The sequence below is a fragment of the Mugil cephalus genome, chromosome 6 (assembly GCF_022458985.1).
Source record: "Mugil cephalus isolate CIBA_MC_2020 chromosome 6, CIBA_Mcephalus_1.1, whole genome shotgun sequence".
NCBI lineage: Eukaryota > Metazoa > Chordata > Actinopteri > Mugiliformes > Mugilidae > Mugil > Mugil cephalus.
The window spans coordinates 12661954-12734042 of NC_061775.1; the positions used below are offsets into that span (position 1 = coordinate 12661954).

The window sequence follows — 72089 nt, forward strand, 5'->3', positions numbered from 1 at the left end:
CTTACTGAAGCGCTAAATGATTTTGATAATAACCTAATCAAGGACAGTTTCTTCAAATGCACAAATGCAGTGCAGCAGCTGTGCGGAGCACAGGCTGATCTGAGATCATGAACGCTGTGACTGAAATGTCACTCCTCTAAGTGTTTTCTATTATGTGGGCAGCTCCTCTGTGCAGGTTATCTACGAGTTGAAACACAGACATATCCAAACATTAAACTAAATTATGAGAGTTTTATATATAGAATGACAGGACGTGTTTCATGCGATGTGTTCATTTTTACAACTGTATATTTACTACATTTCTATATGAAAAGGAAGCGATTCAGTGGATCGAAAAAGTTATTTAAAAGTAATTTAGCTGAGTTAGAAAGCTTCAGCTCAACTATGTTGCCTAAAAACCAAGAGAAGGCAGTAAAAGGTTATCAAATTAATAAATAAAATGCAACTAATCACTTTTGATAAAAATGAACAAGGTGAAAGATGTGGACATTTTTGTAGTTTACCGTAGTTAGGCTTTATAATATTATTAACCACTCCCTTTTCCCTCTTTACTTCACCTCAGGTGTCTTGTCTCAAATCTGCTGAAATGTCCAAACTGGACAACTGCCTCAAAATTATTCATGCCCAAAATTGAATCCGATATATTTGATGTTTTTGGAAACTTTAGGTGTCCTTGTGGAATTTAAAAACAAACTTTAAACTAATCTAATTGAAAATTTGGCTACGCAGCTTGAGTTTGTAATGAATGGCAACAGTTCCAAGTCCAGATTTCACTTTCACTTTTACTTAATCAATACTATAATCACTTTATAATTACTAATTGACAGCTGATCCCGTGAAAATATCCGGGGGTTAGGAGATATGTCAGGCCCTGTAGGGTGACCTTATTGCTGCTGACTTGGGTCTTTTTGTGTCAAAAAATATCACAAGACCTTAATTATTTAATAAAAGTCACAAAATCTGTTTATGAAACGACACATTTCATGACAAGTGAAGTCATACTAGTTGAACAGTAACTTTCCTTATATTTCGCTCACAGCCCCAGTCCCTCTGGCTCTAACTGTATCTTTCAAACATGGATCACTTACATATATTTTAAATTTCCATAAAATAAGAGGCATTTTTACCAGCTGGACAGCTGTAGTCTTTGGCAAATACGCAACAACTCAAATAGAAGGAAATAAGGCGTTTTCTGGGTACTATTTTAAGCTGCGGATTAAAACCCATTTAGGAAGCTTGAGAATATTAATGGCAGCAGGATGATGCGTGTGGAACTCACTCAAAATCAACATGGGTGGAAATGGGGGAACGCGTCTTCCAGTTTTAATATTAAAATGTTATATGCACGTGAACGTGCAAACGGGGGAAATGATCTTTCCAAGGTTGGCACCAGGCCTGTGCTGTGTGCGAGTTAACACGGACCCGTTTAGAGCGCTGACACATGATGCAGCTGTTGTGGTCACGTCCAAACACAAACAAAAAGAATACCGGCAGTGTCTCACATGCAGACCGAAGTGATGCAGACTCGTGTCTACCAACACTCCCTTTTATTCTTGTCGTGGCCGGCAGAGGCTTGCATTTACTGTAAGTTCCAGAGCAGCGCGGCCTGCTTGTGTTACATACTTTTGTGGGCCGCCTCCCTGACAACTGGCAACAAAGGCTCCATTGAGCACAGGCAGCGAAGAGGGGCTTTGATGGGTAATCTGCATGCGTTTGTAGAGGGAAACTGGAGCTGGGTTAAAGGAAACAGGTGCAACTAATTACAATATCCCCAGTCCTCCTTACCTCTGGATTTCCTCCTGCTTTCTCCCCTTCTTTCATTCTCTTTATCACCTTTGTTTTTCCTTATTGCGAAATCTTTTGCGGGAGTAAAGATCTCTAATGAGACTCTGCTACACGCACACATGCAGCATGCTGCAATAACGCAGAGCTTGCGGTCCCATTCCTTCCTTCCTTGGAGGTCAAACATCAAAGTCATCATGAGGTGAAATCTTTCAGGGAAGTAACAGGAAGACGCTATAATTTAATACTTCACGCCGCACGTGTTACGGCTTTGTTCTTTGCACGTCACCAGCGCGCTCTCCAGCCCCTAATAAAGTGAAAGCAGGACGACAATATGGCCCCTTCTTGTCAAAGTGAGAACTGTGTGAACAACGACCGCGGTCTACGGTTCAGCAAAGTAATAGAAATTTGAGAGGTTTCTTAAGCACCTGGCTTGTAGCATTACCTCCAATAGATATGACATCCAGTGTTTCAAGTATCACACTTTATTTCTGAGTCGTGATGCACGCGAGGTTGTTCCATGGAGACAAAGCAAAAATAAATTCAAAACGCCATCCATGTCAGGCATTTTTCCATTTCCCTCATAGTGTGATTTGAGCAGAGGCGATTGGCCAAATCCACACAGATAAATCACAACAATAAGCTGCTCAGTACATAATATATTACAAAGGAGTGTTTGGCATCGACTGAGGCATTTTAAACTCATAAGCAGATTTTTGTCATGGTTAAGGGTAATAGGCAGATGTTACATTTGCCAGCATGTGGAATAGAAGGGATTTCCTTGTTGATAGTTGATCCTGATGTGAAATTGACACAGAATTGACCATTTGCTGCATAGCTTAGCAACTGATGGCAGGTCGGCGGAGCTTTGGATTTCTCCATCCGCCAACCGCTGCGTACATGAGGCAGTAATAAGAGCAAGGCAGTGCAACATGCAGAGGCTTTTACTTAAAATTTACAAAAGCAAAAATGGCAAAGGAATACAAATGAGTGTCAGTCACAACCTTAGTGATGCTACTGATAGTGAGATGCAGGTGTACAGTATATAGCATCGTCTTTTACACACAGTTGCATTTCCTGCTGGTTGCCAAGCTAGGCCTGTAAATTGTTAGTCTCAATGACTGAATAGACATATCTCACAGATTAGTACTTACATTTTTGATGCATGAACTCCAGGAGCTGTGAAATCTACCGTATTTCACATTAAAAAAGTACGTAGCACCGACAGAACACAGCAGTTTAACTTAATGTCTAAAGCTACGCTCGATTTATTACCTTTAGCATAGCTAACATGATTTCTTTGCTATCTGCCACGCGCTTGTGCTTTCTACAGTACATGTTACATTGGTGCTGTTAGATCAACATGTGGATGTGATGCATGTGGATACCTGTTACTAGACATTTCTGCTCAGTATATTTACCACGGTAATGATGCACTCTCTCTATTCCCACCTGTCTCCAGACCATTAGATAGGTTCTGTCACTTTGTCTCAGCTCTGCTTCAGTGACACAACCCATGTTATGTCTATATCGATGTCTATGGATACTGACATGGACATGAACACTGTTTACCAGTGGTATATGGTACATACAGTCAGAGGTGATAATAGGGTAAACTGGGGCTTGAGGCAAAAGTTTCCTCAAGAATTGGTCGAGGAAGACAGATCTGGACACAGTGTTTGAATGACGCTTGAATGAAGTATAGTTAACACATTTTAACCATAAGTTAAGTTAAGTTAAGTTATTTTGTTGCGTACGCAGTATTGTTATTAGTCCTCTTTAAAGAGTCACGCATACAGCATGTAACTGAGACCTGTGCCAGGTGGCGGCCCCTTTAAGAGGTCTCCTACTGTCAGTGAAAACACTCTGCCATTACTGTAGTTTAAGGTTTGTCAGCCTTCGTGGGCCCCCTGCTGGCCTGGGGCCCCAAGCAGCTGCTTCCCTCGCCTGTTGACAAGGTGCGTCTGTGAGTACAGTTACTCTGATACAGGCTCTGAACCCGGGGGTTACACACATTAACCCTTTATGGGCACAGGAACCATATATGGTCATTTCAAATTACCAAAAATAAAATGTGCCTCTCAATGAGGTTTGGAAGCATGTGGTTTTCAATCAGCCAATCAAAGAAGATCAAGGAAACCTTCTCAGTTCAGATGTGGTCTGCTAGGTCCACGTCTACATGAACCCTGAGCGTAACAGCTTTATTAGGTATGTGATAATGTTGACAAGTGTCTGAATCAGCATTTATATTCTAATGGTATAAATACATGTTTACATTTGTTCACCACTTAAGGATAAGGGACCATATATGTTAAATTCATTAATCTTAATTTTATCCATGAAAATTAAAAAATAAAAAAGTATTCAGAAAAGTAAAACAGTCTCCTGATGTCGTACAATAACACTCCGGGATTGAAATTTAGATAGTGTTTCAATGAGCGCCCTATAAAGGGTTAAGTTACTGGTTGTAGAGAATGAAACTCTAGCTCAGAGAAGTTGTTGTTGGTCTCAACGGGCTTGCTAATGTTAGCCACGGATATGCGTTCATTCAAGAGTAATCACCTAGTTTTTGGCGTTGAATTGTATGTGGACATGCATGATAGTGATCAGTCACAGTCACAACAAAGGCAAATTATTATTATTATTATTAAAGTACGATAGCGTGTTTCATTTTCTAACTAGTAATTTGTTCAGTGGAACTTCATAACATTTTTAGCTAATTAACATTAAAATAAACTCTTTTAAGAGATTTGGCTGCATTATTATAGTCAGTGTAATACAATCTTTTTTTTTTTTTTTTAATTACAATGTCTTTGACAGGAACGCTGGATCAGGCTGCTAATTGATGCCTTTAGATCCCTATCCTTTGTTGTGCTTTATCTTGTATGTCTAGTCCTTGAGCTCTTCTTTATATCAGCTCACCATCAAAATATGGAGTCATTAATTTGCAGTCGTGTGGTTTCATTGGCGGCAAGCGCAGTTAAAAGACTTCCAATAAAACAAGGTCATGAACTGCTGCGGTTTCTCTTATGTGCGTTGGAGAGCTTATTCTGAATCTTTGTAATCTCTCGATACAGAAAGGTGACTCTCCAAAGAGAAGGAAGTAGCTATTTAATGGTACGGATCCAGTCACGATGGGTGAGTCACATGAACACAATTCAAAGTCTGCTAGCTTGCAACAACACATTCCAAAGTCTATGTTTCATGCAGGGTGCAATATCTCCTCCTGGCCTGCCACACCTCCAGCACAGATTAGCTCCATCTATGTGTCTGCGAGGGAGGAAAGGAAAACAATCTTGCACTAACAAAACCATTATTAGTTCATTATGAATTAGAGAGCCACATCTGCAACTAATACATGGCCAGGTGGGATTTGTAAAGAGAGTACAGTGTAGAGTTTGTTCCACTAATGCATTATAAACACTGCGAGAACATGTGGCCTTTGAGGTTCCAGTTACACTGAATATGGAGCTCGATGTTGCTCAGATATAATGTTTCTCACATGGGTCAACATTTTTGAATTAAACAATCTGGGATGAAATGAAGCGGTGGCTTTGTTTTTTCACTCGCAGGCGGCTTTTATTCCCCACTTTGTCTGCTTTTTCTGCACTTTCAGGACAGAATTCCCTTTTTATCTGCGTGCGCTTTGTGTGATCATAAAGACAAAAGAGTGACTGCGGCTCGAGGACTCATTTTACCGAGTCCCGCGTTCATCTAAATTCCATTTAGCTTAGTTGTCCTGTCAACTGTGTGACTAAGAAGGTGGGTAAAAGGCCATTTTCCCAGGCTGCTCAAGCAGATTTTGGCTTGAAAGAGAAGCACCGCAATGAGAGAAAAGGGACATCAAAATTGGTCTCTTGTCATCGGGCCCTGGTATGATCCCCATTTGGCTTTCTCCGGGCGATCCGTCAGCAAGCCTTGATCAAAAAGGGATACGTCTTCCAGCATTCCCCCTTTCCAAGAGATGAGTGTCCCTCGCTGTCCCGTTGCAATCACTTCCTGTGGGCCAGGAAGCCCCAAACAAAGGCCTGCCTCTTTCTACTGAGCGGCGCGAGCACAGAAACAGAAATGCAACACATATTTATGAGATTATCTAGCATCTCGCGTTTCATTATAATGAAAGAAAGAACTGTTTGAGCCTCGCAGAGCTGAAACATGTGACACCAGGAAATAGTTTGATGCTGTTACTCTCTTGTCACAGAGATGTAGTGTATTTTTGTGGTAGGAGGCAGAAGCGATGATACTAGTTAGAAACCGTCCAGGCGGGCTGGGATAAGCGGGGGTGAAAGGCAATTTAGTGGAGATGCATTGCAAATCGACTTAAACCCCACATGTAGGAACAATAATGATCTGATCTTACTGCCCTCAGTAAAATTTTAAAATCGCACAAAGTATGGCTGAAGTTTTTCCGAGGCAGCAGCAGCCTAAAAGTGAAAGAAGCGGGTTTGTATCTTTTGGATTCGCGCTGAAAAGGAATGAGTAATGTTCCCCTTCCAAAAACAACTGCTTTTCCCTCTAATGCTGCTCAAAGGTCAAAAACCAGAAGTCTTTGGTGGCAAGAGTAAAAAAATTAATAAATAAATAACACGCACACTTAGCAAAACCTTTCCCCAAGACAAATAAAGGTAAAAATATAAACAGCCGCGGGACGCCCGAGTGATTCAGACTTCAGTGGGATCATCTGAGGCAGAAGCCCAGAGGTGCAGATGAAATTAGACGGTCAGTCTAAACATAATGCCCTTATTTTGACTTTGTGCTCCTCCCCAAAAATATGAAGATATTCTGTGTATTAATATGAAGGACATCATAAATCAAGAACTGAATGCAGTGCAGTCGCTTCCCAAAGTTTTCAGACACACTGGCATTTATCTCCAACCTACACCTTAAGTGAGTGTGTTTAAAAAAAAAAAAAAAAAAATTGCAGATTAAAAACCAGAAATAAATCTCCCATTTTCAAAAGCATTCAGTACCTTCATTTAGTTCTTTAGCAAAGCGCCAGGTCCTGGGTCTGTATAGACTCGGCACACCTGGTTTTAGTCAATTTATCTCAGGTGCCCTGCAGCTCTGTCACATTGGACGGGAAGTATCCGTGAACTCCAGATCCCTGGTCTCTCCACAGATGTTTGGTGAGGTTAAAAGAAGCTCTGTTGTTCTCATTTACAGGCTCATTAGTTTATTTTGAGGCTATTCTTAAATAACTTCACATGCTTTTATGTTTTTTAGTTTTTTTTTTTTTTCTGTTGTGTCTCATGTACATATGTCCTCATACAACACAATGCTGCTGCAGCTCCTTTCACCCTGTGCCTGAAACACTCCACTTTGGCTCCACTGTCTCTTTAAGGCCACCCTTCGTAATGACCAGTCTCCTATCGTGAGCGGCCATCTGCGCGTCACAATGTTGCAAATACAGCCCAGCTGTCTTGTGTCTCAGGACAGACTACACTATAAGTGTAAGGACGTGTAATAGGTCAAGTTGTACATCACTGTAGGGACAGGTCTAGTTGACCTTTTGACAGTATGTTATTTGAACTTGTTTCAACTTAGTCTACAGAGGACTGCAGCCATAACATTAATTATTTCTCTACAGTTTTGGGTGAATGTAGGGGCATCCTTTATAAGTAAAATTCATTCGAACACAATAAGAGTAAGTTGCAAGTTATTCGAGGGCTACAGCTCAATAGGACACGAACCACATGCCGAAGCGTCCTTGAGACGAGACGGGCGCGCGACACTGAATCTCCCAGTGTCTGCCGCTGCTGTGTGAATGTGTGTTTGCTTGTGTGAATGAATGGACAGATGTGTCATTGTGGCTATTACGCACTTTGCGAGCCAATAGGTAGATAAGCGCTGCATAAATACAAGACCATTCGGTACTGAATGTACAGCTTAGCTACGGCCATCAGCTCTACACTAGTGTTCTTTGAGGGCCAACAGGGCTGCTAGGTCAGCACTATGCAAATGTGGGAGTCTGAATTGGAATTACAAGTTTTTTTCTTCTTCTTCCTGTCTCCAAGCGCTCTATTTTAAGCGGTGTCATAATAATAACAAACATCATCATCAGAATTATAGGCCTTGCGTTTATAATTGCCACCGATGCTACGGTATGTCTCTGATTTAGGTTCCTTTTGCTTTTTTGTCAGTTGTAGTTCAGAAAACAAAGACACCAAACACCTGTGAATCATGATGCATCATTGCATCATTCTTGGTTAATGTTATCGTTAGCATCTGTCTTGCTTTCCAAAAGGGTTCTTTACAGCCCAAGTCATTTTTAAGCCACTGGGCGTTTCCCAGATATTAGCATTAAATCAACAGTTAGCATCGCTAATCGTCTTTGGTTGTTTAATTTGCATCACCATAGTACCAGAAGATCACAAATCTTCTTTTGAATGTTGGTGCATGCACTTCAATTTCAAGTTTTTTAAGTTGTATTATTTAGGTTATCACTCATCAGACAAACTTATATCTACCTGCAGGCTTGGATGAGGGTTTTGGGCTAGCCTTAAATCATGTGCTGTATACTAGCATTGTGCTGGGATTCCAAGAGGCAACCGCATAAACCAGGGGGACCCCCAAATTGATGGAGAGATTAAGTAAGGAGCCCCTACCTACTAAACGTGTTCTATATTAAACTCGGCCCAGTGTTATTCATAAATATACATTATTATCATCAGTTTGCATTCAACATTAAGCTATCTTTTATCCCTTTGCTAAAATATGTTGGATTTATGTTACCATCTATTTGATAAAATTTTAATTTGTGGGGGAAAATTAAAAAATATACAAAAAAATGTCTAATCAACCAAAGATTTTGCAGACCTCCTTTTAAAGACCTACGGCATAAACCCAATTCAAACAAGAGTATTAACTGTAAAACATACTTATACCTATACTTGGTAACCAACATGTCACCTAAGGTCCCCTTAAACACGATGGATATGGTAATCCTGTTGATGCATACGAGCGAGTGTCTAACTGTTCACTTAGAAAAAGCTGCTGCACATCTTTCGAAAATGTGCTTGGGGCAGGGAGTGCTGAACAATGGTGTGCGGAGGTATGATGTTTACTCTGTGTAATCAAAAGCGTTCCCTCCGTGCTATTCGTTAAGAACGTCATAGATGAATTCCTTTTGTGACTCTGACGTGGCACACATACGGTCTCCTTATGTCCATTCACCTCATATGGCGGTGGACTCAACTCAGAACGACCCTGACACGCTGAATACTTTGTAGCTCTACGCACAGAGAGATGTTGTAGGCAACCACAATAACATTTTCATGGTTACTACACTCTTTTTTTTTTTTTTATACGGTTTTAGCTAAATTTGAGTTCCTGGTACTTTTAACATTTCAATCCAATTTTCCATTTAAAGGAAAAAGGTGGATTTGACTGAAGCCAGACACGCTCTCTGAGATGTCATAGAATAGCCCGGCATGGTGGAAATGCAGACATTTGCTGTCTTGTTAAGTGTTGGATGAATTAACCCAGGGCAAGACCCAGCAGCACCTCAGTTTTTTTGGCCAGGACCCATTACGTCATGGAGTCTCTGTTTGTTGCCTGGCAAACTCACAGTGACACAGTGCTCTTAGCTGACAAATAGCCTGGCACATGACCCCAAACTACAGATTTTGTTGCATTTGGACAGAACCCGGCTAGCTGTTTCTCTCTGTTTCCAGTCCTAATGTTAAACAAAGCTGTCAGCTGGTGTTAGTTAAATATCACTGTAAGGAAAAAGTTAAAGTTGGCCCCTCTTCAGCAATAATGTAGTAACAAGATTTCCCTGAAAACATACACTACCAGTCAAAAGTTTGGACGTATCTTCTGATTCAATATTTTTACTACTTTCATCATTGTATGTGAAGACAAATATATGAAGAAATATGTATGGATTTATGTAGCAAAGAACAAACTGTTAAATAACTCATGGTAGCCACCCTATGCTTTGTTGAGCCTTGGCCTTCTCTCAGTGAGCTTCATGATGTAGTCTCCTGAAATGGTTTCCCCTTCACTTGTGGAATGTCTTGCCTTTTTAATGGAGCTGGGACCCTGTTTGACAACTGTTAGAATTCATATTATGGCAAGAACCAATCAGCTGTGTAAAGAAGAAAGGACAGTCCATCATTACTTTAAGGGCTGGAGGTCAGTCATTCCGGAAAACTGCAAAAACTCTGAATGTGTCCCAGGTGCAAAAACAATCAAATGCTGCGACCAAACTGGCTCACATGAGGACCGCCCCAGGAAAGGAAGACCAAGAGTCACCTCCATGTCACCAGCCTCAGAAATGGCAACTTAACAGCACCTCAGATCAGAGCCCAGATAAATGCCACGCAGAGTTCTAGTAGTGGACACATCTCTACATCGACTGTTCAGAGGAGACTGCAAGAATCAGGCCTCTATTCAAAGTAAAACCATTAAACGAGAAGGTGCGTCCGAACTTTTGACTGGCAGCGTATTTCAAGACATGCTGAGTTAATGACTGTGTCACGTTGCTACTTTTACGTGACTCTTAGCAGTTGGTCCGTCAAGATAAACGACTGGTGGCACTAATTCTGTGGTTGGATGAAAGGACGCCAGTTACCTCTGGTGGGCTGTTATTCTACTACTTTATTTTTTTTAAACTCATCACAGTGGCTCCCAGAAGAATCAATGCCTGCACCCGTCAAGTGACAACAATCTGATTGACCTCTGCTTTGATTGCTGTACGAATTACCTGACAATGACAAATTCTCCTTCCATTTTTACCTTCTGTGAAAATCATTCATTTTTTTTTTTTTTTTACATTTAAATCTTAGCAGGCCTTCCAATTTAGCCTTGTGAAGGAAGGATTATTGGTTCTTTGCTTTGCAATAATTTCTCTGTGTTTGTGGCCAGCTCAAACATAACAGGTGCAACTACACGGCACAAAAGAGTATGTTTTTCTTCCTCTACTTATTGATTTTCCGTAGGAACATGATCTTGTCACACTTATCCCCCGTCTTGAATCTCGCAGAAAATAGAACACTCTCCCAGCCACTAATTGCGCCTTTTGACACGTTGTCTGATTTACCTACAAATCCGATGAAGTGTTCTTTTTTGATGTGACACATAACACACACACACACAAAAAAAATAACAGTCCAACCCTTCACTCCCCGTCAGAGGATGTTTCCCCTCCATCTGACGAAAGGGGTGGGAGGCTGAATGTACCCTGTTATCTGCTTCCATCACAAGCAACCTAAGCGGCTATAAATGAGGCAGAGCAGTAGAGCTTTGCAATGGTAAATAGGGTGTCTGATTGAAAGATTGACCCACCTGGCCGTGACTGTCAGGAGGCCTCATCCGAGCGCAGGCAACCACAAAGCTCACCCACTTTCCGCCCAAATAGCCTGGGACGGGACGCGTGTCTGAGGAGATTGCTTTTGGAGTGCTGCGACTGGACCCCGATAGAGAAACACTTATCTCTGGGTAATTACTCTCTGAGCACAATGACTAAAATGAGAGGCAGCTCCATAATCTAAGGTCTGCCAAGCTTGGAGATTACACAGCCACTCACACTGTTCGCCAAGACTAATATGCAAAAATGATAAACAAGTGAGGTTATCTTTGGCTTGTCTTGATTTAGAGTGGGAGCTGTCCAGATTTACTTTAGACTGAAATTTACTTCGACTTAATTACAGGAACACACATATCTGGGAAACCACTCCATTACTGGATCTGTAGTGTTCCCTTGGAAACCTGCAACGACTGTTCGGGTCGAGACTGGGAAGAAAATGCACACATTGGACAAGAGAAAAGTCTCTTGTCCACCGATTTGGGCCACATCTTTACAAACAAAGAATGCATATTTGATTTCACTTCTCGGGAAGGTGAGTTTCGTGTTTTCCACAAAGTCACTCCATGCTTATGGATATTTGTAGCTTTCTGCAGTCTCCGGTCTTTGTGGAGGGTATAAGAGTTCCCCACTCCATTGTTGAGCTTTGTAATTGGCTGTGTGTTCATGACAAAAGAGGCTCATGGAGGGACTGTGATGAGAAACCGCCTCAATCCTGCTCCTCTGTTTCTGGATGGGCTTAATTAGAATTGCTGCAAAGACCCTAAGGGCCCGGAGAGAGGGCCTATTTCATTTTCCTGTTGTCTTTTGTCATCCACACATCGTCTCCCCTAATTATTTCAGAGCTGAGAAAATCTGCTCGAAGGATTGGTTAAGTGTCTGAAGAGGTCAGCCTCTTAGATTACCCAGAAATGTGCCATTAGAACCGAGAAAGACGTAAAGTTTGGGAGTGAGGACCCCAATTAAAATAAAGACCTGCAAAAGATAAATATTGCCCATGCATACTGCGTACAGCCTTTATCACCAAATACATTCATTCAATAAAAGAAGATTTCTTTTAAAAAAGATTTGTGCTGGAGTCATCTGGAAAACCGCTGTCATATGAGGAATATTGTTTAATGTAAAATCGAACTTAATATTCTTTGTAATCATTACTATTGATTTGGGCAAACTCTACTATGAACAGGAAAGGAAGCACCCACAACACAGCCATGACTTTGTATCCCACAGAGTAAATGGGTCATATAGCAGCAAGCTAGCTGCAATTTAGCTTGCAAGCTCTGCAAAAATACTATGCAACAAGTCAGTTAACCAGTTAACCACTTCCTACTTCCTGGTCACAGATGATGCTTGGTTTCTATACATCTTAGGCCCTACTAATCCCAAATACCTTGGAGAAATTAAAAATGTACATAAAATAAAAGCTCGGGTCTCGGGAGGTTAAAGTCACCGACACTCTGACCCTCCATCCACAGGCTGCAGACACCAAAACGAATGTCGGTTGCAACATGTTTACTTTACTGAGTTAACTATTTATTTGTCACATAGAAGTGTGTATGTGCTGTGATGGTGCTAATACGTAGCTTTAAAGGGAGCATCAGGATCAGGGTAAAAGAAACAGAATATGTGACAAATGTTCATGTTTCTCAGAGCAAAAGCTTCTCTGCATATTTGCACCTAGTAACTGCCAGATGCAACTGAAAATAAAAATAAAATCTATTATATATTATAATGGTGTAAATGGAGCATGCACGCAGGAAGAGACTAGCAACAATAATTAGAAATATAAAGTGTGCAGATGCCAAGTAGAACTAATCTCAACATTTGAGGTGATAAGCAGTTCTAGTAACTAATACAGCTGGTTGACATACAGTAGATTGCAAAAACCGACTTCTCCAAATATTTACTGCTGGGAAAACAACTTTGGTTTCTACTACTAAATTCACCAGACTGCTGGCAGGCTGATGGCAGGCTCCTTTTGAATAGCGAGAGCTAGCTCTGCACATGCACTAGCAATGTTTGGATGTTCTGCTTGTTTCGCTGGGACCATTTGGGGCAGCAAATACATTAGAGGGTTACCAAGGCAACCGGAGCCTGGAACATGTACTTGCGATCAAGTGTCAGGTACAAAGCGAAGGTGACAAGTGAATTGCTTTATATGGGGACAGGTCCTAACAGACGTTAACAGCTCAAGAATAGATTATACAGTGTACCTTAATGACAAATATGTAATGTGATCCTGTGAGACTACGTTATTATGTTTCTACAACACGTACAACATATTATATCTGCAACATGTATGAATAATTACCATACCTATTAAAGTAAACTCAATTTAGATTATTGTAGATTGTGTTACACAATGCGACATTAGCTACAGATTGCTACCAGATGCTAATGTCTTTCAGTTTAGCAGAGTTTTTTGCTCATTAAACTATAATTACTGAGAGCACAGGGACTTAACACGTAAACTAATGGATTTCCAAATATCTAGTGCAACCTCGCTCTTGTATTAGCAGGATTCTTTGGTTTCACAGTACATGGAAATCATTAAACCGTATCTAAGCACCTAAGGTGACAGACAGCGGGACATGGAGAGAACGTGGAGTGAAAATATGCGACGGCATAAACAGTCCCTGACTGTGCAATCTGGATCGCAGACTTCCACATGCAATGAAAGGTGTGATAGAGGCCACAGCGCCATTACTGTACACAATATGACTCATTGGGTGAAACTGTTAGTTGGAGCAGTTAGTCACTTCACATAAATAGCCTTAAGAGTACAATTTACCTTTCAAATTTTTACGTGCAAAGTCAATCACATTTGTTCCTACTGCACATACTGCCTGTACTGTAGTAGAAAGCTATTTAGCAGGGATGTTGCGCTGTATGAGGGTGATAGGAGTAATCAAGGAGAGGAGGGGGCTTCTCCATAGGAAGTTCCTGCAAACAGAGTGCACCCACTTTTTAAACCCCATTTGTCTTGTTAATGCTCCCCTCTGATTACCTGATTGCACTGGATGACTGTGGAGAAATCTGATTGCGTAAAATTATATAGAGCAAACTTTTGATTGGGGAGGGATCTGGCGAGCTTGCTGCCACCATTGACAGGCTTTGTGAAATTTGGCCTCGCTGATTTGAAATCAGCTAAGTGTCACGTCCCATAATTGTAATCAGAACTTAATTTTTTATCCTTGTTCTCTTTCCCAGCACAACTTTTCTCACGCAAACTTTCAAAGCTTGAACAATACGGCAGCTATGTTCTGCGTACAATAACGAAAAATACACTCGTGCGCCTCTGAAGGGAGCTTTCGCCGAGACATAATCTGCACCTGTATGGGTCAGCGACAGAGGATGTATGCATAGCTCTGTCTTAAACACAACAAATAATGAATTTGTTGCTTAAGAATATTACCATCACTGTAGTTGATATTTCTTCCTGTTCTAACCTCATTTTTTGCACTTCTCAAAGGACTGAACCCCACCCTGTCTCTTCATTAATCTGGATCAAAGGTGTTTAAAACAAACTGTCTTCTAAATAAAATAGATTCCATCTTTATACATCACCAGCTATGGAAACCATTGGCTGTATATGCAAGGCTGAAAATATAATCTCAAATTTTAAAAAGTCTCAAAAAAGGATTTCATAAATTTAAAAGCTGTTTTTTTAGCCAGTGACATGTTGCAGCTTCATTCATTTATTAGTTTCTCTTAATCAACTGTGGAGTGCAGAAAAAAAAATGTGAGTTGCTGGTTGTAGACATGTACAGCATATGTTTCTTTATTAGATCAGAATTTCAAGGTAAATTAAAGGCAGCCTGATTTCTTTCACCGAGATGCTGGTGACATTTCAATGATTGGAACACAATCATACGCATTCAGAAATCTATACTCTTCATTAATTAACTTCCTATTGATCGCTGACCTAGCCACTTCAACTTATTTCCCTTTCACACATCAGCCTACAATGCGCTCACCTTGTGCAGTAAAATATGGCACGTGAGTAGAAGAAAGTGGTGAGGTCAAGTGGGAGTGAATTCAATGTCAGTATGTACTGAATAATGTGAGTTTTGACAATGGATTTTTCAGTAATGTAAAGTGCAGGCTTTAGCTCAAGGACCCCCGTCCATCAGCAGACTCAAGAGGCTGGAGAATGTTATAGATTCTTCGTGGAGCGACATTCTCGTGATCATAGCTTGAATATAAACATATCGCAGCTCACAAACGTAGAAAATTATGAGAGATAGAAGCAGAGACTGTCAAGTAACACGACATAGATCGAGCGTGCAAGAATCTCACACGGACACGGTTTAGACATGTTCAGAAATTGGCAGCTGCGGGACACACGGTGAACGTTTTATTAGAGGCACCATTTGTTCACGTCATGGATTCCACACACGTCATTCTTTAAGAGTCTCTTCCTCTTTGATACGTTTGCCTTCACATAATTTCTGCAGCTGCACTTCCATGCTGGGTTCTGATGAGCATCGGTGTTGGGCGCCTTAACCCGGCCCTTCTTCTTCATTTAAAGCTCGTGGAAAAGTTGGCATGATTTAGGCTCTAATGGCTTTAAGCCTTCGCTTTCCTAGATAAAACTTGAAGACACTAAAGGGCAGTTATCCAACTCAATTACTCTCTCACCACCACACCCAGGTTGATTTGCACGCCAGGACGCCCCCAGTCCTCTTTGACCTCTTCAACCTTTCCCAGCTATGATTCAGTGTCTTTTTGATCTTTTTGAATGGCATGCCGGTGCGCTGTTGTATAAGGCTCTGGTTTCAAACTTACAGCTTTTCTGTATGGAGTTTGGTTTTCACTTTGGTACAATTCAACCACATCCAAAGGGTGTCCCACCTTTCAGATCTGATGACTGAAGAGTTCACTGAAACTCACCACACATTTAATTAAACCAGCTTCTGATGACCTTTGGTCTGTAACTGGCCTTCAGAAGATAGTTAGTTCAGACCATGAATGGGTTCACATACATTTTTCCTGTATTAAACTGTTCAGGTTCTGTGAGTAGCCCAACCCTCTTTAGTGTTCGACATGCTGTGCATTCGCAGATGCTGTTATACGGGAGTGGTTATTTGAGTTACTAAAGCCTTTCTGTCCTCTCCAGTCAGTCTGGTCTCTGACCTCTCTCGTCAACGAGCCGTTTCTATTCTCAGAACATCCACACACCGGGTGTTTTTGAACAGTCGCACATGAATATCCCAGATGAACAGTTTCAGAAATATTCAAACCAGCAGGTCTGAATCTGACCTATTTTTTTTTCCTATAATTTGATGTGAACATTAACTAAAGCTCCTGACCCGTATCTGCACGACTTTATGTACTGCACTGACGCCACATAATTGGCTAATTGCATAATTTGCATGGATAACACAGCATGCCAGTGTTCCAGTGCGCAGGACATTGATTTTTAAAATTATATGTGACACTATTTGAATGGTGAGAGAAGAACACCATCCAGTATGAATCTATGAATAAAGGAAAAAGGGAAACCTCTGATTGCAAATTTATTTACTAAAGAATCTATGTTTAAGTGAATGACATGTCACATTATATTTCATATATGCTGTGCATGAGTAACCACAGTGTTACTAACTCAATCAGGACTAAAAGGACTTCTCCATGTTAGCCATTGCATTGCCTTAACAATAAGGGAGTTTGATTTAAACTAGTACTTTACTAATGTTAAGGAAACGTTATGGTTCAGGTTAATATGGCGACTTGGTCTGAGGTTGGGTTACGTGAATAAATACTTATGTTGGCTGTCGATTCATAGAGGGAAACAGATTTCTGGGGTTTTGCTAAACCATCCATCCACATCTTTTGTCTAGTGAAACTGCTTGTGAGCACAACAGAATGGAATGAATCAGTAAATCCTGGAAAACAATGACAAATAAGACCAAGGCACAGAAATTGAGGCGTTAAAAAGTACATAATGTTCGGTGGCCAAACCAGAGTCATAAACAGCAAGTATTGCTGGCTTTATGTCTCCCAACTAATTTACACAATCCATATATGCAGGTGGGGAAGTTGGTGTTGGTGATGTGATTAGAGAAGGTGGAGTGAGTGTGTTTGTTACCTGCCCAGTGTCTCCAGTGCTCATTCACTGAACAGAATTGAAACAAAATAAAAACTAAAATCATGTCCGGTTATGAACTGAAAACATTTGACATCCTGTCCTGCAGTTTTTTTTTTCTTGTGCAATTTTATATTGGATCATGGATTTCTACAACCTATGATAATTACTTCAGTTAGTTAACATGATTCAAGGACCGAAAGTACATCCACGCTTTGTATTTACAGGAGAAGCCAGAGGTTCTTGTAGAGTAATCAACGCACAGACTGCTGGTTTCAGTGTTTAAAACAAAATGGATCATTTTGTTATTTGAAGTAAAACTAAATGTGTGAGAGCCGTCACCTTAATTACATTTAATTACTACAGCCTCAATTTCATTTAATAACTATGGCCTGGCTTCAGTTCACCACCCGTTCATATTCGTCACCTAAAAACAATTTTGTCTTTCTCCAAAAAATTAGTCACATTTTCATTTTCATACACATTCTACTCTGAAGTTTGCTTTTGTAGATCACAACTTTTCTGTATGCTTGCGTTGGCTGCTGGTGTGAAGTAAGAAACTGTGGTCTTCTGAGGTTCTGTTGACCCCTCCATCAACACTGCCTTGAAACTTCATGCAGAAGCAGGGCGTTTACCGTCTACACAGAAAGTGTACGTGTGCACGGCAGCACGAAAAGATACAGTAGTTCTGATTTATAAAACCATGTGCATGTGTGTATGTCACCAGTTCTCCCCGTCTCCAAAATATTTGTTCTCACATGTATGTTTTTATAGATCACAACTTATGCGTGTGAAGTGGCAAACAGTCGTTGGAAAAGGGACCACTGAGCCACCTTAGCAACAGAGGTTACAGAGTGGATGGCATGAACAATGGTGCACTAGTTCAAATGCTACGTTACATACGTAGCAAATAGTGTAGACATCTGGTGAATACATCCTGAGAGAAGGAAGACTCACAAAGAGTGTAAAGTGTGCTGTTTAAAAGTTGATGTATGTGGTATTGAGTCATTTGCTGAAACAACTGATGATGACCTTCCTCTGACTGAAACTTGGTGCGCTTCAGATATCATTATCAGGGAAATTTCAATAATAATAAAAAATTTGCTTGCTGTTAAAGTACAGAGATCAGTCAGAGAAAACCAAAATAATAAACTTCCAAGCACATGAAAAATCTTTGTGGAGCTTAGTGCAATGGAGTGAGTCCAGTAATAATAATTTGTAGCTTCTTCGCCGTGAGTGGCAGCTTCAATATTACGCACTTTCATTTGAAGATGAAAATTTTCAAAGAAAATGGCACTTGCACCGCGAGTGCTGGTCTTTCGTAGCGGGTCTTGCTAGTTTCAGAATAAGGGCAGCCTGTAAATGCTTTGTAGAAATTCCCGGAATGCCAATAATGTGATAACCCCGCTCGCTTCAAGTGCCAAACTACATCATGTAGCAGCGTATAGCGGCATGCAATTTCCTGTATTTAGGATGGAGTTAGTTCAGGCTTACATAAAGTCAGAGCCTTGGATCCTTTAATCTGATTTTGTTCACACCTTAATGAACAGAGATTTTTGTTGAGTAGACTGCAGCGGAGTCAGAGGCAGAGACAAATATTCCACTTGTTTTTGGTCCAGTGTGCCTTTTTAAGAATTTAGACTGAGTTAGCCGTGAGTGTCTTATAAATGGTGACAGTGGTTCTGCAGCGCGCACAGGAAACACCATTAGAAACTCAACAACTCCTTAACAATTTGGACCATCTCCATGCGGCATTCTTTTTTGACTCCTGAGCCTCCAGCCACCTGCACAACTTGTAATAAAACTGTCACAAATGAATGAAAGTCGGGAGGAGGAGGAGGAGGAGGAGGGGAAGGCGGGGTGGCAAGGGGGGGTTAACACAGATGTCCAAATAAAGTGTGAATGATTCATTTTGCCAAGATTAGTGACATTCTCCAGCAGAAAGTTTCCCATGGCAAAGGAACTCTGCTGCTTTCATGACTGCCCTGCGGATTGTCATCATAAATTGATTTTCTCTCAAAGACAAATTAAGCTGCATATGAAATACAGCTGAAAGAACAAGAAAGTGTCTGTTTCTCCGTTTTCTTCCACAGCTCCCGTTCCCTCCCTTCTCTTTGTTGTCCTTTTTTTTTCTTTTTTTTTTGTCAATTTCCCATGTCTCTCACATCTAAGTGATCCAGAGTGTTCAAACTTAAATTAAGATCTCTGGCAAGATAAACAGTTAAAACCAGTTCCCATAGTTACGGCTCACACAGCGTGGTGATTGCATTATAATCCGACAGCAATCAACTCTAAATGAAACAGGGATGATAAGGGTGCTATTTTCTGTGTGTGTGTGTGTGTGTGTGTGTGTGTGTGTGTGTGTGTGTGTGTGTGTGTGTGTGTGTGTGTGTGCATGCCTGAATGTAGCTTATTTCTTTCCTTTGTTCGACTTAGATTTTTATTACCTTCCAATCAGGTCAGCTCCACAGAGGAGGCTTTTTGGACAAACATGACCATGATGTGGGCAGAATGAGATTAAGACACTACAGCAAGGCCTCACTGAAGGGCCTTCTGTTGCTGTGGAAAATTCAGTGTCCCCTGCTAACTCAAGAATGGCTTCAGCATGAAAGGGAGGTTGCCCTTCAACTTTGAGCGGTATCTCCTTCGACAACCCTTTTACTATAATGAAAAGTACATCCACATGATGTCAGTTTGGAACTGCTAATATTACTTGTTCACATAATAGATGAGGCACGATGACTAGATGTGTTTAGAAATACTTTGCCAATATTCTTCGTGGATTTTATTAACCAGCAAATTAATATATGAGTTTAAGCATTCATTAATTTTTTTTTATCATAGATATATTCGTATTTTGCCAGGAAATAAGAATCTGTTGGTTTTAAAGCCATGTTTGGACCATCTTTAACCCTGCACAGAAAAAGAGGAAATGTTTAACATAGAAAGACAAATGTGTAGCACTTTGGACACCCATCATCTACCCCAACCTCCTCCTGCTGTTCAAAAATAGGGCAGCCAGTGATTACTTAACACCTCAAACATAACTGGATTATCAAGTGGGCAGGCCTGGAAGATAAGCAACAGAAAAAGAAGCAAAAACACATGTAAACACAATTTTGTGTTGTCCCTCGCTTAATAAAATACAACATCATCTGGCAAGGTTTTTTTCCCCCGTGTTTCCTCCTAGTAATTGCTCCGACAAAAGATTTGCCACAACAATGACATTTTAGAGCTGTAAAAAGGTCTGAGATCAGATCCATCATATGTTGTTTCACCAGCATCGTTCCTGCACCAGCCCTACCTTACGCTTGTGTTTTTTAATGTCTGTTTCTGTAAGTTTAAGAAAAGCAGCTACACACACACACACACACACACACACACACACACACAAAAAAACATATGTGCAACCTGAACTGCTTAAACCCAAACTCTACATCGCTCATCCACCTACTTTGGTGCAAATGGATTTCTAAAAAGTCACCAAAAACACCAACCAATCACAAGAAGGTTGTATTTGCGGCAGAGTCCTAATACCTATGCGTAACATTCAACTAAATTGTAGGTCTTCAACAGGGGGTCCGCAGAGTTACTGCAGGGACGTCGCAAAATCTTTGGTTGATTAGACATTTTTATATACTTTTTAGATTTTCCCCCACAAATTTAAATTTCTTTGAATACACATTAACATGAATCCAGCATATTTTAGTAAAGGGATAAGGGATAGTTTAATATTAAATACAAAATGATAAAAAATAATGTATATTTATAAAATACACTAGGCCGAGTTTAATATAAAACACATATAGTAGGTAGGGGGTCCCTACTATCTCTCCATCAGTTTGGGGTCCTTGGCCTGAAAAACGTTAAAGACCCCTGAACTACATGAATGATTAACTATGATCAGCGTTAAATTTGTCTGTCTTTAGAGCATAAACAAAAGTGTATACATTCATCCCTAGTTGAGTGGAGTATACAAAGGAACTGCATCAATGATAATTGATGTTTGCTATGTTTAGACAGTATAACTACTTGAATCGGTTTAGGGAAAGACTGTGATTTGGATTACAGAAGTCACTTCACAGAAGTGAAGGGATTTTCATAGAGAAGGTTAAAAGGTCAAAAAAACAGCCTCCTGCATTAAAACCCAGTGCTTTATAGACCCAACCATCCACCCTGACCTCCTCCAAATTAGGTTTTTCAGTGCAGTTCGTTCTGACAGACGACAGTCTTAACTCAAACAGCCACAACCAGCCAAGTGAACATGAAATTGGTTGGTATATGCAGTAGAGTAAGAATCCAATCCAAAGTTATGCAATTTAGGGTCTTTAGGGTCAAAAAAAAAAAAATAAATTCTATTAAAAATTTGTACAACATCGTCTTCCATTTTTTCTTGGTGAAGTTTAAGCACTTTCCAAACCACCTCCACAGGGAGTTTCTCCTGTTCAGTCTTCCATGCCTGAGACTTGGTGTCTCTGTGGGAAGAATGCCACTCATCTGAGATGTCTGCAGGTTGTCAGAGTAAAAAAGCAGAAGGGTGAGAGTAAGGGAAACCCTAAGGCAAGCCCCAAGACAAACAAGAGAGGCATCTGTGAGTGGAAGTCATCATCAGTCATCCTAAAGAAATTATCCCCACCGCAGAGTGCCGCTGATCAGCAAGGTGCTGCGCGTCAGACCGCGGCCTCCTCGCAAAAAGACAAAACCCTCTTTCATTATTGGCACGTTTTAATCTACCTTAAAGGGAGCAGATATTACTGCGTCTTTCCACTTCTTTCATTTGAGCTTTTAGATGAATCTGTGAAAGGCAGTTCCTGACTGAAAGAAAAATGAGCAAATTCTGAGTTGAAGACATTCCACTCGTGAAATTAACAGCGCAGTTTCAGTGAAGAAACAGCACACCATCTCCCACACTGTTCTCTATTGTATAACAGAGGCTGTATGTAGCCCACAGTATGCAGTACAGAGCACGTCGCTGTAAATAAAAAAGGGAAAGAGCAGTCATTCAGTAAAGTGGGGTTAGAGCCAAATGAAATATGCTCCCAATTACGGCAATGGGTGTAAGGAGCTAATAAAGTGAATGTCCCTACAAGACACTGAACCCTAATGGATCCCAACTAATTTGCTTTGACTGATGAATTTCCCGCTCCAGTTGTGTGGGGTTGAATAATTATGAAATTTATCACAAGATATTGAGACTCATTAAGGATTCGCGACATTTCATTAAAACAACGTTGTTAGAGGCAGCACATGGTGTTCTGTTTGTGTTTGTACGTGTGTGCATGCAGAGACTCTGAGATAGTGTGTAGAAGCAATTATCCAACGATTAAAGCACTTAAAGGAAGGGCTGTTTTTGCTTCTCTGTCATTTAGTTTCTGAATTCCATCATTTCACTCCCCCTCCCTTCCCAATCGCTGAAATGTTCTCTGACTCTGTTGTGCACATTCATTACAGTCAGGGGCTTCGGCTGTGTTTGGAACTGCGCAGGCTTATCCATCAGAAACCTACTAAATCTATTACATTTACTGGAAATGTCATGACAGACAAGGTGGCGTCATTGTATATCTTGAAAAGGCAGGCAAATCCTATACAGACATTATTATATTAAATACAGATAATACAGGGCATAGGTCTTCAACAGGGGGTCCGTGACACCTAGGGGGTCTGCGGAGGTACTGCAGGGGAGGGTTGCAAAATCTTTGGTTGATTAGACATTTATATACATATATATTTTTTTTTTAATTTCCCCCCATACATTAACATGAATCCAACATATTTTAGTAAAGGGATAGCTTAATATTGAATGCAAAATGTTAATAATAGTGTATATTTATAAACTACACTAGGCTGTGGTTCATATAAAACATGTATAGTAGTTAGGCGGTCCCTACCTCCACAACTTTAAGCCTTTAAAAGTGATAAAACATCAATCAGTACCACCAAATATGGGAGAAAAACAATGAATACATAGAGGTAGATTATCTAACTCTTAATATCGTCTTAAATATGTAGTTTTTATAACAAAAGTCCTAATATGGTTGTAAGAGTTAACTGATGGTTGTATTATGGTTGAAAGAGTGGAACACATGTTTTCCCTTTAATTGATTTATTTATTTATTTATGTTTTTTTTTTACACAACTTTGAACACCACTCGGAGAAAGCAGAAATCTGTTGTCTGGATAAAGTTACAGGTCAGATGAAGGAGCAGGAGGATGTTAAAGCAGTGAAATGAGGAGAGCTTTGCTTCACATAAAACGTCTGTGGTGCTAATTTATTTTAAAACAGGCATATTCTAAAAATGGACAGCATCTGAGGATGTGTCACAGCAGCTGCAATGTCCATCAACGTGTTGATATTCTGAGCCACGACGACTCAGTGACTACGCGGACCACACCCATCCTTGAATTAGGCCTTCATTTTGATCTCTACCACACTCCTGTAAATTTCGTGACTACGTGTGACTGGGCCACGCTAACATGTTGACCAAACCTGTCCACAGACATGCACATAAACCCCTACCAAAGCATTTAAAACCACATTTGGTACAGAGGCCTAAAGCTCCAGAGGATTAGGTGTTCCAGTGAGTTCTTCAGGTCTGATGCCATTGTGTCTGTATGAATAGCCACAGTAAAAACCTGTGCTCACCAAAAGAATGTTTTGTACCCACCACTATGGTAAGAGCTATGCTGATGACTTTTATTGTTGTATGTCAAGAGAGAGTTTATCCAATTTAGACCGTCACTCTCCTTAAATGACAAATGTGTTTGTTCACCTTCTTATTCCAGGTTTAGCTTTAGAGGTGAGATTTAGAAATCAAGTAGTATATTTTCCAATATGTTGAGGGAACCGTAAGCACTTGCCTGCTGTGCGTACATGCGACTTGTGTGTATTTGTCTAAAATGGCAACAATAGGTTGTGCTCGATTCACAGATCACTTTGAGTAAGATTGTGATTAGACAGTATTTTATGTCTCGTAATCTTCAGAGGACCGAAGATGGTCCTGACACATTTTTCAGATTTGTGACTCTGCCCAGAGCTGATGAAATCAGGAACTACCAGCACAAGAGTGAAAGAAATTCACAGATGAGGCATTTATTGAGTTGTTGATTTCTGTTTACTCAGGCTTTGCTTGTTCTCTGTTTGATTACAAACGATACTTGAATGAGATCAATACCACCAAATAATGAGGTGAGACATAGTTTGAAGGGGCAATATCGAGCAGAACGCTTCTCACTCTGTTTTGCTGTTTTGTGACCCAAGTTGAGTTGGAACCACATGGGAAAATGGACACAGCACAGAGAACATAGCACAAAACAAAGCAACACAGTCAGGGGCTCAGATTGCAGGGTCAGATTACACTAATTTAGTCATTGTGAATGTGCTTATTTTCATCCCTTTACAACTACACTTTGCATGACTGTAAGTCTGCCGTATACATGAACGTGGAGAGTACTGAACTAAGTGTGACAATGTAGCCAGTGGATTTATATATATATCACTGAGATCTAATTTACCACTATATGTACAGCGTTTGCTAAAGGTTTAAGAATCCAATGGAGATTCACTTTCTTTATGAGATTTAAACGAACATTCATATGTCCTGCGAGGACGGGCAACCTCACAGTGAGTTTAAGACACCAGGAAGTTACTGAACCACGCGAAAAATTGGTTTGGGGGTGAAAAAAACAAACAAACTTTGCTCTTTGTTAAAAACCAACAAGATACACTGCTTTTACTAAAATTTAAGAGAAGCTGCTTGGCAGGTTTGCCTTCACCTTTGAATAGAACCACGGTTTCCTCCATAGACTGTAAATAAAGATGGCCGATGGGTCACCATTTCCCACCACCGTATAAAACTGAAGCCAAACCATAGTTTAAATGGGCGCTGCCATCATCCCTCATCATGTCATTTGCCACCAGAGTCAGCGACCAGTGGTGACTCGATCTGTCCAAGTGTGAGCACACACCAGCTGCCTCCTTATTAGAATGGTTAGTGACTGCTATTGGTGTGGCTGGTTAGCCATGTATCAATCATCGGTTGGGCTTTTAGCATGCTAGCTATAATATTAACTAACCACATTAGCCTTCAAAACCCAAGCTTAACTTAGGGGGAAAAAATCCAAAGTTCCCTCAGAAAATCGGTTAGTACAATTTACTGTAGAACAACTCCTTTAGTGCTTAGACACAGACAATAAATCTAATGATCAAATCCTGAACAGAAGTCCACTGGCGCCATTGCTTTTTTTCATTTTAGTTCTTGGAAGCTTTCATGTCATCTGTTTTATGTCTTACACTAAGATAAATTAGTTGGCTGACTTTAGCTAGTACAAGTATGAAGAGTGGTGGCATCAATCTTATTGGAAAAGTTTATGTACCAGGCAGAATTTCTTTAAGGGATGTCAACTACTATCTACTTGATACAAGATGTCTTCTGTCACTGAAAGGCCTCTTTTAAATGTATATACATGTATTGACGTCCAGACAAGTTTGATACCTCTAGTATCAAACTGAACTTACATCCTTCTGCACAATGAGGCTCAAACGTCCATTAGAAAAGAAGTAACAATGACCAAAATACAGTTTTGACTGAAGGTGGACTTCTAGAAATTCCTTTAATGTGTTTTTATGTGATTAGCCTTTAACTCATTTAGCAGATTTTACTTGGAGATGCTCCCGCCATCCTCCGTGCAGACCTGGAGCAGCTCCTTTCTATCCGTAGATAATCTTAACTCTGATCTTCTCTTATCGGTTGGCTCAGCTAACTGGGTATCATTCTCTCTAACAGACGGGACACACACATGTGCAATAAAGTGAGTGTGACAGACAAGGCCACAGGTAATCAAATGTGATGTTAGCACATGAGCGTGAGAGAAAGTTATGCTGACCTGCATGGTGCTCAGTTTGAAGACTGCCTGTGGCGTGCAAACCAGGAGGCCGAAACCTCTGTGCGTCGCAGTGTCATGTTAATGGACTTGGACGCTGAGAGAATCCCAATCTGAAGTTAACCACTACGCTGAATGTGGCTCTCTTGCTTTTTCCCACAGGACACGCAGCTTCATTATGAAGCACCGTGGTCTCCTTTTCATCTCCATGAGATCACCCCTGTGGGGAGTATCAACACTGCGAGCCACATCTGACGCTCTCTTGTCCCTGTTTAAACATTGAAATAGTGTTCTGCCATATTGTTGTGTGCTGCTTTTTTCTCCCATAATTTATTTGCTTGGAAACTGACACAGAGCTGAAAGATCTCAGCGGAGAAAAGAGGTGATCAATTTCTGAGGGAACCACTCCTCCTCCTCCTCATCTCCCTGACCCCACCACCTCCTCCTCCTCCTCCTCACTTCAACTAGCCATAATTATTTTGCAAAAGAGCTCCAGAAAAAGAACACGCAGAGTAATTTCTCTTGCCCAGTTATGAAAAGCTCATTAAAATAGGCCTGGAACAAACAAAGCTTTTCCTGTGAGGCCTCTTTTCAAATTCGTTTCATAATTTCCCTCTGTTTTAATCATTTATATCAATTAATCATTCCTTGGTGGAAAAGATATTCTTTGCAATCTTCTGTGGGATTTTTTTTGTTCTTGTCAGTGAGAGGCTTGATGAGAATGTCAAGAGAATGTGGCTCAAACCAAGGTGGAGTAGCAGTGGCTTTGCCAAAGGGAAATCAGCCTGATGTAGCACAATCTCTTCGGAGCTGCAGGAATAATTAAACAATTAAGGCAAGAAAAAGATCATCTTCACACATCTGACGTCTTTTCTAATGAAGCCGGCGGCATCTTATAAGAAAGATGTTTTGTCATGTAAAACCATTCAACCCGGTGAATCTCAAACAACTTTTCTCCAAGACAACTTTTGCCCAATAGTAACCGATGATGTCAGTAACACTTCGGCGTTTCTTTTAGTGAAAGCTAAACATAAAAGAGATGGCTCTTTCAGAACAGTTGTTAAAAAAAAAAAATCAACACCAAATTATTTTCATTAAGAGGTGAGGCAGTTGCTTCCAGTTTATCTTGTTTTTGATGTCTCACGTGATGGTGGTAAAACCTAAACTGTAAGACTGAATGAATTAAGGGATCTGGGCCAAATCGGGGTCTTGCAGATTAGCCCTAATAGGTGTTGAAACCAATGACCCGACGTTTAATGAGGTTGTAAACGACAGCAGGCCGTGCTGCGATTATTTTCAGTGACAGACGATGGCGCCACTACGCAGCTATTAGGCCCTGATATATCCCAGAGGTTGGAGTCACCCACGGTAAACCAAGTAGTTATTGAACGTCAACTAATTAAACTCAGACGTGAGATGAATGTACCCTAGTGGATGTTGCCATGCAGCTTGTGTTTTAAAACGTTTTTCTTCCGAGTTTACAGGCAGCTATTCATAACGGCCACGGACATGGCTCTATTATTGTAATTCCCAGCTATTAAAGCCAATCCCTCTCTGTATGAAAATTTGCGACGGGCGACTAAACAAGATTAATGCACGTTACATGTTTATTGCGGTTCATTAAATAGCGTCCACACAGAAATACTCGACTTTTATAACTGTTTTTTCTTTTCTTTTGTGTTTTGAAGTCTCTTAAAGCTGTCCCTGCCCGTGTTTACACATTAGACACCGTGTCTCTTCTTGGTCCATCTCACCTCCGTTTCCATGCTCCTCTGTCTGCGTGTCCAAGTCAATCTCGCCTCGCTCTGATTGGCTGGAATTGTTATTCCTCCTAAATGGACTGCGCGCGGATTGGCTGCGGCGACGCCTTCGTCACGCGGCTGAAGGTTTTTTTTTCCTTTTTTTCTTTTCTTTTTTTTTTACTGGAGGTTTCTTCCTGTCAGCGACACATGTAGAACACAAGCAGCAGCTAACGGGACCCAGAGACCAGAGCGGAGGACAGTCAGCTGCAGCCTGCCCGTCTGCCTCGTCGTCTCTCATCTCTCTTCTGCCGAAAACACGCACTTCTCCGCTTTGAGGAAATTACGGCGCTCGTATATCTGTAATTACGCCTTGCGATGGACTCCTTTTGTTCCAGCGAAAAAAACAGCAGTAAAGCGGCAGTAACAGTAAAACGGGAACCATCCAGAGGAAATACTATCTGATAACTCCATTTGCTCCGCTTGTTGCCACTGAGAGTAGCCGAGCTCGAGGGTTTCGCCGCCGCGCGTAGCTGGAGGCCGTCCGCGCGCTCTAGTGCGTCCGCTTTCTACCTGTACTTTCTGGGACTGTTGTAGCCTACCTGTTTTCCTATCGAGCCTCCAAGCCATCAACTTTTACAGCCATTACACTTAAAAGAGACAAACGAGGTGGGTGTTTGTTGATATTTTTTTTGCTGCATGGCGACAATAATGTATTTTTTATTATTATTGGTAATTATCGCTAGGATAGACCAGAAAGCAGCACAGTCGAATGTAGTTTATCTTTAAAGGACGTTAGCGCAGATAATTTCATAGCCGACATCGTTCTCCTCCTCCTCCTCCTCCTCCTCCTTATCCCCATTTTTACGCATTTGCTAATGCAAATGTGTAGCCACATTTCTTTTATTTTCCATTAAAGGGCAGAACGCCAGCCTACAGGACCTTTTAGCGCATGGCTGCCGGATATGTTTTTCCCTCTTCTCTCCCTCTCTTCTATTTCCACGACTTGGTCTCTGCGCCCAAATTGCCTGCCCGTGTAATTACTTGAGTTAGCCCATTTAAGTTAAAAGCCACCCCCCACCCCCCGTCCCCTCCTGTCCCCTCCATCCCTCAGCGAAAAAAAAAAAAAAAAAAAAAGAAGAGAGAAACTCCTCTCTGAATGAAACTTGACGATGGCCCGTCTTGTTTATCCAGGGAGTCACTTTCAGGTCGGCTTTTTGATTCATCTCCTTTTAGATTTAATCAGCACTAAGGTACGCTGTGGTTTGTCCCTAAGAGCCATCGCTAATGGGCTTACTGAATGCTTTTCTCTGTGCCCCCCCTCCTTCTTCCCAACTCTAATTAGCCTACCTGCCTTTCAACAAAGATTTGGCTTTATCCAGGCAAGTCTCCCCGACCAAATTGGAGAGGATTACATTTGAAAGAGCCCACATTAATTTCGTGGGTGAAACAAATGCCTGCATTTCATTAGATTAGAACACTTAACATCATTACCGGAGGCCTGTGGTACATGAGGGCTACGCAGCAGACATCGGGTTCGCAGTCTTCCTTACTCAGGTCAAAGGAATAGGAGCATCAGGTGTTGGTAAACACATGGCGAACTGGCTCTCATGTGAGTTTGAAGCAATTTCTGCTTTCAGCCTAGGCGCACACATTCCTTTGTGTTTTGTAATAACCACCATCTCTGTGCAGCTTTTCAAACTCCAACAGAGTGAAGAATTATGTGGTGAACTTTTGTGCTATTTAGAAACAGCTCAACAAAAGGCCAGCACTGCGTAATTGTTCTTGTAGCCCCCAGTATCATCAGCTTACAGACATTCATTACGGGAGGGCGAATGGAGCAATAAGACCGAGATCAAGGTCAGATTAATTCGCTAAATGTCTCGTAGGTGTCTCGAAGCAGAACCGGATTCGGAACTGCTCCCGTAACGATATCAGATGTAGGACGTTGGTCTGCAGCTGCACATGCAGCGATCTGTCCAAGTCCAGTGATTTTTTTATTTTTTTTTAATCTGATCATTGATCAATTATGACATTTGTCTTGTGTGTGGTTTACCTGATCGTGTAACAAACAATATTTAACCGGGCTAAACATGAACAGCAGTCTCCTGGGTGTGACACGAACAACCTGAAATCCTCTCCTCTGTGTGTGTGTTTTAGGGACAATGGTGAATCCTGGAGGCAGCAGCCAGCCACCACCGGTGGGCACAGGTTCTCTGTCCTGGAAGCGGTGTGCCGGCTGCGGGGGCAAAATCGCTGATCGTTTCCTCCTTTACACCATGGACAGCTACTGGCACAGCCGATGCCTCAAGTGCTCCTGCTGCCAGGCCCAGCTGGGTGAAATCGGCACGTCGTGCTACACAAAAAGCGGCATGATCCTCTGTAGAAACGACTATATCAGGTGAGGAAAAGACCTCGTATCTGTTAAGTGGATTAGCACCACTGTTTAGGAGACTGTCATTGACAGTTATTATCAGCATCTGAAGTAACTGGTGTTAGATTATTCATTTTACACAGTGTGTGATTTATTTTTATGAAGATTGTGTTTCCACATAACTTTTCCTATATACATTCTGCGTTATGTTAAGCATCAATATAATATCAAATTAAAAGCAGGTCTAAATTCAGATGGATCTCTGGTAGTTATGCAATGATCGGTATAGTTTGGTATGTTTCTGCAGAACATGTGTCTCTAATTGTAGTAATGTCATCAGTGCTCATTAAAGCAGACTGGTTCAGGTCTCCCTGGCCTGCCCTGAAAGACACCAAACATGGGGCCATGTTGACGGAGCAAAAAAGCGAGTCTGTCCTCTTTCATGGCCAAAAGACATGGAAGGACACAAAACTGCTCTTGTTGGACTCGCGTTAGCGCTGGTAATCGCACACAGGGCTTTTTTGTCTTATGTTTTTTTTTTTTTAATACATATAATGGAAAAGCACCATTTAATTAGCAAAGAGAGCCTTTTTGAATATTCTAGTAGGTGTGCCAGACACCTAACCAGAGCTCGCTGATGACACTCACTCTGGTAATGTAGAGGAGTCTGATGCGACGAGACAAGTCACAGTTTACTGAAAGTTCAACCGCTTCCTTGACTCATCCAGAGGTGCAAGATTTTAACTTGTTAACTCGCCGTTTCTGACCATGTGTCGTCAAATAGAATGTTTCTGTTTCTTTAATGTAAAACGGTTGCGAATTCACGTTGTTTTGCACTCACATTCGAAAAGATGGAGCCGCACCACAGCGAACATACAACAGTGCTATCAAATCTGCACGGATGATTCAAAATCTAAAGTGCGCCTGTACGCTCTCACACCCACCTCATAAAAAGGATGGGGAAGTCAATGGGGTACTTCATCCATAATGGGACTATAACGTAATTAAAATTGGAAAGGGGGAAATGTGGATACACCTTTCCACTTGTAATGAGAGCATGCTTGGTGGAAGAGCTAAAACGCATATTATGGAACCATGAGATCTCTGTGGAGATAAAGATAGGAGCCGGGGAAAAAAACATCTGACAGTGAGTCCACACAATTAAATGCTTTAATTATAGTCCCCCTCCATTTCCTTTAGTCCTGATGGGTTTTATCTAATGAGATCTGGTCCCTGGCTTGTATCCGCTCCCAATGACGTGTCCGAAATGAATGAGAGCCACACTGCAAACAAAACATTTAATTAACCAAATTGGCTTTTGAGAGAGAGCAAGAGAGAAAGACAGATAGAGAAGGGGGATTATTGTGAAGGCCATTTGCCGCTGTTTTTCCCCCCCCTCCCCTTCATCTTAAAGGGGCAGACTCATTTTTTTTGTAACAGACTTCTAAACAGCTCAAACAACGTGCATATTTGGGTGTAATTTTTTATTCATGCGGCTGATATGATTACACACATGTGACTGATGGGGAGTTGAATGCTGCCGTTGACTGATGACGCCTCAGTCAATGAGGAAACTCACATCAAAAAATGTACTTCTCTGTTTTCTCTGCCATGTGCGGTCACCCAAAGCTTTAGCCCGGAGCCAAAGTTATTGTGGGGATCGTGTTGTTTTAAGCTAGAGGTGATATTATGTCTGTGCGCTGCTGGTAAAGGAGAGAATTAATTTACTTGTGGCTGCTGGATTCAGGGAGAATGCTGTCCCCTTAATTGAATAAGCCTAGGTAATTAAATGGCACTTTTCCAATAGAATGTGTGAGGTAAATCTAATAGTTGGTTATTTAATATCACTTTGAAGTCTGCCCACTCAAGCACTATGACAGCACAAGAGAATGTGAACTATTAGGCCAGGGAAAAAAACGGGATCTCAGAAATTAATTAAATCGCATGCAATTTAGGGGAAACGTTTATCTTGATTTGTCATAACAGAATTAATTCAAGGCCTTCAATTCACTTGGGGCCAGATCTGTTACTCTGAATTAACCAAGTGTAATTTGGCTGATCCCCCACCACCACCACCACCACCCCCACCACCACCACCACCCAGCCTCCACCCAACCTCCACCCCTACACACACACACACACACACACACCTCCCCATCCCCCTCCTCCCAAAACACATGCACGGCACAGATCCACGCGAACCCTCCCACCATCCTCGCAATCTCCCCATCCCCTCCACCCTTTTCTCTAATGCAGCTCTTGCCATTATGCAAAGCTCCGCTTCAGTATCAATATGGCCTAGTGCTTTTAAGGTGCTTTGGCTGCTGATGTAGAGAGGCATTTTTAATGGACTGTGTTGCAGAAATCATTGTTGTGGGGTAATTTTACCCTACTCAAAGGCCTCAGTGAATGAGGTCTGCATTTACCAGACATCCTAGCAGCAAGCCATGCTATATTTCACCCAGCAGTCAGCGCTGAAATGAAATCCAATAGTCATTGCCCATATAGACAACAGACAGCTCCAAATGTGTTTTTTTGTTTGTTATTTAATTTAATCAAAGACAGATCCACAGGGGGAAGACAACAGATAAATCACGATAAAGCCATCCCCCACAAACGTAGCAACTGATCTTTTTTTTTTTAAGAGACCAAAAGCAGAAACCAGATGTGTCATTGCAATTAAAAGAGTCCCTTGGCCTTAATTATACTGACCTGGGGTGTCGACTTCACCTCGGCGCTGTAGTTCACTGGCAGGAGAGGCCATTAGAGCCCAAGTTCAAACTGATACAGCAACTTAATTGAGCACCTAAAGGCTCTGGGTCCTTAAATCAAATACTATCAAGAGCTGTCCCCCGGTAAAATAATTAACCTGCTACGAGTACCACGTTGCTTCGAAATATATATATATATAAAAAAAAAAGGGGCTGCAATGAAAACGTCCCGTTGCCTTTGTTTCAGCACCGAAAGCTTTCACACAGCGGAAACTCCTCGAGGATCATATTCAACATGAACATATTTTCAATTTGAGCAAAGTTGGGATTTTTTTTTTTTTTTTTGAAGGGCCTGGCTTTGAAATGCAGAAATGTCTTGCAGGAAAAGTGCAGTTTAGCTCCTCCGCACGCATCACATGAGCACAGGAGACTTAAAGCAAGGCATATATGTTCACTTCCACTATCATGTTTGTCCCGGCGAGAGCAGAGAATTGGCAGTGTTGTGACAACAGTCTCCAGTTAATTAGTTTCTGAAATTGAGTTTTGATGGAGCCTTTCCAAATGATGCCAAGACAAAATTTGCTTCTGCCTGGGCTGTCATTTCTGTGTCCCTTTGCAAAGAGCTCCGGCTTGTTTGTTTGTCAGTATATCTAACAACTGCTTGGGTTATGGCTGGGCTGGTAGAGGCATTTATTCTCCGTCTCGCCGTGTGTTTGTTGAATACTTTTCATAAATTTGTCCTCAAGAATGTGCGAGCGAAACTGCGAGACTTTCTCGCCGTTGTCACGCTCTTCCTTGTTTCATTTTTTTAATCCGAGCAACTTAATCTGACGCACACACACTAATGTTAGCCACTCCTTCCTATCCCTTTCTCTTTCCATCCCTCTCTCCATCCCTCTCCCCTCTTCTCTTCGGAGCATGTCACATGCCGTGGTCTTATTTGATTGCTTAGGAAAAGTGCAGTGATAGAGCAAACACCCGGTGAGATATGATGACAAATGGGTCCAGATCCCAGTAAATTACTTTCTGCTCAAATCGAAATTTCATTCAGTTTGCTGCTCACCGAGATGAAGTAATCTAAATTGTGGACTCAGAAGGAAGATAGAAGGGAAGCTGGAGCAAGCATTTCATTATCAAGAGGCAGAGGGAAGGAGAGAGAGGGAGAGAGAGAAGGTTAGGGACGAAAGAGATGAGCAGAAGCAAATCTAAAGTGTTGACACCATGATTGAAAAGGTTAACCCATGCACATTATATATCAACCCGAGTAGCTACGGGGTTTCTAATGGAAACACGGCACTGACAGAGCATTCACAGGAGTCCTAATGGCAAAAGCACTATGTCTCCGCCTGGATGTACAATCAAATCCTCTTAGGTCCTGATTGCTTATGTTCCAGGTTATTATTAGGTTGCAAAAAAAAAAATGTGCAGCAAAAGTAATATGCAGTTTCGGTGTAAGATGCTTGTGGAGAGCTGGGTAGTGGAGGATTCATTTTTCCCTTTGATACTGTGATGATTTTCTTTTGCTTCTCCTGTACGCTGTCCCTTCAAGTTAGAAATGGAGCTGGGGAATAGCGAGCGCTTTCATTCAGTCACATACTCGGCAGACAAAAGTGTGAATGCCACAGTCCATTACACAAGGCTAAATCTATGCAGATGCTTAAAACGCTTCCATAGTAACAAACTTTCCTCCCAATTCCTAACAATCTTTTTTTTTCTTTTCTTTTTTTTTTTACAGATTATTTGGAAACAGCGGAGCTTGCAGCGCCTGTGGTCAGTCTATTCCAGCCAGCGAACTCGTGATGAGGGCACAGGGCAACGTGTACCATCTCAAGGTAAAACTCAAGTTCCCTCTTGAGGAACTTTCCACCGGATCACGCTGGTCTTTGAGCTTAAAGCCATCGATCTGTTTGTTGTACAGTGTGCTCTGGACTGATGTAGCAGAGGGATCTGACGGGCATAAATACAATTGTATTGATTTTAATTAATCACATTAATATAATAGTTTTGGTCAAGAAATGCTGAAAAAGTTAGAAGAGTAGCACAAATATCTATTAGCTAGCATCAATTTGGGGGTTAGATTCTCAGCCATGAACATGAGAAACTATTATATATAACAAAAAGTTAAGTATTTAGAATAAAGATCATATTGTTAAAAGCAAAAAGTTTGCTTTGAGTCCTTTTCTACATGTGTTGTGATAGTAAATGAATATATTTTTGGATGTGGGATTCATGGTCCGACACCCCCAGCTCACAGTTGCACAGAGCACTTACATCTGTTCAATAACTTGTGTTTCTGCTACAAGATGTTATTACATAATGAGGCTGAGTGCCGCCCCGGGTCTGCAGGTCTGGTTGTGATCGGTTCTCTCCCTGTCCACAGTGTTTCACATGTTCCACCTGCCGGAACCGACTGGTCCCCGGGGACCGGTTCCACTACATCAATGGCAGCCTGTTCTGCGAACACGACAGACCCACAGCGCTCATGAACGGCCATTTGAGTTCACTGCAGACGAACCCGCTACTGCCCGACCAGAAGGTAAGGCCGTCAGCGCGGCGGAGAGCGCTCCCCACTCCTTTATCTTCTTATTTCAAAAAAAAAAAAAAAAACGTGAAAGGGGTTCACAGTACGGGACAAGTCGGTAAAGGCTTGTCATCAGTCAGCCGGGGTCATTAGCAGGAAAAGAAAAACATCTGTAATTTTCACGCCAACATTTTTCACTGTTTATATCGATGTCGGAGACTCGACTTCACTGCAAGGCATGCAGCAGATATTAAATCTAACAGAGCAGAGATGAATTTTATTTTTAGACAGCCAATGGATTTTTCCATCATTCTTGTTGGAGGACACGCACTCTGAAAATCTGTATTACCCGTCAGCAGGAAACATGTAAAAATGATGCTTTTTAGCACTGCTGTCCTCACACTCCGTTTGTTACCAGCGGACACGTATTTGACTAATCTCGAATTTATTTCGCCGTCCCGAGCCGGGCGTCCGAAACGCGCTGAAAAACGGCACGTGTTGCTCATTAATACAGAGTTTTTAAAACGGGACGCGACTACGCCATCTACATGTCTGGGTTCACCTGGGCTAGGCCAAAAAAAAAAAAAAAAAAATCTGTATCCAGGGGGCCTGAGGGGTGAACGGAGACAGCGAGCGGCAGCAGCTAGTATATCATGAAAGCTGTCATCATGGCTTTCCCTGATTTGATCTTGATGCCTCCAGTGAAAGCAAAACAGAAGGCCTAATCATATACGAAGGATAACTTCATTCTTCAGGATAGCTTCGTTCAGCCCGCAGGAGATCTAATCATTTTTGCCTCACAACAAGCAGCTTTATTGATACCTTGTCTGCACACACAGCACACTGAGAGATATGGGAGGTGTTTGGAGTGTGTCAGAGTCTGACTGAAAGAGGAATTATATTGTTGGGAGCGTGCATTTCACCTTGAGTGGTTCTGTGAGTAGAGGAGAGGTACAACTCCATTAACCCCCCCCCCCTCCTCCTCCCCCTCCTCCCTTTACGTCACCGGCCTTTTAAGGGCTTGTCACTTTTACAAATCTACTCTTGAAGCTCTTAGAGCTCCTCACATTTAAATTGAAAGCCGTTGCATTATCTAGCTTAATTTTAAATGTCTGTTTAAGTCCTTACTCCCACCCCCAGTGTCTCTTGCAGCATGGCTGGTGTAGTAAATATGAGGCCTCATTGTTTATTTATGCGCTAACATCAATTGTAGTGAAAACTGCTGAATTATTGATGCTAAAATGCAATCTGAATATTGGCCCTGGTGCTTTAATTATAGCAGAGAGAGAATTATTAAATAAACAGAGACACATCACTCAGTGGGAACAGTCTCTTGATGCTTTGGTTATCTCCTACGAGCGAAACGAGAAGAATTATTCTGCCGCTCGGGCGCTTTATCACACAACATTTCTTTTGCTTGAGCAGAATTTGTACGGCCTCTTAACAACTCAGACTCGGAGCAGGATAGCGGCCCTCCAAATCAATATGGCTCCGACGTATCAGGGCTGGATGTAGAAGCGCAGCTGGTTGAGCAGAGGAGGAAAATGAAGCCGTCACAGGGTTATCTGCTGACCGTCGCTTTGATTACGCGCGATTTGGCTGTGACATAATTGGTGTTGTTCACGATCATGGCGTAAGACATTTGATGCTCATTTATTAAGCTTTTCTTCCCAGTTTCTTCCTAATCTCTTTGTTCTGAACAGACAAATTACCTCTCTCATACAAAGCTGCTTTGACCCAGGGGAGTGAGACCCTCCCAGCGTCAGTCACTTTAATTAGCCCCCAAGTAGGAGTTTGCAATTACTAATAGACTGAAGCCCTCCTAGTGATCTGAGGGATGAAGGGAAAAGTAAATCGCCCCTCAGAATCAGAGAGAAAAAAAAAAAAACAAGAAAGATGAAAAAGTTGAATGCTGGTGGAGCCCAGACAGATAATTGTCTTTCCTCCCCTGCATTTTTCTGTTTCACAGGACTGAACACCTCCTGCAGTTATGTTCGAGCGCGGTTCTAATTATACCAAAGAGAATCGCTTCATGAATGCACTTTTAAGTTAATGCAAAGTAAATGGGACACCAGATGGTGTTCAAAGCCTGGCTGATCAATAAATTAAACAGCAGAGCTGGTGGAAAGTTGATTTATCGGGGGTTGAAACATTGCTGACATTTTGTGAACTGATGCTCTTAATGACGGCCAGATATCTGCTCTCTTTTTTTAACTGTTACATTTATTTATTCATTTATTTATTTATTTTTTTCGCCCACTGTTCAGGTGTGTTAGGCGGGAGCCGCGCAGGAAGCAGGATGTGTGCCTTCATTTTAGCCCTTACTCATTGTCACCCGAGACAGCGTGGATCAGCAGCACCCCGGCCTTTTTTAGCTGTGCTCCCAGGCCCTTCTTCCCCAAAGGAATCCTCTACCCATCTTACCAGTAACCTGACTTTTTATTTCTGCAACCCATACCCAACGCTCAGCCTTCAAACCTTGGCTTTTCCCCAAATATGGGTGGATACTTGCACTTACCGCACCTGACTACGGATGCTGAGGACTCTGTGACCTTGGGATAAAAATGTAAAAAAAAAAAAAAAAAAAAAAAAAAAAAGGAGAGAGAGAGAGCGCGAAGGATGGAGAGACTGATCAGAATCCGATGGGACTCTTCGGGAAGAGAAAATGAAATAACGGATGTTATGAAAAAGACTAATGAGGTTTAAGAGATGCAGGTTTTTCCAACTCTGCACATTTGTTTAAAGACGTTTCGGGGTGAAAAACCGGGACCGTTTCATTTTTTTTTTTTTTTTCCTCTCTTCCTTTTCTATCCTCATTTCCCAGCAACATGGTGTTTCCACTTTCTATATTTTACGTGTTGTCAAAGGGGAATGTGTTTGTTTGTTTATTTTATTTTTTTTCTTTCCTTTCTGGTGGTATATATATAAATATATAAAAAAGACGGGGTTTAAAAAAAAAAAATTCTGTGGCATTTTGTGGAAAAACAAATCATGAACACTCTCTTGGTGTATTTGTAAAACTACCATGTATGTACAGTATGCATGTAAATGTCGTTGTCCAGGCGTGGCTACAGTACATCTGACCCCTCCGCACTCAGCTCCTCCCTTTGGAACCCATGGCAAGCTGAAGAAATTTGCTCATAGTCAGTAATGTAGAGATCATCACCAACATATAAATGCTGAATGAGAGAGAAATTTATTTGTGATATTTTCCGAGACATTTGCTCCAGTATGGTGTATTTAATTAATAAAAATATTGAAGATTTGAAAGTCTCCTTAAGTTCATTGTATGGCAGTTCTAATTAGTCTGCTTGAGCGTGCAGACGGCTCATGTAGCTGTGAGTGCCTGGGTAGAGCCTGATGCGCGTGCGTTACCCGTGCGCCCCGGCGCAGTAAATCCCGCTGAAGACCCTGCAGCGCTGCCGTTCACTATCCAGCGCCGCTGTCATCAAGGCGCATGATGAGCGTCTAACTGAAAATGGATAAACATGTATCCTCTCTCTTTCTCTTCAGATGACCGTTTGCTATTCATCACTCTAATACCTGACAGAAATGGAGGAAAATGTCCCTTTGAAGATTCAATTACTGCAGAGAGGGAGAGAGGTGTCTGTCTTTGGCAGGCGCAAATTGAATGGGCTATTTGCAGAACAAATTGGTGTTTGAAGTCCTTGCAAGACCTAATAGGTCTGAAGGAGGGACCCGGTAATGGCTGATGCGCTTATCTGCGCGGACCGCGGCCCCCAGCGAGCACGCCGCCGACGCCGCAGCAGTGCCGCCGCGGCCGCCGCCGTACAGGACGAGGCTTTGATGCAAAAAATCTGCACGGACGCGGGAGAGAAAAAAAAGGGGGGGCCAAAGGGTAAACCCACGGGAATTTCTCGGTGATAAGAATCATTTCAGGCAAACCGGTTCTCAGCCTTGTGAAGTAAAGGCCAAAACATGGTGATTTAGAAATGTTCAAGCACGGATATCAACAGGTTCACCTTCACAGTTTGAGCATTTATCACGGGGGCGTGTTTATTTTGAGGATGCTGGTACTTGGAATTTTGCACAATACTTAAACGACAACTAACTGTGTATGATAATAACAGTACGAGGTAACAAATAGGGATGCATCTACACTGCAACCTGTATGGGTAGACTTGTGTACCCGTACACATTCGCTCAGCACTGCTTTACAGCGACACAACGACATCTTCTTTTTGAGGTGAAGGGAATGCAGTGACAGCGTTTGGCAAAAGTAAATCAGACTCCAAACTGCGCTCAAGAGAAGGGGTGAAAACAGCTCCTCTATTCGAAGCAGTTCAATAAAAGATCTTAAGAACAAAGTGCAGAGTTCAAGGAGTTATCTAGTGCTAGAAGCAGCAACCGCCGACACCGGAGAAGAAGAAGAGAGCGGGGTCTGTAAAATAACAGAATCTCTCACCACTACACCGCTCTTAATGACCGGCTCAACCCTCCCGACTGTCACTACGCTACAGAAGCTTCAGCCTTCACCTCCGCCGCCGACGTCGGACCAGCAGTGCTGCCCCGATGCCTGGAGTCCCTGCTCCGCTCCAATGTCAAAGAGAGACGCCTCTCTCAGCGCACTGCCGTAGCTTAGAAAGAGAAAGGACATATTGTCCCATATTCAAGATGAAAACAGGAACAGGCTCACAGCTGACACTCGGAGAAGCTCATTTTCATCGTTCACAACCGGCCCCCAGCTTTGCCAAAAAACTCACTAACAGCACTAGCACAGCATAACTTATCATCTCTGATTTTTTTTATGTGAAATGTGCTGAATTACAGATTGCGTTTAAGGGAGACGTAGTGGCAGTATCAAATGATGCAGCGGTTATCGTGTTGTGTTTAATTCTGCCGCAGTCCGAAAGTGAGAAATACAAAGGAAAATCAAACACGGGCCTGTTAAATAGTTAGAGAAAGGGACTACACAGGCGCGTTGCAGTGTTGTGCGAGCGCATCCCGGATTCAGATATGTGTAGAAGAAAAATGTCATCATTAGGGAGACGTTCAATTTCCCTTGTTCTTTTTTATCATACTTCAACTCCACAAAATCCATTTCTGCTTTTTGTGGTCACAAATGGAAACAGGCACAGATGGAGGGACGACTTTTATTATGCACATTTCAACTGCGAATCCAGGTGCTCTACAAATGGAGATTTTTTTTTTTTTTTTTTAAATTAACATTAAAATGTGAAAGTTAGGTGACAAATAGCAGCGATGCTGTCAAACCAAGTTGAGGGGAAGAGTTAAATTACAGGCAATAATGAGCAGGTAGGTTTTTTATCTGGATCAGGTGGAAGGTACCTAATATTTTTTAGGTTCATATGGACGGGAGAATATTGCATTCACAAAATAAAAAGACTAGAGATGGATGCTCTACTGGCTGTACACTTCTTTTCCTGAATGTTAGCAAATACAGGCTAAGAAATGAGACCCAAATGATTTTACCTCATTATGTGCATGATATTTCACGTTCATGTTCAAATTCGGAGATGACGTCTTGGGTTTTTCTGTATTTTATGCGAATAAACATGTTCACCTCGGTCATCAGAATGAGCGCATTATGTTCGCATTTCATTGTTTCTGTATGAACCTCCAGTAGTCGAGTGGATGCTTACAACACGAGGGCCCGCATGCAAATGATTGTAGAAGAGCAATATGGCCAGCTTTACCAAAATACAAAACTATCTCGAGGGATAAATCCACTGTCTCACATCACATTCAAATGGAGTTTTGGCCGGAGGTTCTCTGCACCACTTAAAACTGGAATTTATGTGGGCAACGGCTATGTAAACATCATTAAAATATAGCCAGCGCTAATACTTAGATGACGGCAAAATGCTTCAAAACCATCATCCTCGTCCCGCTTAGCCGCTGCATTCGATTTAAGCAAGAATTACGATACATAATGTTCCTGAGGTGACAACCAGAGAGCACTGAATTCCACTTTTACCTGCATATTAAGTGCCGTTTAGGCCTCGGAAGCCTTTGAGTATCAGATTTTAAAGGAAGAATTATCCTTGATTTTGGGTTTGATTTTTGCTTTAAAGTGACCTCAGTAATCCACGTCAGACCGTGACTATTCCCTGCAACACTAACGTCGGCCTTTTCCATTATGAAATCCGCTTGGTTCCATTAAGCTGTTTACTCACTCGCACACACATCGGCACATGGGTACGCATTTAAACATACATAAGCTGCACGCGTGTGCGCGTGCACACACACAGATTTCACATAAATTCAACTTATTGAGTCAAATTGCTCAGTTTGAGACTGAAAATAAAGCACGATTTACACATAATCCATATGTGAGAATTTGCTTTGATGTGGCAAACCAGAGTGAGGGCTAATGGATCTCACCCACAACAATGGAGCACACTTAAATGGCACATCTGCCTGAGGGAAATCACTTTGCTTCAACTCCAGCTCCTTCCTGCTCTCACTGGGGAGTCTGCTGATGCACCACAACTGGATTACTTATGATTAGCCACCTTGTATTTATTTGTAATTAGTTTATGTCTTCATTCTGCCACAAGTTTTTGATTAGCATTTATCTGTGTGTGATTGGGAGGTTTTTATAGCATAGTGGATGTTGTTGTTCTGCACGGCGGGCTGTGCAAGCCGGGGACATCTGCCAGCCTTGTTTCCCCTCTTTTTGTTTACTGTATCAGAAACAATATACTCAACACCTTCCAGATGCTTGGAGATAATAATTTCAACACATTTAATGGGTTTATTTATTGGACAATGTAAAGGGTCCGCGCTCTGCCGCGGTATTTCCACATTCATGAAACCAATTTAAAGGCCTCAACTGAAAACTAGTATTATACAACTGTGTCTGCCTTTCATCCTTCTATCGTGGCCTCTAGCTGTTGAAAATAAAAACTATCAACACATGGATCCAGAGCATCCAGAGCACCATCTATTTGGCTCCAAAGTTTAAGTTTAAGTTTAACTTTATTTCATTTAAATAGCACCTTAAAAAGCAAGTCAGGGCAATCATTTTTATGATTTATAGAGGAGTCAGCAGGGGGGTTAATAACAGAGTTTATGGTGTTGAACAGAATTCTGGAGTTATGATTGCTCTTGATGATGATATCTGAGAGGTATTTTGTTTTTGCGTCTCTAACGTCGGATTGGTATGTAATCAGAAGTTCTTTATATATTTCATACGATATATGCAATTCGTCTTTTGTCCATTTACTCCCTGTGAGTAGTGCGTGCGGATTCATTTAGCCAGGGGTACATTTTTGTCCTCCTAGCTTTGGTCTTGAGAGGGGCAATGGAATCTAAGATTGAAATGACATGATGTGTGGAAGAGGTCTAATATTGCTTCAGTAGTTAAACAAGTAGAGAGGGATTCAATAACAGAGGCTGTGGGATCAGCAGCATAGGCGCTCGAGAACAGCCTAGATGTGCTAGAATTCAGTATGAGGGAGAAAATTTGATGCGAGTGTTGATGGTAAGTGTAGGATTACAACCTCTCATCATCCTCACCGTTGTTTGTTTGATGTCTTCCTTTAAAATGCCTACCAGAGAGATCGTAGTGTTTCCTCTTGAGTTTGTGCAAAATGTTAGAAATCAAAAAATCTTGAATCTTGAAACACGGCAAAAAGTTAGACTCGCGTAAAGCACGTGACATCACCATCCCCGCCATATTCTTCATTTGTGTTACAAAACAATGTTTGTGCACAGAAAAATAGTTAGCATAAATATAGTATATAACGATAAAGCTACAGTCAGCAGGTACGGACAGATTAGCTTAGCATAAAAACTGTAAATAGGAGCAAATGTCTAACCTGGCTCTTTGCAAAGGTCACTGAATGAATGCACTGTTTATGCTCCTCAATTAACACTCATTAGTTTAATCATTTCAAAAACCAAAGGTTAGCTGCTTGCAGTCTTGGGAAGCTAAGCTAAACTAGGCTAAGCTAACTGGCTGCAGCCTAGTGTTTGATGAACAGAAGTCAAAGTGGTGTCAGTCTTGTGATCTGAATCCGACTCATCCAGCAGTCGAGCACAGCAAGCCCTTTAAAATATATGAGCGATATAAAACAGAGCAGTTGGCATCCAGTTGACATCGCTGAGTGTTTCAGTTGTTGCTAACTTGGACCGACATCCTGTCCATAAATGATCACAGCCAGCCAGCTTTGCACAGTGGCTCGCTGCTGGTGCGTTTTCTTAGCGTGAAATGTTTCCCCTTTCATTTCGTCTTAGGTTTCTATTACTGCGCGAACAATACCCATTCCTGTTTTAGCCATTTCCTGAACTTCTGAAAAACAACTTCCTTCGTACCCTCATTCTTTATTTGTTCCGTCATTCGTTCATCCATCCATCTGTTTTCTTGGCCAGACTTGGTCGGATCTTGCCAAAACCTGTGAAAATTATGCATCTCACTTTCACATTCCAGCATTTCTGTAATTATACTGATGAGGTCCAAGGGGTTTTGTCTGTTCCTTTGTGCACTTGTATCTCATAAACCATTTATCAGGGTTTGACAAAGCCGAGAAAGTGCAAGTTGTTTATTAATCTGAGTACAGAACATAAAGATTAAAGGATTAAAGGTATATATATATATACTAGTGACCAGCGAGAATCAGGAGCAGTACTTGGCAAATCAACTTCTATTAATGTAGTTTATATATCCATAACAATCAACATCTGTCAGATCTAGACAGGCCTTCTATATAAAGCATGCCAGAATCTAAGCTTTCAATGAAACCTGAAGCCCCTTAAAACGCCATAATGGTGTGAAATGGGCTTCATAATTGTCTTGTTTCAGCCCACCGTGGAATCAGCAAACAACTTAAAATAGTGCCTTGGCCACGGTGCTCAGTTACTTAGCAGGGTGTTCAATAACACAGAGAGGGACATGCAAATATTGGTAAGGCAATTATTGGCAGTCATGTTTGTCCTAAAGTAGCAGGTAACTCTATCCCCTCCATTATGTATGCTGTGAACTCCGGTGCAAGGCGCACTTTTAAGGCGTTGCTTTTTACTGACCAAAAGAGGCTCACTTAACACTCAGATGTCATTCACAGCCGAAGTGCACTCATAATGCAACAAGAGACACAGAGCACCTCGTGCCCGCAGGACTCCCGTCTTCTTAAAGACACATTTACTCAAAGTGGAAACTGTTTTTCCTGGATGAATCTCTTCAGATTTTTCTCCTTTCACTTCTTTCCGTGATGGCTATTAGAAGGGGGTGACGTGTAATTGGTTCCTATCAGCTAACTGCAACGTCTTTCTCATTACAAAAATAAACACAAAAAAGGAATGGGAGCCACTCGCTCTCCAGTGACATACGTGTTTATTTCACTGGAGAATATCGCAAACATGACATCTTATTGAAAAAATGAGCACAAATACAAGAGGAATGAGACGGTCAACATTCATGCTGGGTCTACTCCCTCCGCACTCACGCACACACACACACACACACATACATCTCCTCTCCTCCTTTTACTGGTTTGACTCTTGAAAAGCATTCCTTGTTCCATTTTCCCCCATTCTCCTCAAGAATGTAGTAACAATAATAATGCATTAAGTGGGCTGAGTACTCTAAACACTCAGAGCTTCCTCTCGCAGTAAGTGCAGAACCAGTTTGCCTGCTGTTGAAAGCATCTTACACACAGTCCTACAGAGAGTGGAGAGTTCGCCTCGACGCTCCCACCCCCTGACCCTCCTCTCCCTGCCCCACAACGCACACACACACACACACACACACACACACACACAAACACACACACACAAACATACACACACTCACTCACTCCTAATCATTGTCTGCGACTCTGAATGAAGGAACAACGGACAGCGTTAGACTCGGGTTCCTGCTCCGTCTAACGAATCGGCCGACCCCGACGTGTGATATCACCGCTTTTTTTTGCGCAGGCGTCCCGCAGAAACAGTCCCATCTGAGTACCAGCGCTCGTCGCACTCCTGTCTGCTGGAGCCACCAGCATGGTGCAGCTCCGAGTAGGAGGTTAAATCCCCCATAAGAACAGCAAAAGGTCACCAAATGCTGTTGTTTATCAGCCATCCTAAAACGAAGCACTGAGCTGGTATCCTGCGGATTGATTTTAGCCCCTCTGCGCCTGCAGCATTGCAGACACTCCGGTGCTAATTTCTACACAAATACTATGTGGGGAGGAAAAAAAAAAAGATTAAAAAAGGTGTAGAGGTGCAAATTTCAACGTGTTTTCTTAATTGATTATTGGCTGTGTTAAACGCCAGGTGGTGGTTAATCATTAAAAAGTTCTGAGAATGGGAGAATGGGAGAGAGTGTTTTTTACATTTATGGCTTCATTTAAGAGGAAACAGAGACAGAAAACAAGGTGGAAGAGTATAACACTGTAACCATTAAACCAGGAGTCTTCAACGTTTCTCAGGCCAAGGTCCTCCAAAATGATGTAGAGATAAGTAGGGACCCCTTATCTACTACATGTGTTCTATATTAAACTTGTCCTAGTGCTATTTATAAATATATGTTATTATTATCTTTATTTACATTCAATATTAAGCCATCCCTTATCCATTTACTAAAATATGTTGGATTCATGTTCATGTGTATTTAAAGAAATTGAAATTTGTGGAGGGAAATTAAAAACATATATATATAAAAATGTCTAATCAACCAAAGCTTTTCGACCCTCCTGCAGCACCTCCGCGGACCCCCTAGGGGTCACGGAACCCCCTGTTGAAGACCTATGCATTAAGCGATCTAGACATTAAATTATAATATGACATTTTGTCCTGTTGGAGTTGCAGACCTATCGACTTTTCTCCGTTAAATTCTTAAATTCAAGGCATAAGCCGACATGTTTCCAGGCCAGCTCTCATCATAAACACTAACAATAGCAACCTGCCATCCATTTGGACCAGTCTAAGGGACAAACTTGGCAAGTTTTCCTTCCCAAAGTGACTAATTGACTAAAACATCGTGATGAATTTAAATTCCAAGCCAAGAAATTAGCGTGTTAGCTCCCAGGCTGAAAATGTCTAGAAATGCTATCAGTGCTAATAATGCGAGCCACGCCAGTGTGCCTGCAAGCGGCTCAGAAGTACAAGTAGAAACAAAGAAGTTCTGAGTGTCTTCGAAGTTGAAGCCATTAAAGAGCACTAAATCAAGTTGCAGGTTGTCTCAGCAAAGGACTGTGTGATTTGGCATTATCTTTGCAATTACAAGGAACAGAGTAGGATCTGACTAAGATCTCTCTGTCTATGCCCTTTAGACACACACACACACACACACACACACACACACACACACACACACACACAAGCACTTGCGCACACATAAAGAAAGGGAGAGTGAGAAAGACAAGCACTCCAGGGAGAGAAAATGCACCTGAGGGATATACTCTGTCTTTGATTTCATAGCTCTGCACTGCTGAAGTCCTAAATTAACTTAAATACCAGTAATATAAAGTGGGTGGAGGAGGCTGGGAGTGTTTCAGAGAGGGGGGGGGTACCTTGTTTTCATCTGAGCTGAGTTATGTCTGTTAATGACTGCTTTGCTTTGTTTTTGCTGCAGTCGTCATATTTAATTAAAGGAAACGTGTGGCGAACGAAAGACAAAAATGCAAAAGTGATTTTCGTTCTCCGGTCAATGACCTACACATGTAATTATAGGACCAGTTCAAGCAGCTTCAAACACACCCTGGAGAATGTCCTGCACCATCACTTCATTGCCCCAGAACCGATGTTTTCCCCCCATTCTTTTTTTAAGGCATTGCAGCTTGCTGTTTCTTCATATGTCACAAAGATTCAGAATCTGTGACCTGAAACAGCCTGAGGAGAGCGGCTTCACAGGCAGTTTCCTCGGGGACTAATGTGTTTTCAGAGCAGCGACCATCTTTTTTCCTGTTTAATGAGCTCAGTCATAAATAAATGCATGGCCTTAATTAGCCTGCGTGTGGCGGGGGCACTGGAATTAGTGTGGAGCTGTGGAGATGGAGGCTCCATGCCCGAGTTCTTCTGGAGATGGTGATCCGGGCGTGGGGAGGTGGCCTTTGAGCAGATGCTCTCCTCTCTCTGCTGGTTGAGGCTTCCATGACTCCGTCCTTTCATCTAAATCTATTAAGCTGCTTCTCACCGAGCACTCCTTAGCCGGTGGAAAAGCTTATGACGGACAGTTGGACCAACTGGGGCCAAACTATAACCTTGTAGGCGAGAACGCAACGTTGAAATATAAAATTATGACGTAATCACTTCCTATATTCCTCATTGTGAAATGACAGTATCTTATAAATTCTCCAAACTAAATAGAAGTGTTGGGTCAAAAAATACAAAAATACTAAAATACAATAAATGTCACCAATGGTTCATGCAAGAATGACTGTCATGTGAGACTTTAGAGGGCTGTATAGGGGCTGGGCAAAAGATTTTATTTAGGCGGCTTTATAGCTCTGTGGTATAGCAAATAAACTGAAAAAGTTTTCTCTTTTGAAATGATGCGAGTGACTATAATCAAGCTAGCATGTTAGCATCCCAGCTGGAAGTAATCAGAAACGCTAACAGTGGTAAGTGGTCTAAGAAGCAGATATTTCTTCTTTGCAGTGGCCAGAAGTACTAATGACGCTAATTTGTCTTCTATTTCTTCTTGAAACTCCAAGTATCTGCTTGAATAAACATCATTAGCCTCATATAATCCGAACCACAAGCTAGCATGCATGTGTTGTGCTCCTGTCCACACTTCTCTCTGCAGTTAGCAATGGCCAGGAATGCTTTCGGCTCTAATGCTTTTTCTGCCTCGTCGACTTGAGAGTAGGAGTTTAAAAATAAGGTCTGTCAGTGTTGTACAAAAACACCAATGACGCTAAATACGGCAGCCCTTTCTCTTTTAAGTGGTACTAAATGTCCTCGCAATAATGCTCTACTTACACTAACCAAGCTAGCATGTTAGCCTCCCAGCTGGAAGTAATCAGGAATGCTAACAATGGTAAGTGGTCAAAGAAGCAGGTATTAGTACTTAAAGTATCTATTTGAAATAATTTAAACACAAGGCCACTCAGTGTCACTGAGAAGAGTCCACTCAGCTCTTGACTGACATGTCTTAACAATGTTTACCTACCTCGGTACTGTTCGTCACATTTTTTTTTTTTCCATTTCACTTCAGTGTGGAGACACTGGAGATTTTTCCACTGTGGTATCTGTTCAAAACCAAACGATGCCCATTTTGCCTTATAAAAAAAAGTTACATTATGTATGAGCAATAATAAATAAGCGATTGATGGGCTGGTCTGTGTTTGCCTTATGTCAGCGATCCAGAAGTGAGATGAGTATCTTCGTGCCAGATGATCAGGTGGGCAGAGAGTCAGGAGCATTTACTGTACTGAAGCAGGTAAATGCCTGTAGGGGACGTGGTGACTAATTCTGCTCTCATATTGCATTCTAAGTTACAGAGCCACTGTGAAAGCCCGGTGTCACACACACACACACACGCACACACAGATGACTAACCAGCCGAGCTGTGATGAGAGCAGAGAGGGGTCTATCATCTCTCTGTACCCGTGCATCTGTGGACCAGAACATTACTGCTCTTGACCATGCAAACAGCTTTCGCGCAGCACGCCCTGCTATCTCGCCACGCATCAACATTTGTCCAAAACAATTTGCGCAGAGTGGTCCTGGATCGGGATTGTAGAAATACATTAGGAACAGACATTAGTAATATTGCCGGGCCATATGTGTGGCAGACCACTGAGGTCACCTGACACTGAAGGTCACCTTTTTCAGTTCAAATTATTAAGTGCTCCCCCTCTAATCAGATGAGACGTCCCACATAGAGCCCACGCACATAGCAACCAGTTTATTTATAGGCTTCAAACTGAAATGACCAGTTGGTTTAATTTAATAGTGAGCAATAGGATTATACATGGAAACAAATTACCTAAGTGGGGGTACTCACTACAAAAATCTTTTAACAATGATGGAAACCACGGACATGATGTCTCCCAGTATTATTTCATTATTGGGTTTAGCCTCTGCATCTGTCAGCTAGGCCTGGCTCCTGGATGGGCCCAGCTTGTGTCCAGACTGACGCACAGCTGCTAGCAGCTCACATAGACCCACGCCCCAGCCATCCCACAATCCAGGGTCAGAGAGGGGAAGGGCAGCATCCCCTCTCACCAGCAACCACACCACCCTATTACCCAATTACAATTCAATTTCCTACCCTGCTGTGGTCCAAAGCAACAACACGGACTCTATCTGCAGATCATGATATCTGTTGTTTCGTCTCCCACGCGCTCCATGGTAGTGAACATCTATTCTGACGCTGAGCCTCTTTAAAAGTGAGGAAGAGTAGACATTATTTAATCTGATGGAGTACGAGGGGGCCGACATCAGCATACGAGCAGAAAGCTTAAAGACGTCGAAGCGAACCATTTCTCCTCTAAAAGAGTTGTACTGGTGACAAGAGATTCCTTTTTTTTTTTTTTTTTTTTACTATCAAGGAATGCAATTAGACTTCAGCCTTAATATCTCAGAGGCTGTCACATTCTCAAACTACTCTGCTATGCTTGCCAACTGCAATCAGAAATAACTCTGTCCCTTCAACTTAATGAAAAACATGTACTTGGCTATAAACTTGTAGTCATCTTCTATCCAATCACATTGTCTTGAGTAATTAAAATGATTAGCTTAATTAGCTTAATTAACTAAATTTGACTACAGGACATGGCCATATGGTGAAGAAAAACAAAGATGGGAGCTAATTAAAGTTAAAATAATGCAGGTTTTAATTAACTCAACCCTTAGGCATCAACATTTTCAAATTTATCCAAGCTGATAATTAAAAAGTCCTCTTGCCCAAGCAACATTTCTTCTCTGAGCTAATTAAATCTGGAAATAAATTAGCAACATGACGCTCCAAATATTAATTCCTGCTAGAAGATGACTTCACTTTCTAATGAAATTAATTAGCTGCACTGGACCCTCAATCAGATGCCAGGCGCTGTCCGTGAGCATAGACCTCATGTAATCTAGCGCCGGGCGAAAGGCCCGAGGGCAGAAATTTACAATTGTAATGAACACTCTTTAACTGTGTGTCTCTCTTAATATACCAAATGAACATGTAGATCTATTTATGCCAAGGGCTTCCTCATTTATAAAGGAGTGCTAAGACCAGCTAGTTAAAAGTTTTTTTTTTTCAGTGTAGTGCAAGAGAGAGAGGGAGAGAGAGAAAGAGAGAGCACATAACCACATAGCTGCCAAAAGCAATGCCAAGACCAGCTTCAGCAGCCTGTAAGGTTCCACAGGCTGTGCCTGTGTGTGTGCCAGCCTATTACAGAAGACCCTCATGAATTCACCCCCCAACACTCTCTTGGCAGCTTAAGGGGATGACACTGTGGACGGGGAGGGGGAAATGCAGTAAAATGTATCTGTCTGCATTTTCAAGTCCTCACCGTCCCCGCGACCGCCTATGCATATAATTTACTGTATATACACGGGGGCAGCACTGTAAAACAAACTTCATTATCTGCCATTATGGCTCACTTTAAACAGATGTCTAGTGTACGCGGCATCCCATACAGTCAGCAGGATATATTAAATGTTATATCATATGTTTGTTTCTTGTTATTTTTTTTTTATTTATTTTTTTTTAGCATGAAATAGACACGGCTTACAGCATCCGTGGAAAATCAGGTTACAACATATTCAAACAGATTTAAAGATTATGATTCAGAGATAGATCAAAGCAATTTTCATTATGCCATTGGAAAACAAAATTGATAGATGACAGCTAAATCCAAAAGTTCGGCAATGTGCGCGAAATGTTTTCTTGATGATGGGACCTAGTTACTTTTTTATCATGATGTGGCACAAACATGCGAGTAAAATCGCAAATTTTCGGATCAAGATTGTGATTAGAAGGTCATTCAAAGCCGGTTTTAATGGCTTGGATGAAGCAGGTATACCAATGGGAACCCCATTCTTGAGCCGCCCTCCAATCACATAACGCATTGGCCACTCTGCCCTAAGAGCTTCATTCAAATCTGTAAGGGGTTGACAGGTACTGGACGACTGCGCACATCTATTGTCACAGATTTTTCAATAATTAAGTTGGTACAAGTCTGACGCTCGGTGACACTGATCAATATGATGCACTCTATTATTCAGAGGCCGCTAACCACATCAGCAGCCCGACACACAAACAAAGACGAAGTCAGTAGAGGAGGTGGCTCTCCAGAGGCTGCACCGCGCCCCCTCCCAGCCGCTTGTTACAGCCTATTGGTGGAAGTGCGGCATGAAGGGCAAACCTTCATTTCACTGCGGTGACTGAAGATGCTCTGGCCTTTGTGCTCCGGCGTGCTCTCTCAAATGTCTTTAAAATTGAGATAATTGTGTTTACTGGGCGCAGAGTGGATTTCAGTCTGCGCAGGCAACAAACTATGAAGAGGAGGGAAAAGGGGGTGGAGGGTGTTGTGGGGGGGGGGGGGGGGGGGGCTCTTTTGATTTTGTCACTTTTTCAATAATTAATGCTCTCCTCTGGCAGTTTTGATCCGATATGTAAATAGTTTCTCATCCCATTATGCAGAACATTGATGAATGTGACAAAATTCCAAAAGATGACGGTCCAGCTCACGCGGTTGCGGGCAAACATCACAATACACTAATGACCCAGCCCTTTAATGTCATGCCTTCTGAGACATTAGAGAATTTGAAATTAAAGGTACAGTTGGCTCACACGACAAAGTGTCCATCTCATCTAAGTGGAATACCCACATCAGTCAGGATGCAGCCGTGATGCGCCCGAGCCGAGCTTAAAGCTAGTTACAGCTCACATCAAAGGGACGTCATCATGCCCAACAGCTACCCTTGCCATTTGGATCCCACTGAATCCGATCCTTTAGTTACATTTTTCAGGCTCCCTCTCCTCCAGCGTCCGCGCTTAAACACCATTAAAATGGAAAATATAGTGTTTTCTGCATCGGCCCCAGCCTTCGTTATTTCACAGGCTTGTCCTTGTTATCTTGATCGCAGTAAACAAGCCACATATACTCCTCTGAATTCTCGGCTCTTGTGCGGAGTTGTCTGACAAAGTGGTCAAGAATGTAGACACAATTAGCGCTACAAAGCAGTGTGTAGATATCAACAAGGTGGTGCGGTGACCTTTAAAACAAAGGATTCTAAACAGCGGCGTCGTAGAAACGCGCAGGCTGCTGCCATAAGGCACTTACTCATTTATTTCAGGTGGTTTTCATGTGCTCGGCTTTGAAGAATGGCAAATCTCAATGCTCTAATCATGCTGCTCCAGGCTGTTCCTTTAGATATTAATAACGCAGAAAAATATACAGAAGCATCAGATTGGGTCAAATACATACACAGCAGTTAGACGGCGATGAAGCATCAGAGCGTGATTGTTTATTTGATGTTCGGGGAGCCAGTTTCCTAATTATCCTGCTGCGGATCATATTACGAAAAGAGATTCTGCCTTTTCCCCCCTTCTTTTTTGACACCGGATTCTCTTTAAACTAGACCAACAGAGCATGACTGTGATTAACTTTAAAAGGTCATTTAAAATAGCTTTCAGGAAGCATGTGATGAAACCTGGTCGAACGTTGGGAAATGATGTACTCCGAGATGAAGACCAGTCTCGCCGGGCGACCCCCTAAAGAATACACTTTATGCTTTAATAACCCTCTGACAGCGTACAGAAGTCATTCTGGACCTCCTGGCACATGTACCTGCAGAAAAAACAAGGCGTCTCAGAGCAATAATACATCAAGATTCCATTAAATGAGTCTTAACATGTCTCCAACTGCACCTTTCGTGACCTACCTCAGACACAAAAGGTTAATCCGTGACAGGGTTAAAAACTTATTTGGCCTTTCTGGTCACATAACATCCCAATTACTTTAACAATCTCACAGTGAAGGGAGGTGGTGGAGGTGGTGGCGGCGGAGGAGGAGGAGGCAGCGGCAGCGGGGCCGACCAAAGAGATGGGAGAGAAGAAAAATACAATAGATAAAAGTCTGTCTCAGAGTATAAGATAAGTTCTTATCTTAATCTAATGACTCCACAGCCTTAATTTGTCAGACCTGGCTTGCCTGGAAGGAGGAAAAAAAAAAAGGGAGAGTTCCTTGTACACAGTGTTAATAAGGGACATCTCTCAAGTCTGTGTGAAAGAGGAGGAAGGATCAACGAAGGAACGTTCAGTGGCAACAACGAAATGTGCTTCATTCGGTGGCTGTATTTTTTTTTTTTTTTTTTTTTTTTTTTTTTTTACTTGTGCTAACAGTTGCTAATTAGCACCTTATCACCCTCCAAGTAGCTCCATACTGGAGACGCCAAGCACACGAGTATTTATAACCCAGTGACTGTGGAGATAAACAGCTCTGTGTGGCCAGTGGCCAGATCAAACATTTTTTTGTTGGTGTTACGGAACTTTTTTGCTCCATTATTCAAGACAAAGGACGCAAAGCCCTCCAGATCAATTTCACCTGAACTCTTCTGCTCCAAAGGTCACTCAGTGGAGCAATTCAATTCAGTTCATGAGTGTTTTCTTTTTTTTTTTTTTTTAACCAAACCACTCTTGTGTTAGCACCCTGCTAATGCCACGAGTGTTTGTTTATTGCATGGATGGATCCTTTTGGAATCAAACCCTTAAACCTGGCAGCGTCGGTGACACGCTTTGCTAACGAAGCTACACAGCACCAGACTGACGCAAGCGAAAGGGAAAAAAAAAAAAAAAAAACGTGTCTCCTGAGCTGCAGTTTCTTTGATGAGACAAAGAAAATAGAATGTGAGCATTGTGTGAGAGCAAATCTCAATAGATTAATTTGAAGTGTTCACTGAATTGTGATTCCTTTTAATTAATGATAGAATTAACTGCTTTGTTAATGCGTTCCTGGAGGAAATGAGCTGCTGGCAAATGCTGCGTTGAACAAAAGGAGGGCACATCTCTCTTGACATTTATACAACTTTGCCAGTGTCAGGGTGCAACAGCTCATGTTGGGTGAAATTTGTCTTGAAGGATTGTTTTCCTGCACTGTTGGGAGACAGTGATCACGAAACAATAACGGCAGCGCCGCTAAAACTAATTGAGAACTGCTGTTTTCATAGTAGCTGAAGGTGTGACATGTTAAAGGGGTGTTGACATCCTCTAAAAGATGCTGCTTGTTGTAAATTATCAGCTGCCATCTCCCGTGAACAAACAGGGTATGTCTTCAGCAACTGGCTCCTTGCTACACACTTCCAGGATCAACTGTACTTATTGAATTTATTGCGGAAAGCACAGAACATGGAGGTATAACTAAAAGAAAAACACAAAAATAGGTTAAGCTAGATAGTGTGGAGGAAGAACCATAATTATTACCCAGACTGTCCATAGCAAACACGCATGTGTATATATATATATATATATATGTAGGCTTAGTGGTGATGGAGGCGGGCCTACTGTGGAAACAGGAAACTTAGATTGACAGGTCTAGTGTGTGAAACGTTGTGCTGTTGTACCATTTATCCCTTTAGTAAAATATGTTGCATTCATGTATGTACTGTATTTAAAGAAATTTAAATTTGCAGGGGAAAATTAAAAAAAATCTATAATAAAATGGCTAATCAACCAAAGGTTTTGTGACCCCTCTGCTGTACCTCCGTGGACCCCCTGGGGGACACGACCCCCATGTTGAAGACCGATGTCTTACTGCATGACATGACATGATTTAGATGTCCTGACATTTTCTTTTAGCATTTGCTGGTATAATTCAGAAGTCATTTGTTCATCAATGAGGGCAAGCAGTCTTGACCCAGATGTAGCAAAACAGGTCAAAACAAGGACATCACCACCCCCATGAGTCATGGATTTAAACAAAACCGGGAACTGTCTCTATACACGGATTTGAAACACTTCTAAATGGACGGACTCCAATTCGTCCTTGAAGTAAACTTGTAATCTTAGAGGTGGACTTTCTGATATGTAATCTTGGCTAATTTTCCTGGATAAACAAATACACGAGTAAATGATAACATTTTCATTGTTTGATTGGATTTTCTTTGTCTACTTTCCAGACTTTCCAGGATATTTTCATTGCTTTTTATTCCAGTAGTGGTCCCACTGTGGCCACTACTGGTCAGAATAGCAGGAGAGCTGCTGTTAATGGACGAACAACCCCAAAATGAACGAGGGCAGGGAATGGATGTGAATTTTTCTTTTCCCTGGGAAAAAATGAAAAATTAATACAATAACTAGCGCATAAAAATGCAGGACATACAGGCAAAAATAGCCAGTGGAGGAGCGGAGTGAGGTTTTGTCTTGGTGGAAGGAGGACGTTAAAATGTTTCCCAGGCTGACTGCCAGAATGTGGTCACCATCTCTGCATCGAGCAGGGAAAGAGGCCTGATTGTGCCAAATAGGCTACAGTTAACTATGACCCGCATGTTCCTACATGTTCATGTTGACAGATAGGAAGCTCTTTAAAGTGAAGCATGTCCGTGTGATCACAGGCTGGGTCTCAGGATTTTATTGACAGGTTCAGTTAAGATCTGACATGGTGATAGGTTAAATGACTTAATTCTGATACTGAGCTTTGCAGGTGTGGGTTCACAAAACTGAACCCACGCAGAACTCTGGATACATTTAGTCTGGAACACGGTCCATTAACGCATTTCCAATACTAGTGGAAAAAAAAAACACCCCATGGGCTTTAAATAAATCTATGAAATTTTTTGCAATGTTGCAATTTAAGTGTGTAGTGAAAAGCGACGGCTCGAAATTCAGCTTAACGCCATTTGCTTTCACCAGAGCTACTCCTGCCAGTATATATGTGCAAACGTACGTGATTTGCCCAGAGCTCTATCAATAAATGCAAAATGCGACAAAGTGCCGCTGAAGCACACATCAAAAGTAAACGATGGTGTGCAGCACACAAAGCATGAGATTTTAATGTAACTTCCGCTTTGGCGGAGAGACAAAAAGAACAGCAGCTGATGAAAACATCAGATCATTAGAGTAAGACATTAGATAAACAAAAATGCTTTATGGCTTTATGCTTGACTGTGTGTGAAGGTGGACAAAGAACGACATAGTGGTACTGGTTTACATTAGTACTGAATTGAAGCCTTGAACTTCAATGTTTTTAGAGCCAAGGACCCTAAACTGATGGAGAGATTAAGTAGGGACCCTCTACCTACGATATGTGTTCTATATTAAACTTGGCCTAGTACATATATGTTACATTAAGCTATCCCTTATCCCTTTACTAAAATATATTGGATTCATGTAAATGTGTATTGAAAGAAATTTAAATTTGTGGGGGAATATATAAAAAAAATATACAAAAAATGTCTAATCAACCAAAGATTTTGGGACCCCCGCGGGGGTCACGGACCCCCTGTTGAAGACCTATGGCCTAGAGAATAGCTTTATGGGCAGCTGCCACGTCTTTCCAAATACGGAAACTTGACAGGAGCCAAGGTTGATTATTATAAATGAGCTAACACGGTTAATATGCATGAACACAAACATATGTGAGAGTCTGAACGGGCCTTTACGTTACACGACCACTGTTTGTGCCACCTGCTTCCATTCATCTTTGTGGCCGCGACTGACAGGTGCCTTTAATTTTCTGATCAAAATCATTCACCTCCCAAGCCACAAACCTTCGACCGGTGACAGATGTATAGATGGTAAATGCAGTGAAATGCTATTTGTTTAAGAGGGGAGGAAGGAGTGGTGATGTGTTAGCATGAATGATGTGGAGGCACATCGTCCATGCAATGTTCAAACAGCACAAACGGACAAATGGTAAAATGGTAAGTGTGCATTATTTGGTTTAAACAAGATGCCTGGCTAACGGTGAATACGGCTAATGGTGAAAAGGGCTTTATTTTTCTGTTTCCATTCCTGAATTGTGCATTTAAGAGCATTTATCTGACCAAGTTAAGAAATGTGAATGCGGCACACAGGAAGCCACACAGGAAATAGAGTAAATCGGTATTTGGCGAAGTCAAAACTGACGAGTGCCGCGGACACAATGAGCGTGTAAAGGGATGAAATCACTTCACCAATCTTCTCAAACAGCATGAGGCAGGACGGGCTGAACACAGTGATTCACCTTTATCATTTACTAACCAGAAAGGTCGTTAGTGTGAGCTGCTCTTCAAATAAACCAAGTATCTTCATCAACAACTGGGATGAAGAGGTAAGTAATAAACCAGAAGCTTCTAATTTTTAATTTAACAGGAAAAAAAAACACATTAATGTTGCCACTGATCTGACATCCTTTTACTACTTCACAAACATCAGGGCTTGTTAAGCTCTTTTGTTTGAAACCTGATCTTTGTGGCAAATACCTCCAATGCCGCTTTTCCTGTTGGGTGATGTACTTGTGACCTGCCTGATTTACTGATTGCCGATAAGGAAACATTAAATAACGAAGAGACACTACATGGACCATTAACCCTCATGACCTGATAAGGAGAAAAGTGTCCTTTTCCATTTATTTATTTTTTAACTTAGTGATAGACTACAGCCTAAATTGTTACATTGTTGGCATTAAGGGACAAAAGTGTCCTCTTCAAAAACACCCTAAAAATAGCATGTATTAATATTTTATTTTCTACTTTTTTTTTTCACATAAATCTTTTAATCCACTTCAGCGCTAATCAGAAACACCAAAAGTTTGATTCATTTCTGACTTTTAACCCTTTATATGCCAGTGTTTTTGATGGCATCACAAATTTTTCGAAAAAACAAAACAAAACAATACAAAACAACAAAATTTTCAATCTAAATGCAAAGTGAATTTTCCTTTTCTTTTTTTTTCTGTGTGACATGTCAATGACGAGTAGCAACATTGATTTTAATGGATTTAAAATGTTTTGTAGTGCCCGGTTTACGAAATATTTTATGTTTTTACCATTAAAGACAAAAGTGTCCTCTTCAGAAAAAGCCCTAAAAATGTCATGTTAACATTTTTTGTGATGCCTTCAAAAACACTGGCATATAAAGGGTTAAAAGTCAGAAATTAATCAAACTTTTGGTATTTCTGATTAGCACTGAAGTGGATTAAAAGATTTATGTAAAAAAAAAAAAAAGTAGAAAAAATTATGAACATATACTATTTGTAGGGCGTTTTTGAAGAGGACACTTTTGTCCCTTAATGGTAACAACGTAACAGTTTTAAAATCAGGTGTGAGGTATAAGAAGTTTGACTGACCGCTTCATAGGAAAAGCTCGACACCGCGTGCCCTCTGTGTACATTCAATCGAAGCGCGTTTCATGTTTCAGAACGTTTCCTTTTTCAGCAGAGCGCTTTGTGATGATTTGGGGTTCACGAAACACTCGGAGACAGAAAATCATTGGTATTTCAGGAACGGCTGATATTGGAAGTGGAACCGAGGGAGTGTCACGGGCTGCATGTCTGCGGCGGCTCTTAACGCGCACTAAATTACACCGCGTTCACGCCCATGCTCGATACGGATCCATCAAAGGCCGGAGTGGTGTCGGTGTTGGGAGGGAAGGTAAACGCCCTTTCGTCCGCTCATTGTAAGCGTTTAATGAACAATTTGGAGGATTTAGAGTTTGGTTGTGCATCTCTGGGACGAGCAGATTCTTGAAGGGGTGTTTACTCAGCTAAAGCCGGTCAGATGACATCACACTGGGCTCTTTTTATAAGGGAAGCCAACATGCGTAGCTCGAGGAACTCAAGGATTTAAGGAACTTTCTCTGATTGAAACATAAAAGAGGTCCACCTATCAACCACTGAATTCCACAGAGCGGAGAGCGCACGTTCACATAAATGTCACCTTGTGTGAGTAGTCCTACCCCCATGACCCCCTCCCCCTCCCCAAAAAAAAGCCATCACAAGGGGTAATAGAACAACAGCTGCATATTCTATTCAAGACAGGGCAGCGGGGCATCCATACGAGCATACTATCACGGAGCAGGCGAATCCCTGCTTGGGCCTGTCGAGCATGATGTACGTAGCGGACCGGTATCTCCCCCAGCAGAGCTCAGATTGTTTTGATATTTTTATTAACATGTCCTCAATCATAAATCACCCCGGGGAAGTGAGGCCGATCCCTTCCTCCCTGCGCGGCATCAGATTACAGGTAGAAGACAAAGTTATCGGACACCTCGCCACGTGTCCTGCGTTTAACACTTCTTCCAGTGTTTGCGAGCGAACGCTTAAATTCAGTTTACATTCAGACATTAGGGTGGAGCGGAATACAATATACATAACATTATGTAAATGGCGGCCGCATAGTGGCTGGCACTCAAACGCGGCCTTCTATCCTTCATGTGTATTTATCAAAGCTGGACACAGGAGCAGTCGGGACGGGGGAGTGAGCACTTCCTGCGACGTTGGGGTGTGATGTCGCATCGCTTTAAATAACCTCTCAGGACATCATTTGGCGTTATTCCGCGTCTCGCGACGTTATCGCCTCAAAAGGGGCCGTATTAATGCACGGTTTAAGCACAATACTGCGGCCATTTGCATCACAATAACATCTTTTTTTCTTTTTTTTCTCCCCCTGACTTCTCAGGGGCCGCCGCGCCGCAGCCCCCGACTCAGGCCAAGCGACAACCACACACATTCTCACGTCACACCAACTTGCCAGTGTATGCAGAACTGTCAGAGCCTCTTAAAGGATCCGGATGCTATGCGTAATTTCTTTAACGCAGGGCCGTGCAGATCTCCTTATCATTGTTGTAATGGCGTGCTCATGCCACCCTGCATCCCGGGAGCTTGCACGAGGCAGCTGGTAATTCATTTAATTTATTCAACTCGACCCGCAGTTGGAGCGGGCCCGCGCCGCGCTCCTGTTGTGTCGACGGACGGAGTTACACGGCCGGACACTCAGCAGGCTTCGTCCTTCAGAGGTGATCTCAGGGTCATGTGAGATTCTATCACAGGGTAACCCCCCACATCATTCAGGTGTTCCTGTGTGCGCCCATGGGCTCTGCTCTGCTCTGCTGTTGAAAGGAAAGGTACAAATCTGAGGTGTCACGAAAAAAAACGTCTTTTTTTTTTTACCCTCCCACTTCTGACAAGGAACTCACTCGACGACAGACTTCACTGAGCTCGTCTTTGTTTGTTCAGCACGTAAACACCATCTGCATTTTATTTAATCCCCCTCAACAGGTAGCCAGCTCTAAAGCGGATCTCCCGTCACTCACAGCCTAGAACGTTTGGCACTCCGTCGCGCCCGTTCAGATCCGCGCGCTGGCGCTTCAAAGCAAATGTCTTGTTCGCATGTGGTCTGGAGCGCTGCGGGTGCGTTCAGCTGGATCTCAGTCGGCGCAGAGCGGGAGCTTTATCTCTCCTGATGGATCTGGCCACTCATTATGAGGTGGACTCGTCTAATGAGCTCTGATTCCACAAAGGCCCTGGCTCGAGTTCAATCTAATATGAGTGTGCGACGTGAATGAGTTTGAGTTTTGGGAGCGTGCTCGTGGAAATTGTTATGTAGAAACGGAGGGACTTACACACAGTAGGTTTTGCATACTTCTACATACTTGCAATATGCGAGCGTACATTCTTGACGTACCCTATGTCATAGGAGTTCAACAGGGGGTCCGAGGAGTTTTTTTTTCTGGATTTTTCCAAATCCAGACGCACGCTGCAGTGCTAGCACAAGAGAAGCTAACAGTGCATGATATAGATATGTTTTTGTTTACGACTGTTACACGACCACCCTACTGTTGGACATGTTTGAAATAGAAAAATGAATACCTGAATAGCTTAATACTGAATGCAAAATGATAATAATGTGTATTTATAAATAGGCACTAGGCTGAGTTTAATGTAGAACACATATAGTAGGTGAGGTTTAAGACCCCTGCTTTATGTCATAATGCAATTCAGTGGAATACAAAAACAGCTACATGCGAATATCATTATTGTTGACATCTTTTGCACGCTACCCATTTATTTCTGTTATTTGCCTTCATTAATGACCGCCCTTGTTTCGTGTGTGGCACCGTTGTGTAGTGGTCGATGCCTCACAGTTGAACCGGGTCCTTCCTCTGCAGAGTTTGCCTGTTCGCCCCTGCGTGGGTTTTCTCCAGGTGCTCCTGCGTCCTCCCACATTCCAAAGACACCTTAGGTTAACTGACGAGTCTAAGTTGGCCCAAGGCGTGCGTGCGAGACTTTGTCTTTCCCTGCCAGCCCTACGATGGACTGACGACCTGGTCGGGGAGCACCCTGCCTCTGAGCCGGACGTCACCTGGGATAGGCTCATCATTATCAGGCGTGTTGGTGATTCCTCTGCTGTGTGTGTGTGTGTATGTGTGTGTCTGTAGATTGCCCGTGTAGCTCGAGGCATTCATAAGAAATGACGCAGCGTGTAACCCCGTGTTAGGGTTAGCCATTTTTCAAGTTACTTTAACAGAGTTAACACGCTGCCTTGGATGTTTTTCTGTTGTAAGAAGTCGTTAAATGGCAGAAAACATCGATGCATTTCCAAGAGGATTTTATCCAACCAGTCTGAAAAATTGTGCTGTGTTGCATATTGTGTAATGTGAAAGGCCTCACTAGTAATAGTGAACCCACATGAAATTAATCCACTCAATTCAGTTTGTCTCAGGTCTCTGACTCACTGTTGTAGATGAACTAAAGGCTGTTCAAAGTGATGTATGTGATGATGGATGTACTGTATATCGGGCTTCAGCCAAGCCCTATCTTTAGTAGTTATTTGTTTAAGGTCTGCCTCAAACCAAAACCACCGTCCCTGCAGCGTCGAAGCGTCTTCGTCTTCTTCTGTGTTAATGACAGTTGGCTAGAGGCGAGGCTGCCAAGAGTGGAAGAGGAAGACAACCCAAAACCGCCCGACTAAACAGGTCTATATTACAGTGGAAAATGAAGTCAGTCAGGCTAAAATTTGGAAATTGTGCAACGTGGATGCGTCGTGAGGTAGTAGCAGGAGGTTGTCTCTCATCGAAAAGTACTGGAGAGGTTTACGAGGTTTGTGGCGTCGGATGAACACAGTTTTTCACCATTTGTTTGAGCTTCTGGAGCCAAGGTACGAACTACCCTGTAGCTCTCTAGCCCTCCTATCGACTGCACTTGCTACAGTCAAGAAACAGAAAACAAAGAAGATAAAAAAAAAGCACCTTTATGAATCTGCAGGGAGGACATTTGTGTTTATTTAGATCGGGTTGGGACTTGCATCAGCCGATCTTGGGCATTCATTGGGTTCAAACTGCATTGATTGCATAAACCTTGCTTATTTTCTGTAGTTTCATCAAACAAAAGCGCCAGTGTTCTCTCACGCCGCCCAGCGCTCCTCTCTAACAGTCACACGAGGCGACCAGTTTGACCCAGCGATGAAGACCGACAACAGTGAGTCGGAGCATAATGTGATAATGTGTTAATGGTGGTGGCGGCGGTGGGCTCCTGCACTATGGGCAGCTGTAGCTCAGGTGGTAGAGTAGGTAGGCCATTAATCATAGGAGTGGCGGTCCATTCCCTGGCTCCTCTTGTCCACATGACAAAGTGTCCTTGAGCAAACACTTCAACACAAATTGTTCCCAGTGTGCGGATATGGTAAAATATGTTTTGGACAAAAGTCTACTCCTGAACGAGCGTAATGTAAAAAAAAAACAACAAAAAAAATAAAAAAAACTATAAACCCACTTGTCATACTAGACTGACACCGGGAAACAGTGGGTTGCTGCTGTCACAGACGAAGGACACTTCCCGGTATTCTGAGAAGCATTTGTCTTGCAGGACGGTCTTGTAACCTTTCGGTCTGCCATTTGAGGCAATGGCCTGTCTGTTAGTATAGATGTAAGAGAACTCACTGGGGGTGTGCCCTCTCCACGTGCCCACCTGCCTCTTTTACCGCAGTCTGCCGTACCATGTGGAGCCCCAGATGTAGCCTGCAGAATAATCCACACTCGTACACTCATGAAAGTGTCCATCTGGCCCCACGCGCGCACATTAAGCCCCGGAACCACACAGGCACGGGGACACTGTTGTTGTGGCATTTACCAGATACAGCGACGCGAGATACCGCTCCACTTCTATTCTGTCCGCAGAAAGGCCCGAGCTGAGGTGGAGCACAGCTGAGAGTCACTTGGCTGTGACCGAGAGGTGAAACGGAGAGGGACTGAGCGGGATAAGCCCGCAGAGCTCACCGCTAGCCGAGCAGAGCCAAGTGAGGGGGATCTTTTTACATTAGCAGTGCCTCAGGCGCATGCAGATAACAGCAAAGCTCCTGCCTGGCAGCAGACGCACCGACATTACAGCCCTGCATCACAGCTGGCAATGTTTATCCAATCAAAATAGACACTGCTTTTTTTATATGTCAAGGTTTTCTACACAGATCTGAATCATACCTCACATATTTTCCTTTGAATGGCTACAGAGCAACCTGGAAGTCATTTAATAAAGACATGAGATCATCATCACATTGAGGCCTGCCTCCGATTTTATTTGTTTTCATATATAAAGGCTTTTGAACCAAATAACAGTTTACAGTAACAACACTCAATCATTAATATACAAGACAGTTTCCTATGGATTACAGTTGAAACAGAGCATTTATTGTACAAACATTAATGGGCAACTCATCTCCTGCTGCTCTGAAGGAGCATTGTCGGGTCTGAGAACATGTCATGAGGGATGTTTAGGTGCTCCCATCAGGGTATCTCAGCTCGAGTGTGTCGACCAGATTGTTACCGTATAACAAAGAAATTGGACGCCATGACACTTCCACAGAAGTGAAGCCAAGACATCTTGATTCTCCCAAATAATAAAGTGCCGAGTGAACCCTTCCATGTTCCATGTTCCATGCAGATAGGACATGAGGACATATGTTATTTTACTGATAAGTTTGTTATTGATGAGTTATTTGATGCTTGACGTATATTACAGATGGAAACCCCTTCATGACGTCACCCACAGGAGAACTGAATAGTGGCTTTAGTGGCTTTAGTGTGGGTGTCGTTGGCTGTAGTCATCCTGGCAGCGCAGGACTCAAACTCACCAACTCACATAATACATGAATTTAAACCTTAATATTTTAGCTAACATGCTAAGCACGCAGCTACAGTGGAAACAGGAGGTGATATTTAGTTAACTAACAGTAGTTACAGATGATTTTATCTAAAAAAAAAAAAAAAAAGTAAGCAACACTAAGATAAAGAAAAGCTGGCTTGGTTCTGTCAAGTTCACATTTTAAAAACAAGGTGTAGGATCTGAACAGCATGCAAGACCAACGTAAATGACACGAGTGCAACATGGCTGCCCGCGTTGCTGAGATATCTTGGCTTCACTTTTGTCTAGTGGGACTAAATAGTGAAGGTCACTGATCTTCATACACAGTCTTGGAATGAAAAAGAAAACTGGATGCATCGTGGGAAATGCAGGATATTTTTTGGAGACTGACAAGAAGTCAGGAAAATCCAGCCTGTGCAGCTTGTAGCTTTGTGCTGATGTCAAATTTTACAAATCAATCTTTCAAATCTCATTCACAACAATCATGAACAATTAAGCCTGTACGCGTGGTGGTGTAATCGGCTGCGTTGGTGAATCCATATGGGTTTACTTACGGGAATGATGAAGTATGACAACATTTTCTCCAACAACCTCGTATAATTCTCATTAAAAACAGACAAAAAGGTTTCAAAACATTTACAAAGACATGTTGAGAACATCTGACACATAATCAAAATCTTGTAATTAAACACGTGAGATATAAGAAAGTCAGAGAGCTTTAAAAGTGCTGGTATGCAGGTTTTTGTCGACATGTGCAAAGCTAACTAGCACCAGAAAGACGCGCTTTCGGAATGAAGCATCTGAATCGTCCAAGAAATGCTGCATCACCCCCAAAAGTGTACGGTGGTCGCTAATTCAAAGCTGTTAAGCACAAAAGCAATCTGGAGTCAGTATGACAGTAATATAACATGAGGGTACTTGTTAGCGCGTATTTCTATCTGTATGTTAATGGTTGATGTTTTAAGAACTGGTGTCTCTCTGGGAAGCTTTACTCTCATTTCTAAAGCAGCAGCGGGACAGACGTCGGTTTCGCCCCCGTCCTTGTCACCACTTCACGGGCTATTCAATTAGCAGAAGAAGCATGGGAGATGGAGCCATAATGGAGCTGATGAGATGCACAAGGACAGGTGACACTAATCAGAGCGGCACCCCATTGTCTCTGTGTGGGCATCATTAAGGAAACAGAGTGATTTCATGCTCTCCCTCCCACCCCTCTCGAAGCCTCTACACACTCATGCAAGCTGCGTGCATTCTCTTCCTTATCATCAATTTGCAACATGTGTGAATACATCTACTGAATAAAGTGAAAGTGTAATGACTGACTAAGAGGAAAAAGGAATATTTAGCACTTTGAAAACCGTCCCCTAAATGCTACACGGATATACCGATGTGTACCTTTAACAGTTGTTGGACACACCTAATTCCCAAAGGATTTACTCTCACCTTGTCTGTAAACTCATTCTGTTAGTAGTTCAGAAATAGCTGAGACACCCAGTCTTCAACATATCCACTTTCCTCTCCTCCACCTGGCTGGGTGATACCACTGATGATGCGTGACCTGCTACCGCCGAAGGGGATTCGGACTGATCCCAGCGGCCTGAGCTGTTTCTTCCATCCTCAGCGCCTCTCGGCCGGACGGTGAAGGAGCTTTGCTCTGCCTGCCGGTACCGGCCGCTGACATAGCTCGACAGACACCTGAGAAAACACCATCCAAGCAGAACAATATTAGGAGAGGACTAAGAGTCTAACTTCTTCCCACACACTCTTCTTCCCACTACTTTGTTAGTACAGCATAATCCTAATCTCATGATTAAGACCCTCTCCTCCCATTAACAGAGCCTAATAGAGTGTGCAAGAGACTCCAGATGAATCCAGAGTGTTTCCCAACGTCTTGACGCAATGTGACCATACAGACAGCAAGACTCTTGTGGCAGATCCTAGTCGCAAGCTGGAGCCACCACGGATCAAACCTGCATCAAGTGGCCAGTCCATGGTTTGCCCCTCCTTGGACCACTTTTGATCTTCTAATGTTTTAGTGTCAGAGACGCACCAACTTACCTGAAATCCTGCATTCAGGAAGCTCACTACAAGAACCGACCGCCTAGATACAGTCTACTGTGCTCGTGCTGTTTTGTCTTCTAAGCTATAATATTCATGTGCTGCAAATAAGTGCTAAGGAGGAGTTCAAAGTGGATGGTTGAGATTCCAAATGAGAGCAATCCACAGAGGAGTCTTCATAGCTGAGAGGGTGCGCTCATGTCCGCGAGGATTTTGTAGGTCTTGGTAACACAAAGACTGAACGTAGCATGAAAAGAAACAACTGTGCCTGAAATTAACCAATTACCCTTTTATCATTATTACCATTTTTTTTTTACTTGTTTTACTTGCCCACTTGAAAACTCCAGTGATGTGCCGCGTACTGACTTCTGCTGTTGGCTAGGGCTAGGCTAGTTAGCTAGTGTCTTCCTGTTGGTAGCTGACTGCTAGCCTGCTGGTCGGTTTTCCTGCTGGCCTTCTAAACGTGTGATTGAAACATATTATCCTGTGTATTAATGAATGTACTGTCTGAGTCTGTACAGAGAACGGAAAAGAAAGACACGGCTGATATCGTGCATATCTCTTCCTATTACAGAGTAAAGAACTACTGCTGCAGCTGCTTTTGAAACCATCTAAAATGCCAAGAACACTGTATAAATGTGATCATACAGACTGAAAAGCTGCACAGCAGTTCTTCATAAAACACTGAAGGACCATGATTTTTGCTGTGCACAACAATCGAGTGAACTGACGAACTCAGGAGGTGCTGGTAAGTGAAACAAGGCTGGAACCTCCTGGTTTTCACCGTGTATGTGCAGCTGATTACCCTCTACCTTGAATCGTTGTAGCTTGTTAATGTACTCGTTACAATACACGGAGAAAAAAAAAAGTAAAAAGTCTGTTTCAGTCTTGCGATAGGACTGAGTGCCTTTGTGTGATTGTCCGTGTTGGCGAATGCTAATGATCTCAGAAATCAGTTAGTTATCATTGGCTTCATGTGACTGATGCAGGAGCTAATCACGATAGCTTGACTCTGAGGTGGTTGGACGGCCGCACACTGTATCATTTCCCACAATCAGCAGCCACTTAATATCAAGACACACACCTTTCAGAGCTGCCTGGCAACCCGGTGGAGGACTCAAGGAATCAAGACACATTATTTTCACCTCTACTTTTTTTCAATTTAATAATGCATTTTAATTTAACATTTTTAGGAACAAAATAAGACGTTGGACTGAAAAAATAAATAAATAAAAATCCTTTTTCGAGTAGACTGACTGAATACATAATCTTAGTCCACACAGTAATTGCCTGCTGAGGCAAATCAATGTCTTGGATCAGAATTGAAGCATTCTGCTTGTTTACAGCATCTATCATTTGTTCTTATCCAGCGCGATCAGAGCAGTTTCCCTCCCTTAATATAGGGTTGATGGGACAAAGAAAAGCTCAATTCTCAGAGAATTGGAAAACACATTTCTTGTGCTTTGCGGTAACTAAACTGTCAACAGATAAGAGTCCGTAGTATCAACTTGTGGGTAATTCATCTTGCAATTGTGCTATTGTGTTTTCCTTTGGAACGGCCAGGAAATATGGTTTGAGGCCTCCGTTCAAATGTCACGGCAAGTGCTTCGTCCGAATAATCACACAAAGTAAAAATGTAAAGTGGAATGTAATGAGTGTTTACTCGGGAGCGCCGCGCTCTTTGTCCCCAAACCCTCTTAACTTATGTGTAGTTGCCATTTAAGAACGAAAAGCACATTTGTAGCCTTGTGTGCGCTTGTGTATCTGCAAAAGGGCGGTGAGCGACTCGTCCTTAGGCAGCTCTGTAAACTGCTGTAGACAGTAGCGTGAGGTGAGAGAGCAGTGTAGGCCACTTTGTATCATGTCAGTGCTAGCGGTTAGACGCCATCTCCACAGTGTCCCTTGTCACCAATCACATCCTTTTAAACCACCCAGGGAGCTCGACACCCACCCCGCCCCCACCCCACACACACATACACACTCCCTTATCTGTCAATGCTGCTTAAATAATGTAATTAATGACTTAATTAACATTTCCATAATCTATTTTAATAAATCTAACACGGCATAATGAGAGTTTCTAACCTCCAGGCAATGGCATATAAAAATTCACAGCACAGAGCGGCGTGGTCAGGGCACTGTCTCAGCGCTGCACACTCTCGCCATGACAGTCAAGGAAGGAGAGGACGCATATTGTGTGACAGCCTTCTGAAAGGCAGCTCAAGTCCGACAAATGTCATGTGACCTTGCGAATGTGTCCAATAACGAAGCTGGCGGAGGAGGAGGAGGGCAACTTGAACATTGTTTTGGAAGGTGTTCAGGGAGAATTTGTCTGCAGATTGTACGCCATGTAGAGAAACACTAAAGGAACTCATGAAAGGGTCATTTTAAATTAGATCTGAGCTCCTGAGCACTTTAACCTGGAGCTGTCTCTAACCCGAGTTGTCTTATGCAGATAATTCTTCTTTTAGCTAGCTAAGACCTTGCCGGAAACATAACCATCACCAGCGGCAGAAGAAGAAGCATGGAGAATGGAGAAATCTAACAGCATAAAACTGCTCTTTTATGGCGGCAACAAACAACGCCTTTATTATCTAATGATTATTCTTCTAAATAATTGATTAAAAAAATAGTCAGAAATTTCTATCACGGCATATTGGACGATGGAGTCCAAATATCTCATCCTAACCAAGCAGGTCCAAACCTATGGATTAAGACAACACCTTCACACGAAAAAAAACAACAACAACACAAAATTCCTGTACAAGTCCAAATGCCGAAATACGCAGAAACCAAAATGTTTCCAGGTGGTGTCCAGATGGGACACACAGTTTGGGCCTCAAGAAGGTACTGAAGTGGACTAACTATTAGGGTTGCAACTGAAGGTAGGGAGCACACCCTTTCCTTGATCATCTGAATCAAGACGTCAGTTGTGCGTCAGAACATCACAGTCTTGGAGAAAGATTCCCAAAATGCAGTTTGCAATACATGTGCCAGCCATATATCTAGAGGCGGTACTATAAGAAAGGATTTAGACACATCAGATCTCATAGCCGACCAAAAATTAAGAAAGTTCAAACCCCCGCCAATAAGATTTATAGTTACTTATTGATAGCGCTTTATAGTAACGGCAGGGCAGAGACGCATGTAGCCTCCGCTATAGTGAGTCATTTATACTTGTGCACTCATCAGTCTGGCTCGCTCTGTAAAAACACCTCCCAAACACTAGTGGGCGCCTGCTGAAAAAACAAAAACCAACCTACAGCACCAAATAACTGCAAGTTTTATTTACCATTTTATTCATCACATTTCATCACATATTTTATATTTCCATTGCTTTTACATTTACACTTAAATATATTTTTATAAAAATACTTTTTATTGGGCAATGCAGGTACTGAAAAAAATCTTCTCACTGTTCTATATCAGGCTAAAACCAGTGATGATTTTATTGGGCAATGTAATTACTGATGAATTCATTGAGAACTGGATGGGGAATTTTTCAAGTTATTTTTTAATAAAATAACTTCATGTGTATTAAAAGTTATATTAAATGTCAAACTGACATTAAAGGTTGTTTTAGTTTCATAAATTTGACTGATTGAATTTGTGCTCATTGAGAGGACGGGATGAAGAGAAGAAAGAGTTTAGTGATGTGAAAATAACAGACAAAAATCGGCATCGGCCAAAAGGGAGCTAAATTTAGCTTATTTTTTTCTAAATGCTGCATCTGTGTTGTCACATTGATGGGGATTTTTTTTAAGTTGTTTGTCTTTCTGGTTGTGTTTTTGCGAGCTGTAGTGTGTTGACCTCCCAGGATCACCGTACAAAGACCCAACATATTAAGTCTCAGTAAGAAATGTTAGAGCTATTTTTTGTCAAATATTGTTCTAAAAAAATATTTGTAAAATACAAAATGACGAATGCTAGTAATTAGGTATGGTTGCCCTAGAAAAATACTCAACATATTCCATAATGACCCCGTTCGCCTTTTCTGATTTGTAAATTTAAAAATCTCAGTATCTAATGTATAAAGCAGAAAAACATGGACCTACTCGAGTAGAGCAGAGTACTCGAGAAAATTCACTAATTTACTTTCTGTGGAGTCAAGAGTCAGAGGAATAGAAGAATAGCAAACAGAGGCTCCAGTAACTCCATGCACTCATGTAATGACCAACATTAATTTAAAAAGCTCGGTTATTCAATTGCCCCGCGACAAAATGAGCCGTCATCTGGAGCGTCGTAGCCACGGCAACAGACAACAGGTAACAGCGTCACGGAGCCTCGGTCGCAGGGCGACGCGCCGTTAAACGCACTTGCCGACAAACTGGTGCGACTAGCTTGTTACCATTTCACCAAGAGGGAGTGTAACTGATCACGAGTGCACACAACATGCATCCATAACGGCGCAAACAACGAAAGGTCATTCTGAGCTGTTTGCTTGTTCAAACCCTGTTTGGAGGACTAACAGCCAGAGCGCGGTGGGCGAGAGATGGCGGGCCGGGGATGGGTCACTCCTTCCGAGGGCTTCCACCCCCCAGGGCTGAAGTGTGACTGAGATGCGCACTGACAGGGGGCAGCAGGAGGCTGGCACATCCAAGGCAGCAAAAGCACCACAGGGCACGGGTCGGCAAAGACCACCAATCCTAATAAGGGCGCCCACCAATCTTCCTACCGTACCAGTAATAATGTCAGCATCAGCAGTAGTCGTGAACTTTAGGGAGACTAGAAGTTGTAGGAGCTGTACATAATGACTCCTTCTACAACAATGCGAGGAATGGCTCCGCCGTTCCCCTCACTGAAGGTTAAAAACAACAGAAGTATGCCACGTCTAATTTGCGAAAGACTAATACTAATAAAAGCGCTAGCATTTTAACTAAAAACATATTTGGACCAAATACGCGCCGCGAACGCAGCCCGCCTGACGCTGCTGAACGTGCTGTAAACAAACCAATTTCCTGTCATAAAATTACAGCTCATTACTAGCGTGGATAAGGGCTTCAACAACATAATGATGCAGAAGCACATTACCACCGCCACCATGTTTATTAATTAGCAGTTGACTGGACACATTCCTTACAAAGGAGGTTAATGGAAGGAAAAGGAAAAAAAAAAAAAAAAGTTACGGGCCTTGTTGAGTTAATTGCAAACAGCCCGTCTTATTTCAGTCAAGACAAATACTGGAAGAAGGACACGTGCGAGTTTTAATTTTGCTGCTACTTTGGGTCACTTCTGCTAGCGTCGTCACATTTTACAGTGAATCTATGAAGCATTCAGCTGATTAAGAGAAGTCAGGAAAGTCACGGCAAATGCGTGCTATTAGGAAACATGATTCAAAATAGTGTATTTACCAGACGTGTGCAGCCTTACTAAGTAAACGCTTTACGCAATTACACATTACATAACCTGTGTTTGTAATCTGATTACAGTATCGGCCATATGTTGCTTTCTAATCAGAGAGTAGGTATTGTTTATGCCAGGAATCTAATGCATTATTTACAAGTTAGATGTTAATAAAAACAGACTGTTCATTTACTAATGGTTTACAGTACCGCAGGCATGGTTCCAATTAGCAATATCAAAATGGGAACGATGGCTAAGTGAAAACAAGAGAGGTGGGGGATGCTGGGGGTCAGACAACAACATGTTTTCACAGATGATTATTTGG

At 42.1% G+C, this 72089-nt stretch overlaps 2 protein-coding genes across 6 annotated transcripts in view; one reads left to right on the plus strand and one right to left on the minus strand.

Moving 5' to 3' along the window:
- The first annotated feature begins 27977 nt into the window (after positions 1-27977).
- On the plus strand, positions 27978-38672 carry lmo4b (LIM domain only 4b). Of its 2 annotated transcripts, none has more exons than XM_047587805.1 (5): positions 27978-28465; positions 29957-30197; positions 34617-34713; positions 35262-35417; positions 37670-37968. In XM_047587805.1, the coding sequence occupies exons 2-5, from the start codon at positions 29962-29964 to the stop codon at positions 37676-37678; spliced, it is 498 nt and encodes a 165-aa protein (XP_047443761.1). In that variant the 5' UTR covers positions 27978-28465; positions 29957-29961; the 3' UTR covers positions 37679-37968. The 2 variants fall into 2 exon arrangements, with proteins under 2 accessions (XP_047443761.1, XP_047443762.1); XM_047587806.1 differs by lacking the exon at positions 27978-28465 and adding an exon at positions 28954-29656 and having other exon boundaries at positions 37670-38672.
- Positions 38673-63770: 25098 nt separating this feature from the next.
- Positions 63771-72089, minus strand: part of LOC125009282 — a 76260-nt gene continuing 67941 nt past the window's right edge. The window contains exons 5-6 of one of the 4 annotated variants that reach the window (XM_047587082.1): positions 65807-66058; positions 63771-65224 (exon numbers count right to left, since the gene is read on the minus strand). In XM_047587082.1, coding sequence (XP_047443038.1) covers positions 65836-66058 — 223 coding nt within the window. In that variant the 3' untranslated portion in view covers positions 63771-65224; positions 65807-65835. Of the gene's footprint in view, positions 66059-72089 lie in introns of all 4 variants that reach the window. The other 3 variants (XM_047587081.1, XM_047587080.1, XM_047587079.1) reach the window with 3 other exon arrangements.

What these genes read in the sequence shown, in the direction of transcription:
- lmo4b (XM_047587805.1), top strand. Translation starts at nt 29,962, where the DNA reads ATGGTGAATCCTGGAGGCAGCAGCCAGCCACCACCGGTGGGCACAGGT. An exon ending in TGTAGAAACGACTATATCAG is followed by an intron (nt 30,198 to 34,616) that starts GTGAGGAAAAGA and finishes TTTTTTTTACAG; the next exon opens with ATTATTTGGAAACAGCGGAG. An exon ending in GCAACGTGTACCATCTCAAG is followed by an intron (nt 34,714 to 35,261) that starts GTAAAACTCAAG and finishes CCCTGTCCACAG; the next exon opens with TGTTTCACATGTTCCACCTG.